Here is a 72089-nt window from a genome sequence, read left to right as displayed (position 1 = left end):
AAAGCTCATTGAACCGTCAAGTCTCGATGAGGACTTTGATCAGATAGATCAAGACGAAATGGAAGAACTTGATCTACAACTCAATATGGCACTGTTAGTCCGTAGAGCGAAGAAGTTTCTGTTGAAGACGGGTAGGAAGTTCATAGGAGGTCAGACAAAGACTCGAATGGGAGTCGACATGTCCAAAGTAAAATGTTACAACTGCGGTATCTACGGGCATTTCGCACGTGATTGTCGAAAGCCGAAAATGGAAAGATCTGATAACAATTCTCGAGGAAGTAATTCAAGACCTCACAACATGCTTCAACGGCTACCTCTAACTCAAGTGCTCGTTCAAGTGGGTCTGAAAATCTTACACCTTCGACAAACAATGCTATGGTGGCTCCACCTCTACAGAATGTGACTGAGCCATATGACTGGGGTTGTGCTTTGGAAGACATTTCGGGAGCTATTGTGTCACAAGCATTTATAGCAGAAATTGTGAACGAAGAAGTGTATGACAAGGTTGTCGAAGAGACTAGTATTGAGGAGCTTGCAGTGGTAGCTGAGGTTCTTGGGGAAGAGTTGGATTCGGGGAATGTTGCTGAGAATGAAGATTCCTCGATTGAAGAGACTGTTGAAAAGTCTAACAAGACAGAATATGGAGAACAGGGAGAACGCTTTGAATTCAACATCTCCACAGCTGAAATGCAGCAATTTGCGGATGCAGAAGCTAAAAGGTTGGAAGAAAATTTCGTTGAAAACGAGGCTTGTGCATTCATGGCTGGCATTGAGGTAAAATCATCTTCTGTAGATAAGCGATGTGCTAGATGTGTTGAGTTTGTGACTAAGATTGATAGATACGCACTTCATAACACAAACTTAATTGCATATTTAGAAAAATCCAGAGAACTCATTGTTGTTTTGTCTAATTCGGATAAAGAACACCGAATTAAGATAAATGCGCTGAAAAATGATATCTCTGAATTTGAGAGACTTGTGGCGCAGGGAAATCTTAGAAATCAGGAATTAAAATCTGAACTTGAAATGAATCAAAATTGTGTTTTGGAAAAGAACAAAATCATTTTGGAAAAAAGATAATCTGATTTTAGATTTGCAATGAAAGATTGAAAAGTTCAGGGATTCATCCGAAGTGATGAATTTCTGTATTAACAGCCAACGTCTCAAAGAATCTGAGGAAGAAATGTTCGGCATTGGTTATACTAAGGTGCCTCATCCGGTAAACAATAATTATACATCGATGCCAAGCATTGATCCTGAATTGGCAAATTTTGTGCCAATGACCCCTCTGACGGTTGAACCGCAAAGTGAGTCAGAATCTGAGCCAGATGAAGTTACTGACTCATATCAGTCGAAGATGAGTGGAGTTTCAAGGAAAAATGAAGTAAATCTTGAAAACATTGAAATTTGATAAGCAATAAGATTTTGGAAATTTTCAATCAAGTTCAAAATGTGACGTCAAAACCAAAGTCACGTGGGAAAACTAAAAAGGCTTTGAAAAATGTCCCTAAAACTGAGTTTGTTAAAGGGGAGGATTTTGTCAAAAAAGAAGTAAAAATCGAAACAGGTTCCAACTCTCAGTTTGGGAACCAAATTTTGAAAAATTCCACCAACGCCTCATCATCTTCGACCAATCATGAGGAACGTCCAAAGAATGCTGCAAAAATTCGCAAATGCTATAAGTGTCGTGGGAAAGGACACTTAGCAGCAGACTGTCCAGATGACAAGGGTAAATCTCTTGTTGATCCTGATCAAAAGAAACCTTTTGTTGAAAAACCACAAAATGAAAAAGGTAATGTTGAAACGAAAAATGGTAAAAATCAGAAGGTTGAGAAAAGCAAAGTGATTAAGCAAGAAGTAAAACCAGTTGTCAAACCAAATGTTAAATCACCACAAAATCAGGATCAAGAGGAGAAACCCGTTGTGATTAACCGTGGGGACAGATCAGAAAATGTATCTCAAAGACATGATACTCGTGAGAAAACCCCTCACAGACGACAAAACCATGTCACTTTCAAAGTAGTTGAGAATGACCAACGCTCTGGAGGTCCAAACAACAACTATGTTAGACCTCATGCACCGAACAGATTCGTGAATGACCGGAATGCGTCACCCCCCGATTTCCAAATCAAAGACCGCATTCGGATAATCATCCACAATCATTCTCAAGACACGAAGATGCTCCTAGATCTGGTAGAAATTTCGAGCCACCCAGGAATCAAAATTACAGTTACCAAAACTATGGAAGCCGAGGGTAAGGAAACTCTGGTTATACCAACAGATCGTCAACTCCGTATAATCCACGATTTGCGGGGACTCATTCCAACAATTTCCAAAATGGAAATGGTGGACACAGAGGCGATGATGGTTATTTCAAAGAGTTTTCTTATGTTGACGAATCAGGACGACCCAAGACCATCATGGCTTGGGTCCCACACTCTAACTAAATTTTTGTCGGGGAGTGTAGGAGCAGCTGAAGAGGGCTATCTATATTTGGTATATCGATAGTGGCTGTTCCAGACACATGACAGGAAATAAAGAGTTATTGAACAATTTTAAACAAATCCGTGGTGGTTATGTGAATTTTGCCGGTGAAAAGGGTGGTTACATCACCGGTGAAGGCTCTGTGTCAAATGGAAAAATCACGCTGCATAAAGTGAACTACGTTGAAGAACTGAAGCATAACTTGATGTCGGTTTCTCAAATCTGTGATAACAAGTACACAATGCTTTTCACTGATAAAGCTTGATTCGTTTTGCATTCGGGATTTGTTGTTCCTGAAGATTGGATCGTTATGAGGGCTCCAAGGGTGAATAACACATATGTCATGGACATGCGCCCGTTGGTTAACTCGTCTGCTCCAGCGACTTGTCTACTTTCAAAGGCGACTGAAGATCAATCGTATCTCTGGCATAGGAGAATGGGCCACGTGCATCTGCGAAAGATGAACCACTTAGTGAAAAACAACTTAGTGTTGGGGGTTCCTTTACGTAGTTTCAATATGCACAACAAATGTGAATCATGTGAAAAAGGAAAAATCAAACGAAAGCCTCATAAACCGAAAACAGTTAACTCAATCCAAAAACCACTTGAATTGCTTCACATGGATCTTTTCGGCCCGATCCATGTTGCTAGCATTGGTGGGATGTCTTATTGCTTAGTTGTCACTGACGACTTCTCACGTTACTCATGGGTATTTTTCTTAAAAACAAAGGATCAAACCGCTGGTATTTTAAGAGACTTATTCAAACAACATGAGAAAAATTATTCACTTCCTATTAAGAAAATCCGAAGTGACAACGGCACTGAGTTTAAGAATCATCATATGGATGAGTTATCTCGGGAAATGGGAATAATTCATCAGTTCAGCGCTCCATATGTTCCTCAACAAAACGGAGTTGCAGAATGGAAGAATCGTACCCTGATTGAGGCGGCCCGCACTATGCTTTCTAAATCAAAATTACCAATTTTCTTCTGGGCCGAGGCGGTAAACACTGCATGTTATGTGTTAAATCATGTGCTTACTGTCAAAAGGGAAGATAAAACGTGTTATGAATTGCTTGAAAATAGGAAACCGAACTTATCTGGTTTTCAACCTTTTGGGATTAAGTGTGTTATCAAACGCACCAAAGATACTCCTAAAATGGGGGAAGTTGGTGAAATTGGGTTCTTTTTGGGATATGCCAATGGAACTCCAAACAAACGCGTTTATAACATCAAGAAGCGAACAGTGGAGATCGTGTTTGATATAACACCTTTGAGTTTCGATCCTCCACCGTCCGAATTTGGTCCCAAAAGCGGTTATGATTATGATAAATTATTTGATTCATTTGATCTTCGTGATGTTTCAGAAGAAGATTCGGAGGTTGTATACACACATCTTGTGAACAAAGATGAAGTGGATGCGAGCTAGAGAGCAAGTATTCCTATTCCAGTCGCTGATTCTTCGACCGTAAATGATGTTGTTGCTAAGCAGATCCCCAATGCAGCTGCTCAAACTACAAGTGGAGATCTGTACATTGACTTTTCAGCTTATCCAAATGTTAATGCGTCTTCTGGTAATGATCAAGCTTCTAGTAGTAATGCAAATGCTGAGGGGGAGATTCAATCGAATTTGGGAAACAATCTTCAAGCTCCGGCAATCCCAGTTCCAAGAACAAATATTCATCATCCTGTTGATAATATTATTGGGAATCCAAATGCGGGAGTGCAAACGCGAAGGAGTATTTCAGAGATGCAATGTCTGTTCTCTGCTATCAAGAAAGAAGAAATCTACAATCTTAGCCTGGATGAATGTTTTATCTCTCAGATAGAGCCGAAGAACTATCAAATGGCTCTGAAGGATAATTCTTGGTGTGAGGCGATGCAAGAAGAGTTAGCTCAGTTCGACAAATTAAAAGTGTGCAATTTGGTCGATCTTCCAAAGGGCCAACATGCAATCAACACGAGATGGGTTTTCAAGTGCAAGAAAGACGATAAGGGTGTTGTTGTCAGAAACAAAGCATGTTTGGTTGTTCAAGGCTTCAATCAGGAGGAAAGGATTGATTATACCGAAGTTTATGCACCGGTGGCAAGACTGGAAGCTATTCGTTTGTTTCTAGCCTTTGCTGCACACATGCGTATCAGAGTCTATCAGTTGGATGTGAAAAGCGCCTTCCTTTACGGGAAATTGCATGAAACTGTGTATGTGTCCCAACCACCGGGTTTCGAAGCTCCAGGGTTAGACAACAAGGTCTATTTGTTGGACAAGGCTCTCTACGGTCTCCATCAGGCCCCTCGTGCATGGTACGAGACGTTGTCAAAGCATCTATTAGAGCATGGGTTCTCGCGTGGTGCGATTGACTCCACACTGTTCATTTTGAAGAAAGGGGGAGATTTTCTGATTGTGCAAATTTACGTTGATGACATAATTTTTGGTTCTTCAAATGAAGAATTGTGTCGTGAGTTCGAAGCGGTGATGAAGTCAAGGAAGAACCGGGACGTACGTGCATCAGACAAAGTATGTCCACGAGATTCTCAAAAGATTTGGATTGGAAGATAGCTTACCCTATGACACGCCTCTACCGACAAATCTCAAGCTTTCACCCGATGATGAGAAAGATCCTGAAGTGGATCCGACTCTATATCGAGCAATGATAGGTTCATTGATGTATCTTACTGCTTCACGACCAGATATTATGTTCTCTGTTTGTTTGTGTGCTAGGTACCAATCAACTCCGAAGGAGTCGCACTTGAAAGCTGTCAAGCGTATTTTCAGATATCTGAAAGGGACGCCTAAGCTAGGATTGTGGCATCCAGCTGAAGGTGGTCTGGATTTGATGGCGTATGCTGACGCAGATTTTGGAGGGTGCCGGATGAACAGAAAGTCAACCTCTGGTGGCGCACAACTTCTTGGAAATCGTCTTGTCTCTTGGCAATGCAAAAAGCAAGTTGCCGTTTCTCTATCCACGTGCGAGGCTGAGTACATTGCTGCTTCAAGCTGTTGTGCTCAGGTTTTGTGGATTCAGCAGCAAATGAGGGACTACGGTTTGAATTTTACTCGAACTCCTATCCTTGTCGATAACAACTCTGCCATTTCCATAACAAACAATCCAGTTAATCACTCATGCACTAAGCACATAGATGTTAGGCATCACTTTATTCGCGACTGTGCTGAGAAGGGTTTAATAGAAGTGGTTAGGGTAGACACCTTGGATAATCTTGCCGACCTGTTTACGAAAACATTCGATCGGGCTAGATTTGAAAATCTGGTTCGAATGATTGGCATGATCAACCCAGAGTAAAATGCTTTCAAAACTCGCATAGAAACTTTATTTTATCTTTTCTGTACAGTTCTTACCGCTTTCGAAAAATTGAAAAACTCCAAAAATATTTTACTTAGTTGTAGGATAAATTTTTCAGAAAAATACAAAAAAAAAACATATGAAAAATTTAAAATGATGTCGTGTTGAGATATAAGGGAAATGATAGTACATCGGTTAGTCGTATCTGGTGCAGGACTATGGTTATATGCATAAAATTAACCGTTAACTGTGACAGCTTCATTATATGTTGCTTCGGTAGGTTTTACGCGTAAATAAGAACCTGTTTTTGGTATATAAACATAATGAACTGCGTAACTCGTGTGGCGCATCTCTCGGATATATGGTCTTGGTACCGTAATTTCGTTTGATAGATTGCCGAGGTTCTGAGATACGTGGTCTTTATGCTGTTTATCATCTGGGTATCATGGTTGTTTCTTTTACCGGAAATAACAGGGACGCAAGTCTAGATCTTCCACGATACCATATATACGAGTAAATATCCTTAATACATGATGCATTCGACCCAAATAAGTGATAAACAATCACATGTCCCACAAAATCATGCGGGAGTCAAGTTCGTCTCTTTGTCTGTACGATGGTACTAACCTGTTCACGGACTTGCTCCTGTGCCCTTTGCATCTGAAATTCAAGTTCCTCCTCAATAAGTGATTCTATCACAAAGGACTTGTTTTTCATTCCCAAATAAGTGAGTATCTCACATTAGCTTATACGTCAAAAACAGATGATAAATGGTATACTCACCAGTAAGATGATCTCTCGTGCATACCTTGATACGGGAGTATATTCTGAGGTGGGTAAACATAGTTACTGTCAGCTATTAATACACTTAATTCCATATCTCGAAAACAGTGTTCGAAAGCGTGCTAAAACTTAAGTGGACCACAATACTGTTGAACGTCTTGAACTGTCAATATCATTATAAAATATTAAAGCTAAAATGCTATGGTTCTTGTGTTGGGTACTGACAGTAAAACCGATATGATTCCTTTGCTCCGATTTCACAAAAAGATAATTAGTGTAAATACGTTCTAGGTTTAATTTCCATTTCAGTCAAAAATTGAAAAACCACAAAAAGATTTTGCTTTCTTGTTTCTATGTGCGAGTTATCTTTATTAAGTATACTCTAGGGTTGTGAAAATTATTTAAATAAGTTAGTAAATGTTGGTTGTTTAATATTTCAATTGTTTATTCTGGGGTATTGGAATTTTATTTTTGGGATCCAGGTTTGGGCCGATGTCTCTGGGGTCAAGTTTCTTAATCCGGGGTTAAGTGTTTCAGGTCTGGATCGTTCATCTCAAGATGGAAGATTTGGAGAAGCTGTGTGCATCTGGATCGTTCATCACAAGATTGAAGATTTGGAGAAGCTGTGTGCGTCTGGATCGTGCATCTCAAGACTGGGGAAGCAGTGATTTCTGAAAAGAAAGTGATGGTTGAGATTGCTAAAGTGTTGGATCTGATTTGGCTTGCCAACTTAAGGGAAGCACATCTGAAGAAGCTTCGGCGACTGCCTCTAAAATACAATGAAGAAGATCGTGTTCTAGCTGACCAGTTCATCAAGGTGGTTCAGTTCTGTGTGAAGAACAAGGTCTGGGCAGGAAGCAGTTCTCGAAGAAAGGATGAAGATCTCAAGACCAATGAAGACCATGCACTGATCAAGGGGGAGTTTGTTAATGCACCTTAGGTGATAAGTGCATGACTCCCATGTTACCAATGAAAGGATGAAGATCTCAAGACCAATGAAGACCATGCACTGATCAAGGGGGAGTTTGTTAATGCACTTTAGGTGATAAGTGCATGTCTCCCATTCTATAGGGTCTTTATTGTACATATAGTGAAACTTAGTCCCAACTTTATCCTTGGACATTTTGTCCAAGTTTTAGGAAAGTCTTTTGTCTGAGATTTGTAGTCCCAACTTTATCCTTGGACATTTTGTCCAAGTTTTAGACTAGTCATTTGTCTGAGTTTTGTATAGGACACAAAAGTCAGAGTTTTGTTGGTGTAGCCTTTTGTCTGAGTTTTGTCTAGGTCAAAAGGTCTGAGCTTTGTGTAGTATGTTTTGTCCGGGCTTTCTAGTTTGTCTTGAAAGTCCGGGTTTTGCCTTGTATATATACCTTTATGTGGAATAGACAAGGCGGCGATTCTGTGTGAAATTCTGTGCACCTAACCCTAATCATTGTGTGTGTTTTTGTCTGGCGGCTGCTTTGTGTGAGTGACGTCATTCATCTTCATCATCAAGAATACTCAGTGTATTCTTGATTTCTCTCCCAAATCCTTGCATACTAGTGTTTCATCTGCAGTGGTTGATCATCAGGTGGATTCCGCACACCTGTTGGTTGCTTTAGCTGAGTGAGATCTTGGATTAGGAGGCCTTACAGAAGGGCATGCATAAGGGTCGAGCTAAAACGAGATCGAAACATAAGAAAGACCAATTTAAAGAATAAATTTTGATAAATATTTTTTGTTTGGGATTAGAATTACATGCATGTTCTAACCAAAGGATCAGTTTATAATTAATATATATAGAGATCCGAAGGATCGATTACAAGTAATCCAACTTCAATTTTAATAAATTGCAAAAGAAGATGGAAAGAATTATGATTACTGAATAAGGTTATATATGTCATGTATTTATACTAATCCAACTTCAATTTTAATAAATTGCAAAAGAAGATGGAAAGAATTATGATTACTGAATAAGGTTATATATGTCATGTATTTATACTAATTTATAACCGTGTATAATTTGCAATATGTCTAACATATACACTTTCACTCTCGCAAATTAAAGGTGGTGGTGTTAGTACACGATATGTGGACGCGACTCAGTTCGGTTCGGCTCAAGTCTAACGTCACGACATTCCTCCGTCGTGCGTTCCAAAGTTCCATACACAAAGCTGGAGAGCCAAACTTTGAGCACCAGGCCAGATTAGTAGCCTTGGGCTGAAACCAAGTAGACGAAACACAGCATGGGCCTCAACTGTTTTGGGCCAAAGCCCAAAGTCGGCGAAACACATATGCTGTCGATGAAACATGTCTGTTTCGTCGACCCTGATCCAGTTTCGTCGACTGCCTTTGAGTTTCGTCGAATATGTTCCATTTCGTCGAGTTCTCCTTTTGTTTCGTCGAAGTTGTGTTGCTGTGACTATAAATAGACTGAAGACAGAACAGAAGAGAGGTAGAGAACACAAGTGTGAGAGAACACACACACGAGAGAGAGAGAGTTTACAGAGCGTATTTGTAAACATTGTATTGTAACTGTATTCAAGCATTAATACATTGGTATTAATAGTTGAATCTCGTGTCTATCATTTACGTGTTCAATCTCGGTTTGCTATCTCGGTTGGATTCCCGCACAACCGGGTTGGTTTATACACAAGAATTAGGCGACTAGATCCTCCCCTAGCCAGACCTACAGGTGGACATCATATGACATACTTAGTATTGGTGGATCTAGCCCAAAAATTTAGTGGTATCCTCTTTTTTTGGATTAGTGGTATCTTTTGTATAAAATAATAAAAATTTTACACTATGTAAACGAAGTTGAAAAGTATTTTTACACTATGGAGATGGAGTTGAAGGATAGCCCGGGCTACCCCTCCTTATACATTGCCTCCGCCACTACTTGGCATGCCCATATCGAGACCTTGGAAGACGGGTGCTTAGATGGGTTTTATCTCAGAGCTTAAGGTACAGAGATCGGCAAGTACAAGAAAAACCTACCATGTGCCCAACATTGTGAACACAATAAAAAAGATATTCCCCAAAGGAAGATACTAACCGAATGAAAATCTAGCTTGGACTACACAATGGTGCCACAAATACGACCAAGTTTTCCAAAAGCCCATTTAGACCACCAACGGTTCAAATGAGCTAATACAACAATACTACAACTCCAATTGCGTACGACCCAATTGAGCTCCAACCATCACCAATCCTATCCATAACCTATTATTTAAACAAAATAAATAAATATACTATTCACAAAATATGCTAAACTAGTAAAATTCTCCCATGCGTTGCGGCGGTTACTCGGTCGTTAACGGTTTGATTCATTATGGCATTGATAGGGTATTGGCACTCGATGTATCAACCAAAATAAATTCATGATATGACCAAAATGATATCGACACGTATTTTACATCAATCGAAAACCATAAAAACGAATATCAGTAATGTTTTCGAAAGTACCAATATCGATGTTGGTCGGATTAAAGTTTTAATAGTAGTTTATTTATAAGGGATTCAACAAAACATGAAGAAATGATAGAGTAAAGTTCACTTTGATTAATATAAAAAACTATTTCTTAAAGTCATTAATACATAGAGTAGCCAAAGCTTGGAAATCAAAAGTAATACATAAAAGATTTGTCTTTACCAAGTGATGTAAGAGATTTAACTAAGCATGACCTTTGTTTGACAAGAACTCTTACGATCAATATTGGATCCCGAGACTACTACACACACTCTAAATGTCAACGGATGTGGTAGACGATGGTGCCAAAATGGTAGTGAAATGGTGGTGAGTGGGAGAGAGGGCTGCCAAAGGATGAGTTGGTAATGAACCAAGCACCTCTATTTATAGCTGCAAACAGACCCTTCGCACGGCCCAGTGCCCGGGGGCACAGTCCCGTTTCCTTTCTTCTCTATCTTTATTAATTGCCTAGTGTTAGTCTGTATGCACACACAGCCCCGTGTGTTAGAGGGCACAACCTTGTGGTCAGTACTATGTTGTACTTTGAGAGATTCTGCATATCTAGGAGTTGACCACGGCCCTGTGTCTTTTGTCTATTCCGTTTGTCTTGTTCTGCATGGACTCTTTAGTGGGGCACGACCCCATACCTTGGTGGCATGGCCCCGTGCTTTTCTTCTGGTTTGTTGTTTCTGTCTTGGGGTGTAGCTTGGAGGGTAGGCATGGTGTGTCAACTCTTTTTTCTTGTATTTATGTTGGCTTTTGTCGGTAATTTGTTTCTTTTGTACGTTTAAGCTTATTTAGTCCTGAAAATCAAAAGTATACAAAGAAACACACTTTTTCCAATTAGTACATAAAAGGGGTTGATTTTATACTTTGTTTGTTATAATTTATATGTTGCATTTTGTGCATATCACTCATCAAGGGGTAAATTTTTCCCCAAAAACCCACAAAAAACTTAGCCAAGAATGGCTATGGTGATTGTTTTCATCAAACTTGGAAATATTATATTAACCACTAAAAGCTTGATTACACTAATGATTCTTGTGTTATTTCTTGATTGTTCCAAATAATTAGAGATAGTGGGTAGAAGAGAAGTTGTTGTGGAGAAGTGAGAAGAATTGAGCAAGGAATTTGGTGAAGATAAAGGGCTATTTATAGCAGTTTTGGGTGTCCAGGCACGCCTCGTGCTTCCGTACAGAATTACTGGATCTTTAACAATTGTCGGTTCTATGGTTTTCTAGAGGCACGACCTGTGTCTGGGAGGCACAACCCTGTCTCGACTCTACAGGCCCTGAGAGATCTTCAAAAATTTTCTGGGAATATTTATGGCGTCTTTTTCTAGGCACAACCTGCGTTTGTGAGGCATGGGTCGTGTCTCGGGTGTTTCAGGCCAAAAACGCGTTTTTGTCGTTTTCTACCGGAGGTACGGCCCGTGTCTCATGAATTTGAACATGAAAACTATTTTTTAGCTTCCTCTCAGTTAAACAATCAAGATGCATATGTTATAGTCCCCGTAACTCATTTCCTAGAACGAGATATGCTTCTACGTAGTGTTGGGCTTTTCTAGCTGTATTGTTGACTTTTAGTTTGCTAAGGGGGGCACCATTTTCTCTTGTCTTGAGAAGATCACTACTTTTTCATGACTTGAGGATCAATCACGGCGCGCTTCATGTAGGCATGACTCGTGTCTTAAGCTGCAACTTGACTTTTTTTCTTGATTTTTCTTCGCTTTTCCATTTTTTGTCATTTTGCGGCAACTGTGAATAAAAAGTTATCTTATATTATATTTACTAATATTTTCAAGAAAAAAATTTTAAAATGGGTATCAAATGATGTGAAAAATATGACAATTATGTGCACATCAGTGGTCTTGGTTTCAATACCAAGCAAGAAGTAGATTATTTTTTATTTGGTATAATTATGTTATCACCCGTGATTGCTTCCCGGACTCAAGAAAACTATTTAGATTAATTATTAATACATAAATAAAATAATACAAAGAAACTGATCAGTTATATATTTGGTTTTTCATTTATACCTTTAAAATGTCATTGTATTAATTAACTGATTTGGAATTACGATTTATAAAGGAAACATACATTAAGTTAAAAAAGCAGTGTCATTGCATTAATTAAATGATTTGGTAGTACAATCGTAATACCTTTTTATGTGAAATAGAAACTGTGAGTGCAGTATGTCTCGCTTCCGTCAATCACGTATCGTAGCCGAAAAATGTTCAAGACTAGGTTTAGAAGTGTTTTCATGTTAAACATAATGTCCATTTGTAGTTTGGAGTCCATCCTAACGAAATGGAGTCCATCCTCACGAATGGACATGCTAGTTTGAGAGGATGGACATCACTCTATAAATAGAAGACATGTCTTAACATTTGAGAACTTTTTGCCATTTGAGAGGGAACTCAAGGCTGCTTGATTCAAGGTGCTTTTAACTGTTACATAATCAATAGAATCAACATTTAATTACGTTATTGTGTCTGATCCACTCTCGTACACGGATTCCGCACGTGATACGAGATATTCGCAGTCATCGGTGCTACGAATTCGATTCAAAAAAGAATCCACAAGTAAAGTGGTATCAGAGCGGGAGATCGATTGCTTGGATTAGAGATACAAGAATTTAAGAAATTTCATCAGATTCAGAGCTGAATTGCATCAATTTCTTCATATTTCTTCTTCTACTCACTTTCTTCATTTATTGAACTTTAAACTCAGATTTACACTGATTTTACCGATAAAAACGGCTAAATTTTTGATATAATGTGTGAAAAAACGTTTTTAAATAATCCTTTAAAGTTTCAAATTCAAATTCATAGTAAATCATCATCAAAACAGATCAACTTTTTTAATTGAACTTTAAACTCAGATTTACACTGATTTTACTGGTTTGCGCACTGTACTGTTCAAACGGATCAACTTCTTTAATTGATCCGCGCAAATCCAGCTTTTCATTATTGAACGGATCGTGTTTTGTTTCAGTTTGGTGTTAGTTGTGAGTCCAAACAGATCAACAAGGAGTCTTGTCGCGAATCCAGAATTGATCTTGTTGGTTATTTGTCACATATCAGCACTTTCACGGATCTGCAAGCTTGATCCGCTCTAACCTAGTTGCTCATTATTCAAGTTCAATGGATCAACTTGAATCTTCAGATCAATAATCTGCGGATCCACAATCTGAGTTTGGATTAGTTGTAATGGATCAAAGATTTGAGCGAACCTACAAGTTTTACAAATCTGGAAAATAGAACGAATCTACTGTTTGAATCAGTGTCTCTTCGCGCGGATGTACGACGAATCAGCAGGTTTAGAACGGATCTAGAAAGTTATGAACCAAGAAATTAGCGTATCAGGGTGTCATAACAATCTGCGGATCAACCTAAGTCCCTTTGTGCGGACCTGGTTGCTTGGTGTTCTCAGAACAGCGAATAAAGAACCTGGGAATCAACAAATTGCAGATCGACATCATTGCTAACGAATCTAAGATTTCTTCATTCGAACGGATCTGGAACATTTGTTACGGATCAATTTTAATCACGGATCGGGAACACACATAATTACGGTTCTAGATCCACACGGACCGAGATAGAACATACTCACCGATCGACGTTTGTTATTTAGGTTGAACGAATCAACTTGGTATCTTATCACAGATCTGGAATTAGATCTGAAACGGATCTAGAAGTTTGATTTTGATTATTTCGAACGGATCTAGAAATATGGTTCATCTGCTGTTATCTTGTAGAATCACACGAACTCAGGAGATCTTCATCCGCTTGAAATCAGATCATCACATACTTCATCCGCAAACAGATCTGGATTTTGTTATCAGATTCGAGCGGATCCAGAACGATTTTGTCCATCCGCTGATAATACATCCATTGATAATCAGGTCTTGTTCATCTGCACAAAGTTAAATAGGGTCTTGTTTATCCGCACAAAGTTGAATAGAGTCTTGTTCATCCGCTGAAAATTGCCCATCCGTAGAATATCCCATCCGCATTTATCCTTGTCCATTTGCACGAATAGTGATCCTCTTGAAATTTGTCTATTCGCACAAATCAAGCAAAATCAAGAATCATTCACACGAGTCTAAGATCAATCCCCGTCCACATAAATTCAACATTATTTCACATTCGCACATTTCAAGGGTATCTTGTTGTTTGGGTTTCAAATTTGATTTAGTACGTTTGTTTGTTTGATTGCAGGCTATTTTCAAAGATCAAAATCATGGCAGAAGAGTTTTACAACGAGTTTTACAACGCGTTCACTTTCGAATCATCTGAAATAACGACAACCGCACCGAAAAACATTTCGAAAGCTATTACCGAGAATTTGAAACATGATAACTTTTACGGAACTCACACAAAACCACCGAAACTTAATAATATTGAAGATTATAATGGGTGGAAGGACAGGTTTAACTGGGCGAAAGCTTATGCTTATGAGAGTTGGTTTTGTTTGGAATTCGGATACAAAAGACCGATAAATGAAAAAAAATGAAGAAATTCCACTTGCGAGTTTAGAAAATGAAGATAGAAAGACATTATCTAATGAACAAAGAATGATTGCTTTAATTCAACAATCAATTCGAGATGATATTTTCTCATTACTTCAAGATGATGTGGTTCATCAAAATCTGTGTGGGAAGCACTACGAGTGAAAGCTGAAGGAGGAAAGCAAATCAAAAAGAATAAAATTTCATTGCTAAAGAAAGAATTCGATTTGTTTGATTGTACGAAGGGTGAGAATGTGAGACAAATGATTGAAAGATTTTGTCATCTTAAACTTGAACTTGAAAGGTTTGGGATTACGAAAACCAGAGAAGAAATCATTGACAAAGTGATCGAAGCCATACCACGTGTAGATGACTGGCAGACATTTGTCATGATAATGAAAAATGATTCACAGTTCGATGAGATCACCCTGGATACATTGATTGGAAAGCTAGAGGGACATGAACTGGATTTGCAAAAACATAATAAAATAAGCAGTTCAACCTATCAGCAGAATGTAAGCCTTTACTATAGAGGAAGTTTGCCCTCAATCAATCAATCATCAAAGATTGGTACAACTTTCAGTGTTGAAAAATCAAAGGATTCACCAAAAAGTTCTTCAGATTATAATCTTGGTTATCATTGTTCTTCGACATCAAACACAACAGAACCTGATGAAATTCAATGCAACATTGCCTTAAAACTTAAAAATTCTCCAACTATGAGTATCAATGCTGCTAAACAACAGATGAGTTTCTTAGCATCGATTCTGGAGTCATATGAAAGTCTGGTGGTGAGTAGAATCAGAAACCCCAAATGACAAAGGAAGATTGTGGCCAGATAGACATGGAAGAGATAGAACTCATCGACATCAGATGGTGTTTGGCTAGTGGCATTAAGAGGGCACAACGTTTTATGGAGATTACCAGCAGGTAGTGTCTGGAAGGTTCGAATACTAAACTGGGGTTTGACAAGTCGAAAGTCACATGCTTCCGATGTAAATAGAAAGGTCATTTTAAAAGAGAGTGTGTCAACCGGGAAGTGAATGATCACAACAATCCATTCCATGACGACTACTACAAGAAGGCTATCTACCATCAAAACAATGAACAATCGGCAAATCCGATTCAAAAACAGATTGGTGAAGGATCGTCAAGAGAAAAGAAACAAGCATTAATAACGATTCAAGATGACGAAGGGTTCAATTGGAACAAATATCTTCCAAAAGAAAAGTTTGCATTGGTTGCTGAAGAGAAAACGAAACCTGTTCAAGAGAAAACTTATAGAGAAAGACGTATTGCAGATATCAAGTTGGATGAAATCCAAGCAGCTTACGGAAATCTGGTTGTAGATTCGAATAAGGTGGTTTACAAAGATCTACCAGAATTAATTCCTCTTTCTAGAGAATATTACTCGAAGAGAGATGCGGATAAAGATTACGTCTCAAATCTAGAGAAGAAAATCAGAGAAGTGATGCTTGCAAGTATGAGGACATAGATGAAGAAAGACTTAAGGAAAGTGTTGAAAAGATGGTGGATGAGTTGAAGAAGACAGTAGGAGAAGATGGTGATGAAAGTGAACAAAAGGTTGAAAAGTTGGAGAAGATCGAAGAAAAAGCTGGTGAGAAAATTCAGGAAAAGACTGATGAAAAGTTGAAGAAGCCAGCAGAGGAAACTGTTGCTGAAATACAGTAGATGATTGAAGAAGATCAGAAGAAGACGGCAGAAAAAGCCACGGTGACAAATCACACTGAGGTAATAACTCAAACTGAATCTTCTGAATCGTCAAACTTTGATAATAAAACTGATGAGTTGTGTAGGAAATGCATGGAAGCATGTAGTGCTTGTACTGAAAAGGATGAAAAATTTGAATCTAGAGATGCTGAATTTACTAAAATTGAAAGAGTTTTCAAAGATAAATGTAAAGAAATGTTTGGAAATGAAAATGTTTTGAAAGAAAATGATGAAAAGCTGACACAAAATGTAAGGTTCTTGAAAAAGAAAATGAGATTTTGAAACAAAAGTGTTCAGCAATGACAGAAAAATGTTTACAAAAAGAAAATGCGGTTCAAGAAATGAAAAAGGAATATGATTCAATAAAAATTGCATATCAAGTTACAAAAGAATCATATGAAGCTGTGAAAAGCCAAATGAAACTTGTTCAATCTAGACTTTCACAATGTTCTGAAACATCACAAATGCTTAAAAACAAGTATGAAATAAAACAACAAGTTGTTAATCAGTATATTGATGAAGTGTCGCAACCCCCGTCCCCTAATTACCCGGGAATGGGCGGTCGTGACCAGTTTCGGTGGTATTCATGTTTATCATTTTGGCAGCGAAAATTACATCAGGGCCGTAGTTAGGAAATATTTTACAGAGTAAAATACCACATTTTAATAATATTAAACACATGGGAATAATCCCAAGGTTTAAGTACAAACATTTTCATAGGGATAAACCCTATTTTATTTAATAAAACATCTGTTTATTTTAGGTAACTTTATAGCCACTTTTCTAAGCCTTCAGTGCTGTCCAGCTGGCTTCTATTTGGCTTTCACATTTTGTTACCTGAAACGCGTTTAAAAACATTTTGTCAGTGGGAAATACTGGTGAGTAAATCTCAGTTTAATCAAGTTAAGTAAAACCATTGTACAGTACTGAGAGCGGTCGCGCAATTACATTTGTTTCCATCTACTTTAATTACCACCCACGGTACTATCAACCCGACTTGTGGTCATGTTACTCCTCGCAAGTTAGTAACAAATTTTGTATACAAAACCCCAACATACCGACGATAATTGTAGAATACAAATACTCAATCACTGTTTAATTTAATTTAATTAAGTGAGGTTTTGTAAAAACAATTAACAAAAAGGATATTACTCACATTGCTGTCTTAGGTTTTCCTCTAGGTTTTCCTGGTGATTATCTATAATTTACACAAATGCACATGTGTTAGTATAATAACCCAATATTTACATTAGTAATACCCTCCCCGAGACGGCATTCCAACGACTACGTCGGGCAGAACCACAGCAGCCGTTACGGAACCCTGGATTAATCGGGCAGCATATCTAATACGTAACCGGGGTTATGATACTTACAACGAGGCAGAACTTCATTATTTAGGGGGTATTATGCCCGAGTATAGCTTATACTATGTGAGAATTCGAGAGAAAGAAAAGAAACTGAGCGATTTGGGACTGAAGCCGAAGGCCTCCATTAATTGGGCTGATTCTGGACTTCGTTGCGCCGCGTAGCTATTTTCCAGGGCCTTCGTGGCCCGCGAGGCCAGCTAGGGTAGGCCCTAGCTCTGCTGATTCGGCCACTAGGCGTGACACGAGGCTGCCACGTGGCGGCCTGGGGGCTCGCCCTGACCACGAGCTGTCGCGGGCCGCGTAGGAACACAAGGGAGTCTTCGCGCCCCGCGACGACCCCTTGATTTTTGTTTTTATTTTTATTTTATTAAATTAAAGGTATTTAGGGCTATTATACATATACGGGGTCTATTTTAAGACATATTGGGATATTTTAAATATATTAGGGGTGTCGAAAATTATTTTAGGGTTGTTATATCCTCCCCACCTTGTTTTAGAGCTCGTCCCCGAGATCTACTGGAATAGGTGTGGATATTTCATTTGCATTTCTGATTTAAGCTCCCAAGTGTATTCTGGTCCTCTCTTGGAGTCCCATTTTACTTTGACCAGAACTAATCTCTTGTGCTTGAGGTTCTTAACTTTCCTGTCTTCAATCTGTAAAGGTCTTTCTACAAATTTAAGTTGCTCATTAACCTCTATATCCTTAAGAGGTACCATCAGCGATTCACCAGCTAAGCATTTCTTGAGATTAGATACATGAAATACATCATGTATTCTTGCCATTTCGTCTGGCAGTTGTAGCTGATAGGCTACCGGTCCTACTTTTCTAATAATCTTAAAAGGTCCAACATACTTGGGGCTTAGCTTTCCCCTTTTGATGAATCTTACCACTCCTTTCCAAGGAGAGACCTTCAATGACACGTTGTCTCATACCTGAAATTCTAATGGCTTGCGTCTGTTATCTGCATAGCTCTTTTGTTGATTACGTGCTGCTTTCAGTCGTTCCTTGACTTGAATGATTTTGTCGGTCGTTTCTTGTACTATCTCAGGTCCGGATAGTTTCTTTTCTCCAATTTCTGCCAAACAGACTGGGGTTCGGCACTTTCGTCCATAAAGTGCTTCAAATGGTGCATCATTGATACTTGTGTAATAACTTTTATTATAAGAAAATTCAATTAATGGTAAGTGATCGTCCCAACTACCTCCGAAATCAATTACACAAGCTCTAAGCATATCCTCCATTGTCTGAATTGTCCTTTCGCTTTGTCCGTCCATTTGAGGATGATAAGTTGTGCATAGATTCAACTTGGTTCCCATGGCTTTTTGGAAACTTGTCCAAAAATGAGAGGTAAAACGGCTATCCCTATCAGAAACAATTGATAAAGAAATTCCATGTAATGAAACTATTTCATTTACATACAACTTAGCTAACTGTTCCATACTGAAAGTTTCCTTCATTGGTAGGAAATGAGCTGACTTAGTTAGCCTGTCTATAATCACCCTGATTGTATCATTACCTTTTCTTGTTTTGGGTAATTTGGTAACAAAATCCATTGTTATTAATTCCCATTTCCATACGAGCATCTCTAACTGTTGTAACAATCCTGAGGGTTTCTGATGTTCAGCTTTGACTTGTGAACATGTTAAACATTTAGAAACGTAAGCTGCTATATCCTTTTTCATTCCTATCCACCAAAAATTCTTTCTTAAATCCTGATACATCTTATCACTTACAGGATACATCGTATACTTAGACTTATGGGCTTCTTCTAGTATATGGTGATGTAGGTTTCCTAATTTGGGTACCCACATTTTTTTCTTATGGAATCTCCAAATTCCATCTGTTCCTTGTTCTAATTCCTTAATCATTCCCTTTAATTTTTCAGTATCATCCTTGATTACTGATTCTTGTGTTTTTCTAATCTGTTCATTTAAATCTATCTGCAGATTTAATTTAAGAGAACATACTCTTTTTGGCTTTTCATGATACTTTCGACTTAACGCATCAGCCACTACATTTGCCTTTCCTGCACGATACTGGATATTACAATCATAATCACTAAGTATTTCCATCCAGCGTCTTTGTCTTATATTCAGTTCCTTTTGCCCAAAAATATACCTTAAACTCTAATGGTCGATGAAAATGGTAAACTTACTACCGTAAAGGTAATGTCTCCAAATCTTAAGGGCAAAAAATATAGCTCCTAATTCCAAATCATGTGTTGAATAATTCTCTTCATGATTCTTAAGTTGTTTATACGCATAAGCTATAACCTTTTGACGTTGCATCAATACACATCCATAACCTAACTTAGAAGCGTCACAATAGACTACAAAGTCTTCAATTCCTTCTAGTAACGCTAGTATGGGTGCATTGGTTAGTCTTTGCTTAAGAATTCTAAAGGTTTCTTCTTGTTTTGGTCCCCATTCAAACTTAACAAATTTACAGGTTAGCTTAGTTAAAGGAATGGCTATTCTAGAAAAATCTCGAATAAACCTCCTATAATAACCGACCAATCCTAAGAAACTTCTAACCTCGGTTGGCGACTCAAGGGTTTTCCATTTGGTAATTGCCTCGATCTTGGTGGGATCCACATGAATTCCTTCATGATTGACTAAATGTCCAGGATATTGTACCTGTTCTAACCAAAACTCGCACTTTAAAAACTTTGCATAAAGCTTTTCATTCCTTAATGAACTTAGAAGTGCGTGCAAATGCTTTGCATGTTCCTCTTTACTCTTAGAGTAAATGAGAATATCATCTATAAAGACAATTATCAATTTATCCAAATATGGCTTACATATTCGGTTCATCATGTTCATAAATGCGGCTGGGGCATTGGTTAAACCAAATGGCATGACAATAAAGTCATAGTGGACGTACCTTGTTCTAAATGCGGTCCTAGGAATGTCCTCTTCCTGTACCTTTAGTTGATGATATCCTGACCGTAAATCGATTTTAGAGAAAAATCGAGCTCCTTGCAATTGATCGAACAGATCATCGATTCTTGGTAATGGATACCGATTTTTAATCGTGACCTTGTTCAATTCGCGGTAGTCAATGCACATACGCATAGATCCGTCTTTCTTCTTAACGAATAAAATCGGTGCTCCCCATGGCGATGAACTTCGCTGTATGAATCCTTTCGCCAACAATTCGTCTAATTGTTTCTTCAGTTCCTGCATTTCTGCGGGTGCCAAACGGTAAGGTGCTTTGGCAATTGGTGCTGTCCCTGGTAGCAGGTGAATTCTGAATTCAACTTCCCTGTCTAGCAGTAGTCCTGGTAATTCTTCTGGAAATACATCTGAAAACTGAGATACTACTGGAATATCTTTTAGTTCTTTTCCTTTAGTGTTAGTGATTATGGAAATCAAATACACTAATGATCCTTTTCTTATATAACTTGTTGTTCTCATCATAGAGATGAATTTCGTGGATCTAGATGGCTTATCTCCTTTATTTGTGATCTTTTAACCCTTTGGTGAATTTACTTGAATTGACTTTTGATCACATAAAATACTGGCTTTATTGGCTATTAACCAATCTATTCCTAATACAACATCAAATCCTGCCAGATTCATTGGATAAAGGTTTGCAATAAATTTTTGATTTAAAAATTCTATTCTTGCTCCCTACAAGATTTCAGAAATCCTAACGGTTTCCCCATTTGCTGTCTCTACTAGAGATTCTTGTGGGAGTTTGGTTAATGTTTGATTGAAAAGTTTGCAAAATGAAGTATTAATAAAGCTTTGTTTCGCACCAGAGTCAAATAATACTTTAGCAAAAACATCATTAACTAAAAACGTACCGGCTATCACGTCCGGGATCATCTTAGCTTCTTCTGCGGTCAGAACAAATGATCTACCATTTTTTGTAGTCTTATTGCCCATGGCTGGAACTAGTTTTGGACAGTTCGGCTTGATGTGACCTTTTTCTCCACAGTTGAAGCACATCCCATTATTAGGTTTCCTCCTACAATCTTCTTCCTTGTGCCCTGGTATCTTGCAGAAATTGCAATAAGTGGAGCATATTCCCGAATGCTTCTTCTTGCAGGCCTTGCAGTATGGTGCAGAGGTAGAACCTACATTTCTCCCACGGTTGGAATTTCCATAACGAAATTCTTGGGTAAGTCTTTGAGCTAGGTTCTTTCTCTGGTCTTCTTCTCGAGTACGCACTAATTCATCTGTCAAGGTGTTTGCTAGTTCTACAGCTTCTTCTATAGTTTGAGGTCTAGCTGCCATGACTACATGCCTAATCTCACTGATTAATCCCCAGATATAACGGGAGATTAATACTGGTTCAGGTGATGCAAGGGTTGACACTATTCTAGCATATTCAAATAATAATGTAGTGTACCCCTTACTATCTACTCCAGTTATTCTAAGATTTAAGAACTTATTTGCTATCTGTTCTTTTTCATTGAGAGGGCAGAATTTCCTTTCCACCATGTTCTTAAATTCCTCTCATTCCATTTTGTAAACCCTATCACTTCCCCTAGATTGGAGGATAGTGTTCCACCATTCTAAGGCTGAGTTCTTAAATAGATTAGAAGCAAACATTATCTTATCCTCTTCCGCACACTTGCTTATTTTTAAGACAGCCTCAGTCTTTTCTATCCAGCGTAGAACTGCAACGGCCCCTTCATTTCCCGAGAATTCCATTGGTTTACAAGACCAGAATTCTTTATAACAACAACCATAAGATATGGTTCTTCTCCTTTTGGGAATGGGCACATGAAGTATGGGTCCATTTTTTACTCTGTGTTCAGGTTCAGTTGGTCGCTTACTGCCATTGTTACTTTTATTATCGGCTTCCCTAACTGTTTTGATAATATATGGCATTGCATCTATTATCCCTTGTGCCACTATGTGTTGAATGGCACTGTTATCCACTTGATTTCCATTGTTATCGTTGTTCAGATTATCATTATTTGGGTTATTGTCGTTCTAGTTATTACCGTTCTGGTTTTCCTGGTTCACTTCATTGTCCATCTGAATTTTAAACATTTGCCAATTATTAATATCACAAGATAATATGTAATACAACCAATCACACAACACGTATACTGATCAAAAACGTTGAACATTGCGACTTACTCTTTCTTATATAGTAGGCATCCATATATTTTACAATACAACTAAAATTAAAATTACAATACTAGTAGGCATCCGTAGTTATTATCTAGATTTTTTTTTCAAACATACACACATATTATATATTATTATTGTTGTTATTATTATTATTATTATTATTACCTCCACCATCACTGGTATGGGTTCATCCAGAACTCCATATTACGCTCGTCGTACTTCCAGATGAGTTGTTCTCCAACCTGCCTCATCGTCTCGCTACTTTCTAAGATCTCCTCTCGGAAGGTTCGGAGTTCTTGCACATTTTCTGCACTCATTGGGGGTGCAGGTGCTGGGACTGGGTTTGGGAAGTGGGGCATGGGTTCCTGGTACGGGTATGGATTTTCTAAAATTTCCCTAATGTATTCATCATTATCATAGTAGGGATCTAGAGGGTCCAAACCTAGGTAGGCTGCTAGATTCGGCATGGGTTCGTCTTCTGGTATTGGGTAGCGTTGCTGGTAATCCCTATGTTCATCTAACCACGAGTTGTAGTCTGGGTCTAAGGGATTGGGTTCTGGTATCTTAGGTATCTCTTCTGGGTTAAAATCATGCATTTGGATTTGGTTTTCTGGATTATTTTCAATTTCCATTAGCTAGGTAGGGAAAAGTGGTAATGGTTGGGGTGCTATGAGTTGCTCCAGGTTAGGGTCGGCAGCTGTGGTTGCTAGGATATGGAAGTTTGCTAGACTCCTATTGAGCATATCCTGTGTGTGGGCATCTGTATCTCTTTTGGCGGCTACTAGGGCTCACTGCTGTTGTAACTTTTTCATTTTTTTCCTACGTTCATGCGCTCCTCTACTGAACCATCCTCACTTTTGAGGAGGGAATGGCTCTTCAGACTGAGCCTTAAACACGAATATCCCATCTTCATTGTCAGCTGAATACCCTGAGAGGGCAGGCTGTGAAGAGGTGCCTTCGCCCCTAGGTGAGCTGGACAACTGACGGTAGGCGTCGGAAGGTCCTTAGTCGCTCATACTGTAAACTAACAAATAGTCAAATAACACACAACAATAAAATACAATTATGCACGTAGTTCCGTAGAAAATTTCCTAACATATTGAATAATATCTTGGTGTCAGCAGAACACTTATATGGCTGAATCAGTGGCTTAGCTCTGATACCACCTTCTGTCGCAACCCCCGTCCCTAATTACCCAGGAACGGGCGGCCGAGGCAAGTTTCGGTGGTATTCGTGTTTATCATTTTGGCAGCGGAAATTACATCAGGACCGTAGTTAGGAAATATTTTATTAGTGTAAAATACCACATTTTCATAATATTAAACACGTGGGAATAATCCCAAGTTTTAAGTACACACATTTTCATAGGGATAAACCTTTTTTTATCTAATAAAACATCTCTTTATTTTAGGTAACTTTATAGCCACTTTTCAAAGCCTTCAGTGCTGTCCAGCTGGCTTATATTTAGCTTTCACATTTTGTTACCTGAAACACGTTTAAAAACATTTTGTCAGTGGGAAATACTGGTGAGTAAATCTCAGTTAAATCAAGTTAAGTAAAACCATTGTACAGTATTGAGGGTGGTCGCGCAATTACATTTGTTTCCATCTACTTTAATTACCACCCACGGTACTGTCAACCCGACTTGTGGTCATGTTACTACTCACAAGGTAGTAACAAATTTTGTGTACAAAACCCCAACATACCGACGATAATTGTAGAATACAAATACTCAATCACTGTTTAATGTAATTTAATTAAGTGAGGTTTTATAAAAACAATTAACAAAAAGGAGATTACTCACATTGCTGTCTTAGGTTTTCCTTTTGGGTTTCCTGGTGATTATCTATAATTTACACAATGCACACGTGTTAGTATAATAACCCAATATTTACATTAGTAATACCCTCCCCGAGACGGCATTCCAACGACTACGTCGGGCAGAACCACGACAGCCGTTACGGAACCCTAGATCAATCGAGTAGCGTATCTAATACGTAACCGGGGTTATGATACTTACAACGAGTCAGAACTTCGTTATTTAGGGGGTATTATGCCCGAGTATAGCTTATACTATGTGAGAATTCGAGAGAAAGAAAAGAAACTGAGCGATTTGGGACTGAAGCCGAAGGCCTCCATTTATAGGGCTGATTCTGGACTTCGTCGCGCCCCGCATAGCTATTCTCCAGGGCCTTCGCGGCCCGCGAGGCCAACTAGGGTAGGCCCTAGCTGTGCTGATTCGGCCACTAGGCGTGACACGAGGCCGCCACGTGGCGGCCTGGCGGCTCGCCCTGACCACGAGCTGTCGCGGCCCGTGTAGGAACACATGGGAGTCTTCGCGCCCCGCGACGACCCCTTGATTTTTGTTTTTATTTTTATTTTATTAAATTAAAGGTATTTAGGGCTATTATACGTATACAGGGTGTATTTTAGCACATATTGGGATATTTTAAATATATTAGGGGTGTTGAAAATTATTTTAGCGTTGTTATATGAAGTGGCTGAGCTGAAATGTAAAATGGCTGAATTAGAACAAGATAATAACAAATTACATAGTTATCACGCTTCATCATATGTTCTTGAACGTATTTTCAACATAAAACTGGATGATAATGATTCTGAGAAAAACAAGAAAGGAATTGGTTCAGAATATCATCAGGTTCCACCACCATTTGAGTAAAAGTTCACATTCTATGATAACGAGAAGGTGGAAAAAGCTTTCAACATGGTTGATCAATTGCCAGAAAATATTGACATAACCTATTCCAAATCTGATGATACTGGTGATTCAGAGGTGGTAGGTAAGGTTGTTGAAAGTGTTTTGAAAGAGGATTCTATCAAACAGGTAAGTCTGAATCACAGGATGAAAATGAGTAAAGTTTTCATGAAAGTTATCTTAAGAATTCAAAATCTGAGAAAAATGTGAATGATGATTCAATAGGATTGGCATATGACATGATTGGATCAAACAAATTATTCTCAGATATTGAAGTTTCGATTCAAAACGTGATTCTGGATAAAATCGACAGAGTTTTCAAAAACTGGTAGAAATTGAAAAATCTGAAATTTCAAAATTTGGTGGAAAGAGAAAGAAAACTTTTTATAACAAACCTGGTTACAAAAAGAAAAACATGAAGGCTGGGTTGGGTTATAAAAAGAAACAAAATCAAAGAAAACGAGCAGAAAAGACAAACTTTCAGAAGACGAACTTTATTCACGGAACAAGTTCTGAGGAAGAGAAAGAACTCAAATTTAGTCGACAGACTAATGAAGAGTTCTATGCTCGAAAGAAACAACAACAGGCCAAAGATGTTTCAAAGAAAACATGCTTTAAATGTCAACAAGTGGGTCATGTTAGTCGTAAATGTCCACAAAATCTGGAGCCTGTTGATGTTGAGAAAAAGAAAGTTGATGAAGTAAAACATAAGTCATCCAGGGTTGAATCACAACAAACTTGGAAACCAAAAACACACAAATTTGAGACTAAAAAAATTTGGAAATCAACGGCTGATTTGACAAAACCAAACCAGTTTTGGAAACCAAAAGTTGATTTATTAAAACGAAACATTCAAACTGATTCAAGATTTTATCAAAGAAGTGTTTCGAAAGGACAAATTTGGATGGTCAAGAAACAAAAGATTTTTGTGAGTGACAAAAGGAAAATGATTCAACCAAAAAGGTTGAAAATAAGAACGAAAAATTATTTGTTAAAAATGAAAAAGCTTTTCTGAAGTTGAACAATTCGTATTGTGTCACAATACCCAAGGTCAAACAGGCCTGGGTTGCATTATTCAAATGATTGAAAAACTTTAAAAATAGAAAAACATGAAAAATGAAAAAAAATGTTGATTGAATATGCCGAAACCCTCACGGCTGAAAAAACATGACTAAATTCACAAGTGGTTGAAAATGGTTTTAACATTGTTAAAAATCAATGTGTTGTAAATCATGGGGGTGCTTTTTACTAAACAGAGCATGTGAAGCAGAAAATGGATGGCGAGATAAAGCTATCTACATCGGTTGTTGTCAAATTTTCTTAAAATGTTTTGGATTTTAGGGGGAGCAGTAAGAATTTTGAAAATATAAAAACATTTGAAAATGTGAAAAGGTCAAAAACATGAAAAAAAAAATTCAAAAATGAGTTTTTGTGTAAAAAGAGGAAATGATAGTACATCACTAAGACAGTCGCACTATGCTAAAGAAATGGAAAGTCAAATGTGATAAACGGTCTTACTGATGATATGCTAGTAGGTTTTTACACATTCAGTAAATTGATTTTGAGATATAAACCTAAATATCAATAGCTTACTTATCTCATTGGGAACATCTCTCAGATATATGGACTTAGTACTCCGAAATTTCGTTTGAGAGATTGCCTAATTCCGAGATATTAGGTCTTTATACGTATTGATATATGGGGTATTATACTTGGTCTTCTGATTTTGCGCCAGCAATGGCCTAGATCTCGTATAATGCTTTTGCGCTTAAAGCTTTCCCTCTGCATAAAAATTGAAAAATATTGAAAGATATAAATTAAGTGCAGTTGTAACGAAGATTCCTAAGTGGAACACACCTTTAAGTCGAGCCTTCATCTCTTTGACTGAACGGTAGCTCATACCTGAGCTCTCAAGGCCTCGCACTAACCCAAAGTACATATATCAATATAGTATATTCACCTATAAGACTGAATCTAAGGAATCTTGATACGGGAGTATATTCTGAGGTGGGACACGCAAATAAGTTAATTTCTTATAACACTAAATCTCGTATCTCGAATCAGTTGAAGTTTGTGTGAAAATTTAAGTGGATCAGTATACTATACTGACAATCTAAGTGAATCGTTTAGAGCGTAAAGTCTAAAAAGGTCAACGGTGCTAGTGATTTGTCATAAACTGATATGATCCTCTAACACGAACTCAAACAAAAATCTGTTTGTAAATATTTGTTTACTGCATTTTATTTTAGAAAAATCACAAAAAGATTTTGGGTGTGTTTTAGCATAAACTTTGAAAAAACACAAAAAGATTTTGCTTCTACTTTATTTTCGACAACCGATGTCTGAAATCTGAATTTCAAAGTCTAAGTTTGCAGAACATGTCTCTGAAAATAAACAAGTTCATTAATTTGAAACTTGAGGTTTTTATTGAAAAATCAAAAACAATTTGTGAAATCTCCAAGGTCATTAATTTGGACTTGGATGATAATCTGTGAGGTTTTTGGTAGTTGGATACTTTCATTGTCAAATATATAGTTATTTGATAGGGGTAGAGATCCAATATAAAATCCTGGAGTTTTAAAACTGTCAAAAGGTTTTCATAGAGCCAGGTTTCGATACTGAGATATAATAAGCTTAGTTGTAAAATTTTTGAAAGACAGATTACGATCCTGATAGCTGAGGCTAAGGGGAGTCTGAAGAAAAACTAAAAGCAAGAGGGGGCTTGCAGAAATAGAACCAGGTAACTATCTTGAAAAGCCGGAAGCTTAAAGAAAGGGGGAGCCTAGAGATAGAGTCTGACAAAATGTGGAGCTGAAGCAGGACGCAGATTCAAGAGAAGTTTGTTAGAGCAATGGGGAGTCTGTGGTGTTGAAAATGTCAAAGCTTCTAGAGGACTCAGAGAGAAGATAGAAAGCTACGAGATTGACTATAGCAATATCCAATGGGGAGTCTGTGAGTGCAGTATGTTTATCGCTTCCGTCAATCATGAATCGTAGCCGGAAAATGTTCAAGACTAGGTTTAGAAGTGTTTTTATTTAAACATAATGTCCATTTGTAGTTTGGAGTCCATCCTCACGAAATGGAGTCCATCCTCACGAATGGACATGCTAGTTGGAGAGGATGGAGGTCACTCTATAAATAGGAGACATGTCTTAACATTTGAGAACTTTTTGCCATTTGAGAGAGAACTCAAGGCTGATTGATTCAAGGTGCTTGTAATTGTTACATAATCAATAGAATCAACATTTAATTACGTTCTTGTATCTGATCCACTATCGTACACGGATTCCGCATGTGATACGAGATATTCGTAGTGATCGGTGTTACGAATTCGATCCAAATGCACCAAACGACCGTTGGAATCACCGAATATATGGCTTTATTCCATTTATTTGACCCGTTAATGCACCAGTGAACTTGCACTAAATCCTTGGCGGAAAATACAAAAAGTGAAGTACCTTTACACCACGAAATCATAATGTCCCAAATCTTTTGAGTGAATGGACAGGAAACGAAGAGATGGCCCACTGTCCTGTCAACGTCGTCTTATAAACAACATCTGATCGTTTGGAGCTGCACGTTTTGCCTAGCCAATTCGGATTTTCTAGCACGAGATATGCTTCTACAGAGTTTTGGGCTTTTCTGGGTGTATCGTTCACTTTTCGTTTGCTAAGGGGGGCACCATTTTGTCTTGTCTTGAGAAGATCACTACTTTTTCATGACTTGACGATCAATCACAACACGTTTCATGTAGGCATGACTCGTGTCTTAAGCTGTAACTTGACTTTTTTTCTTCTTGATTTTTCTTCGCTTTTCCCTTTTTTGTCATTTTGCGGCCCGATTACACTAAAAATCAAAAGTACGCAAATTCAGAACTAAGTTACTAATATTTTCAAGAAAAAAATCTTAAAATGGGTATCAAATGATGTGAAAAATATGACAATTATGTGCATATCAGTGGTCTTGGGTTCAGTGCCAAGCAAGAAGTAGATTGTTATTTATTTGGTGTAATTTAGAAGTAGCCAAGTAGGTAATCATTGTCTTTAAATAATAGTATTTAAGTAATTACATTTAAAGTGAATTTGAATATTAAAAACTTGTGTAAAGCAACCCTAGTTTATGGTAAACCTTAATATGATAATTATGTTGATGTTAGGCCCTTTGCTATGGAGCCACACCCCTATCATGTGGCATGGAGCTTGGCGTGGAAGTGGCGGGTTACACCACAGGTAGGGGCGGGAAAGGGGGTGAGGTTGGGTGTGGGTGTGGCGTGGAGAGACTCACGACGTGGAGGAAGGTTGTGGTAGTGATCTCATGCATGTCAATCAATCAGCTTTTTTATTTACTTTTTTAGGATTTAATATTATTTTAATAGGGTGTGAAAGAAGGTAAAGAAAAATGAGGAGGTTATGTCTCATTAAGATAACATATTTTTTTGTGATGTGCCAATGATATGGAGTGGAAGAGACGTGAGACCTAGAGGGTCTTAGCATTTAAGTGTTATTGAATTCATATTCATTGGGAGGAGCCTCTGTTCATTTGAAGGAGTCATCTGTAAACTTGTATCACGTATGTGATCTTGTTTTGACTAAATTAGCCAAGATCTTAGTATCACGTATGTGATCTTGTGTTGACTTGATTAGCCAAGATCTTATATGATATTTTCCTAAATAAAAAACATTTCAAGAAATCAAACGTGAGTTGACCACCAAATATCCTCCGTTTTTTATTTATTTAATAGTTATCTCGTTTCGTTCTTTATACAATTTAAAATATCTATTTTGTGACGATGACGTTTTATATTTGAATGCGCAGCCATGTGAGAATGGCTGTTGGGACATGGTGGGCCTCTGCTCCATACTGCCATGCGCCCATGCAAGGTTACATATGGTTAACCTAACTCTAGTCAAATATATTTATTACAACATTATATGAAATCAATGCACGGCAAACAAATTGCACGATTATTAGTCAACAGCTGTAATGAGGCTTGGTGGGCTTCTATGTATGTAGATTAGTTGACAATGTTTGTTATTATAAATTATAAATATAATGATTGTGAAAAATGCACGATTATTAGTCAACGGCTGTAATGTTTGTTATTATAAATTATAAATGATTGTGAAAGAAGCAAAGTTGTATACCAATACCATTACATATTCTCAAGTTTAAATGACCACTTTTTTAACAGGAGTTTCCATATCTTTTGCGCTCTGCAAAATTGGTACTTTCAACTAAAACAAAGGAGGAGCCATGACTCGGTGGTGGTCGTTAAGGTGGCGGATGGCGGTGGTTGCCACCGTGTTCATTGTGTTTCTCACGAATCCGGTGAGATCACAGCCCCAAACAAACGTACTAACGCAATCTTGCAGCCAAGTTAACGTCATAAACTTCCAAATTTTTATTAGCAATCTTAATGATACATATCGAGATATCCGTAGACAATTATCCAACAATAACACCTACTTTGCTACCTCAAATGTGGCAAGTAATTCGGAGCCGGTTTACGTAATGGCTCAGTGCAGGAAGTATATGTCGACAAGCGACTGCGTCCGTTGTTTTGATTTCGCAGCTAGTTCGATACGTAGCTGCTCCACGTTCAACGGTGCCCGATTAGTACTTGACGGCTGTTTTCTTAGGTGAGCACTCGTCCATTTTTTTTGTGACTCCATACGCTTTATTTTATTGCATTCTAAGACTTTTCATGTCAGGTTAGTTGTCCTTGCTTAGCTTCCCATTGAAAAATGCGTTCAACAATTCAATTCTGCTTTCAAACAAAAAATTATTGTTTGCAAAATTTTACTTGTGGTAAGCGGATTAGGCGGGATTTAAGAGAATTGCACCTCTTTGAAAACATAGTCTCGAATAGGGTTTTGTGAAGACGTAAGATTAAGGTTATGGACGTTTAGCTAGAGGGAAGGCACGTATGTGTCTTAGCTTTTTCTTGGTGCTTAAATTTTCATATGTATGTATTAGATGTGTAGGGGTGTAAACGAGCCGGGCTGAGCTGGAGCCCGACTAGGCTTGAGCTCGGCTCGTCATGTTATGAAGCTCGAGCTCGGCTCGGTTCAAGCCTACTTATTTGAGCTCGAGCTTGGCTCGCGAGTAAAACTCAAAACTCGACCTCAGCTCGAGCTATTTTGAGAACAACCTCAAACGAGTTAAAAGTTCGGCTTGAACTCGCTTCAATATAACTTAAATGAGCCAAAGCTTGGCCGGGCTCGCCAATTGTATCATCATCATTAGTATATTTTATATAAAAAAAAAACTAAAACTTTGTTTGGGCTCATGGGCTTTGTATATTAGGCTCGAGCTTGGGCTCGATGACTAAATGAGCTCTATTTCAGCTTGAGCTCGGGCTCAGGCTCGTTAAGGCTCGGCTCGTTCGAGATATTAACGAGCCGATCACGAGTAGCTCTCGAGCTTCTGGTTTGTTTACACCCCTAGTTATGTGTGTGTATATGTTGTTTTATGATCTTTTATATATGTTTTTATATTATTGTCACTCTTTATGTGAAGCTACTTTGGTTATGGGTAGCTTTCTATTTCTATTCTTTTTAGAACTGTTTGTTTGTTTATTTGTTTTGAAGTCGGAGGTCTCTATAGAAGTAGTATTTCTATCCTCGTGTATAGAGGTAAGATTTGTCTACATCTCACCTCTTTAGACCTTACCAATAACTTTGCTATTTATAAGGCCATCCGTAGTGGGGGTTATATGGCGCCTTATTCGGCTGTAGCGCCCCATGGCGCCCCGGAACTACGCCCCACCTGGCGTTATGGGGGGTGTTATCTGGTCAGCCGTGATATCTATACGGGAAGAAGGTGGGAGTTATCGTTTTTGTTTCTCTCACATACATATATACATACATATATATATCTATAATTTCTCTCTCACATATATATACATACATGTTATATAATTCTCCCTTTCCACTACACACTAAAGTTATATAACCCCCTTCTCTTACACATTTTGTCACTTGTCACATAACCCCCGTTAACATAACCCCCCTTATGGGGCTTGACCACTACACATGGACTAAGTTAACACGTTAAAATTCGTGTGCAAATGTCATTTTTATAATACGACTTTTGAATATCAACACTTTAGTTGCTATATAATTTACATTGTTTTTGGAAAGGGTAAGACTAAACGTAACCCTCTATATGCTTTACGAGCCTCGCTATGACAAAAAGTAGAGAAATGATGTTACTGATTTAGTAGTGGTGGATTACATTAAGTCAAAACTATAGGAAGTGTTTACATTTAGCACAACCCTTTGATAATCACACTCTTGAATTCTCTGCAGCAAGCTAACCAATATCATATCCACTAAACTGTGTATGAGAGTAATAGCTATTCTGTTTTATGAAGGTACGAGAGTAGTCCTTTCAATGATCAAACAACATTGCCAGGAGAAAATAAAGTCTTATGCGATAATAGTACTTCATCAGGGCAAAGCGTTTTCGAAACGACTATGGATGGATTATTGTCTAATCTTTCTATCGCAACACCAAATATAAATGGGTTCTACGCTGCAGCCACAACGCCAGTCGTTGGTACCAATACAACTACTGCTTATGCAATAGCTCAGTGTGTGGAGACAGTAACACCCGACAGTTGCAAAAGTTGCTTGCAGGCGGCATATGCCAACATAAGGAGTTGTACCACTGATGCTAGTAACGGAAGGGCTGTTAATTTAGGGTGTTTTATGAGGTACTCCAACACTGCATTTTTCAGAAACAACCAAACATTTGACATTGCACCATTTCTACGAGTTGGTGAGACCTCTTGCATCCCTAAGCTAATTTTCTTTTAGAATTTTTAAATTTTGAAGGGGACATGATGGCAATATTAGATTTTATTTTTTATTTTTTCAACTAGACTTATTTTTTATGTTTTTTCTATTTATTTGTATTTACCTTTTGTTTATTATTGAAGACAGGAGAATCTATGTCATTTTTATGCAAAAACAATTGTTTTTCCTCAGGAATATATCTTCCATAACTTATTAGACCTATTTGTTAATTTCTATGGCACACCAAAATGGCAAATATGTTCCCACTAACACTCTTTTGGAGGAAACAAAAAACTCATCAAAACTAATATATTTCACAGGAAGTTCAAGCAATAAGGTAGTCATTATTAAAGGTGTGGTTGGAGGTGTAGGTGGTGTGATCATCTTGCTAATAGTTATACTTTGGTGGTATGGCCGATCCAAAAGAACAACACCGGGAGGTACACATTATCATTTGCTAGTCACATGAGTTAAAGTAATCAGTCAAATAGATTAACTGATTTCGTTTCCAACTTACCAGGCGGGGCAACTGAAGTGAAAGACTCAAAGGATTACAGCTATATTGATCTTAAGAAAGCGACAAACGATTTTGGTGACGAAAATAAGCTTGGAGAAGGAGGGTTTGGAGAAGTGTACAAGGTACTCATCACTTCAATTCACCTTTCTTGTAATTTTCTATAGAGTAAATTACAAAAATCGTCCTTTATGTTTACACTATATTGCAATGTTGGTTAAAGGCCCCAAAATACACACTAGCTACACACTTGCAAATATGAAATATACCTAAATGTGCAGCAAATAAAGAAAGGAAGAAAAGCTTTCTGTATTAACTATTAATGGGGTACATAACAAAGAAAATAAACAAAACAACTATTTATAACTAAACAAATGTACGTAACTCTCCTATTTACTCGGTCAAGCCACCTTCACATTATCACATGTTTACTTCCTTGAAATCAGATCACATCCCATATTATTCTAGCTCAATATTAGACCACTTCAGTAACATGTGACTAATATAAAACCCAGCTGACCTATTTAATTATTCGACCCGTAATCCGTTAAACCGCGACCCGATAACGTGCCGACCCGTGACCCGTAAACTGAACGGATTAACCCAACATTCACCCCCTTAATCGGTTTGTTTACACCCGTCATCGCAGCACCGAATCACCTCGGTTTCGAACCACTATGACATCTAACGGACACCCAATCTTCATCTCGATCACGTCCAATGTCTCCCGATTCAGCCCGAATTAAAAACCACCACACCTGTAACATGTAACATGGCATCCCGTTGGAACCGTTCACTAACATCACGACTTATCACGGATCAACGACCTCTCCCCAGTCACATCCAAAGCCACCCGATTGAACTCCAACGCCATAATGTCACCACCGTGTTCTTCCTTTTGTTTTCAACAACCTTTTTCCGATCACCCTTGTTCAAGAGGCTCCCCACCGACAAAGAAAACAAGCCACGCCACCTGCTTCTTCCGTTTTCTCACCTTGCCAAACGAGACGAATCCAAAGCCCCTTTTTTTACGGATCCATTCTGCCCGCTTTTAACGCACTACGACGGTCTCCTCTTATCACGAACCAAGCCGATCAAGGCAACCGTTCTCACCGTCTACTGTTATCACCGGTTGTATACCAGTCGCGCAAACCCGCAACTAACAACCGAACAGCCCTGAATCATCTTTCTTTCATCACTGCCAACAGCTACGAACACCGATGTTCATCACGGTCACCCCCGTCATCTTAACCGGTTCTTACCCGAAACAACGGCTAACCCGAACACCATAACGTCTTCGTCTTCATCTGTTTATCAGTCCCGAAACAACACCTTCTTTTACAACTGCCCTCCACCGACCCGGCACACCCGCTGGCGGCGGAGGCTTCCACCAATCTTCAAACCCGCTTCCTACGAGCCCTAGGCTCTGATACCAAATGTTGGTTACAGGCCCCAAAATACACACTAGCTACACACTTGCAAATATGAAATATACGTAAATGTGCAGCAAATAAAGAAAGGAAGAAAAGCTTTCTGTATGAACTATTAATGGGGTACATAACAAAGAAAATAAACAACTATTTATAACTAAACAAATGTACGTAACTCTCCTATTTACTCGGTCAAGCCACCTTCACATTATCACATGTTTACTTCCTTGAAATCAGATCATATCCCATATTATTCTCGCTCAATATTAGACCACTTCAGTAACATGTGACTAATATAAAACCCAGCTGACCCATTTAATCATTCGACCCATAATCTGTTAAACCGCGACCCGATAACGTGCCGACCCGTGACCCGTAAACTGAACCGATTAACCCAACAAGCAAAGTGTGTCCTTTATCTTTAAAAATTACAAAAAACGTACTCGATGTTTGCAAACCTTGCAAGTTATGTCCTTTAGCCCTAACTCACTTATTATTTATGGTTAAATCTGACATAGTGGACCCCACATAAGGGTATTTTGGTCATTTTACTTTAACTAATAAAATAAACAATTATAAAAAATAATAAATAAAATAATTTTGTTTATATATTATTATACATATGCAAACACACACATACATTCTCTCTATATCTCTACACTCTTTCTCACTCTAACCACCCATCGCCACAACCACCTGACCATCACCCACCTGCCGCTGCCACCATCACCTCCCACCACCATCCACCACCCACGTCTCCCACCGTCGACCCTCTAAATTCATCGACCGATGCAAAGCCCTAATCACATTCCCAGATCCAACAATCCCACTCTTCTCCACCCCACAATCCAAACTCATTTTCGACAAAATCGTTTGGTTCGACTGGCGCGCACGCCCGGGCCACCGATGCTGATCCAACGGCTTCGTATTCTCTGCATGATCCCCTACACTACTATCCAGCTTACTTCTCATGGGGGTCCCTAATCTTTTCCTTTCAGGGGTCATTTTTCTCACATTTGGGGATACTGGTGTTGGTTTACTTTTACTAGGTAATCAAAAGGCCTCACCTTGAAAAGAAACTAACAAACTTCTTGTAGATGTCACCAACAGCTTTGTAGCAGCAGACACCTCACCACCACCACCTGCATTGTTATGTTTTATACTAAGATCCGGTCTGCCGCTAGATTGCCTACGGTTTGCAATATAGTATAAAAAATGTGATCTCTTAGAAAATAACAATGATAATAGTAATTTGCTGATGTACATATAAAAATTGCTTCCTATTTGTACAACAACTCAAAGTATACTGTTCTTTCAAAACTCAGGAATTTAACTGCTTCGAAAGTTGAATGACTTGTATAACTACTAGTGTTTGTAATGGTTGTAATAGGCAATTTTGGATGACAACAAAGTTGTGGCTGTGAAGAAGCTTAAAGTTGGACACACTGGAGCAAAAACAGGATTTGAAAATGAAATCTTACTTATAAGTCAAATTCGTCATCGAAATCTTCTCGGTCTCCTTGGGTGGTGCAGTGAAGGATCCAATCTACTTCTTGTCCTTGAATATATGCCAAATGGAAGCCTTGAAAGATTTCTATGGGGTACGTTTCTTTAACAGTTTGATTTGGATTCATACGAAAATCTTTATATCCCAATATATGCAATATGTGATTATATTCATTATAGGTGAAAGAAAGGGAACACTTAACTGGAGAAAAAGATATGACATTATCTTAGGGATAGCTAGGGGTCTCGCACATCTACACAAAGAATTCCATGTTAAAATTGTGCATAGAGATATAAAATCTAGCAACATTCTCCTTGACGATGATTTTCACCCAAAGATAGCAGATTTTGGATTGGCAAGGTTTCAGCCTGAAGATCAAAGTCAAGTTATCACCAAGTTTGTTGGGACACTGTAAGTACGATTTACAAGACATGTTCCTAAAATTCCTTATATTGCATCTAATTAATCAAATTCTTGTATTACATACTAGGGGTTACACAGCGCCAGAATATGTACGATACGGTGCTTTATCAGATAAGGTTGACACTTTCAGTTTTGGTATTGTGATCCTTGAAATCATTAGCGGTCGAAGGTGTACTAACGAGAACTTTGATGGACCATCAACCGATCATCTCCTTGAACATGTAAGCTACAAATTACACGTTTTCCCTTTTTCTATTCCACTAACATAAATTAAGAAATAGTAACAAGAAGAAAAGAATAATAGGCATCTCACTAGATGGTTCTAATATTATATTGTGGTGGTATGATTGTGGGTATAAGGGTTTTCATAAATCTAGGTAAGTTGATTTAATTAATTCCCAATTTTTAGAGAATTATTTTGATCTCTTAAATGTTTTGCCACAACTTGTGATAGGCATGGAAGCTCTATGAAAACCAAAAAATTGTGATGCTAGTTGATGAGACAATGAACGTCAATCCAGATGAAGAAAAACATGTGATGAAGATAATTGAGATTGCTTTATTGTGTACCCAGTCACCAGCTTCAAAAAGACCAACCATGTCTGAAGTTGTTTTAATGCTTTCTAATGATCCATCGTACGAGGAAAGACAACTTACCAGACCTACTCTCCCTGATCAAAATCGGAGGATTCATATAGGATCTTCATAGAATTTTAATGGCATTGTTTAGCAAAAGTCAAAGCAATTAGTGGTGACTGACTAATTACATGTGATGGAGAACGAGAAAAGAACATATTTTATATGTGTGTTTCGTTTGGGTTTAGAATTACATGCAAATACTAACTGAACGGTTAGTTTTTAATTGAAAATAGTATCTACGACCCGTGCTTTGCAACGGAAACATTAAGCCGAATAAAAAGTAAACGTAAATATGATAAATCACCCACACATGTTACGGCGTATTAACTTAGGAATTAGGATTGCATGCTAGATTAGTTCTTGGTTGTTTCTCATCATTGAGACCGAGAGGTGAAAGGTTGTGGGTTTATTTGGCATCTTTGGGTTAGATTTAAAGGTTACATGAGAGTGAATCACTTTCTCATTCACCCCTTAATCCTTGTTTTACCGATCACTTGCCATTAGGATTAGATTCCTCCCTTTTACCATTAGAAAGATTGTTATCAATGAGGAGACTGAGAGGAGAACAAGACATAGGCTTTGTTAGTTTGGTGAAATCGAGAGGTGAACCTTTCTTTATCCTAGTGTGCCTATTATGACTATTAGGGGTACTTTTGTCATTTTTGTTGGTCCCAGTTTGGACTTAAAAACTTCTTTTCACGTAATATGGCAAGTGATTTCAACAAATATGAAAATAGTGTGCGGAAATAGAAATCAGACTTTCAAGAAACAAGATCTATAGAATTTTCAAGTTTATATCACTTTGAAACAAAATGGTTTATAAGGTGATTGTAAGATTATTATCTATTACAAATGAATACTTGTGTAATTCTGAGGTGAAAGGACAATGGAGTTTTTGTTGTATGTATTGAATGCTTGGCTTAACTCAATGTCCTTTGCTTGATGAGTCTTCTATTTATAGAGAGCTCGGATACATGAATAAACATTTGTTTATTCATGTATATGTCCTGCAAAAAGTAGCTTCCTAACATATTCATTGAATCCAATAATCAAGTTGCCTTTGTCATCATGATATCCAATAATGTCAAATTGTTTCGGTTATTTGTGGCAAGGTAGAACTCATTTCAGACAAGTAGTGATTTATCAGAATTTCTGATAACCACTTCATCAGAAATTCTGGTGAACAAATCATCAGAAAGTCTGATGATTTTGCCATAAACTGATTATATTTCATCATTAGAATGGCCTTTTCTGATAATCTTCTTTAGTTCTTTGATCAGCTTCTGATTCTTTGAAGTAGATGTTGTTCTTTTCAGTTTCTGTAGGTCCGTGTTTCGGGACCGAAACCGTGATTTTCATGATTATGTTCATAGACGGAAGAGATTAGAGATGATAAACAAACAACCTTGTATTAATCCGGTAGTAAAACATTACAAATCGGCCCGATTACAAGATAACCGAACTAATACCAAAGGAGTACACATCCGGGGAGAGACCAAGTGGTGATCTCTCCCGGTGAGGTCTCAAACCTCCTCTAACTCTCTTGGTTTTGCAAATGACAAAGTGTTGGTATTTATACCCAACACAGGTTGTATGGTCGAAGGATCAAACTGACCGATCGATAGATCATCTGTCGATCATCCAGCTATCGAAAGATACACATATACCTCGAAGGATGACATATCCTTCGAGGTCCATCTTCATTGTAGGTCCGTGTTTCGGGACCGAAACCGTGATTTTCATGATTATGTTCATAGACGGAAGAGATTAGAGATGATAAACAAACAACCTTGTATTAATCCGGTAGTAAAACATTACAAATCGGCCCGATTACAAGATAACCGAACTAATACCAAAGGAGTACACATCCGGGGAGAGACCAAGTGGTGATCTCTCCCGGTGAGGTCTCAAACCTCCTCTAACTCTCTTGGTTTTGCAAATGACAAAGTGTTGGTATTTATACCCAACACAGGTTGTATGGTCGAAGGATCAAACTGACCGATCGATAGATCATCTGTCGATCATCCAGCTATCGAAAGATACACACATACCTCGAAGGATGACATATCCTTCGAGGTCCATCTTCATCTATCGATGGATATCTTTCGAGCTCATCGAAGGATATACACAATCCTTCGATGCCTTATCCTTCGACGCAAAACATTATACAACCATAATTTGTCTAGCAAACCCACACGGTCAAACATATAACCCTCTCGTTTGACCACTTCAAACGAGCGGGTCAATACACATTCGTTTGACCGTTTCACTAACTATTACAAATTCAGCATAAAATAATAACTAATCTATTCGACAAGCATCGGACACAAAATCTGCATCAACAAATTCCCCCTTGTCCGTTGCTGTCGAATGCTGAAAATGCAACTGCAATCGATCTTCAGTCAAGTATTCATCTTCTCTGTGTTAACAAATTCCCCCTTGACCGATGATCCAGGTAAGTAGTATCTTGATGCTCCTTGTATAATATTTCCCCCTCAAAGTACGCGTATCCGTGTTGGGTGTTGTGCAATTTCCTCAAAAGGCTCAATTGACCGATCTTCTGCTGATCATCCAATACTCCAACCGGCATTTGATAAGGGTTCCATTCTTAAAAAAACTGCATCAAGTCTTGATCTTCAAGCATAATACATTGATAGAGATTTCTGGTGAACTGTCTTCTGTAAACCGTCTTTGTGGAATCGACCAAGTAATGCACTTTAATCTTCAGCATCAACACTCAGGAAAGTCAGCTAGACCAAGTGTATCCCTTGCAAGCTCAACCAAACAGCACGCTTAGTTGAACTACATCCAGATCTCATTGTCTCTCCTTTGTGAAGTTGACCACGTAATGCACTACGGATCTTCAGCATCAGTACTCAGGAAGTCAGCTTGACCAAGTACATCGTTTGCAAACTCAACGAATTGAGTTACCCCCAGATCCCTGTAAAATCCCAAAGAAACATCAAACCCAAATCCGAATCCTGCAGGTCTTCAGCCTTGAACTATCAGCTTTCATAAAGATTCCCCAGGTCTTCAGTAAACAGCGCTTTGAAACAGCTGTCGACTTTAGATACCTGTATGTTTCCGTGCAAAACCCTTCACGCTGGCTGGAGAATTAATTAAAATCCTCAAATATGTGTCTGTGCAAAACATTCCACGCCGAACCGTTTGTATCACCAGAAAATCACACACTCTACCACCTGTGATTGCGTTTAGAAATTTACCGAAGAAATTCAACATATGAAAATTTTTATCCCCCCATTTCTTTGGTAAAATCTCTAAACCTTAACAGATTCTTTCCACTTCAAAGAAACTGTCGTCAATTTCACATAACAAATTCTCTCCACTGAGTAGAATTTATCTTCAAATGTTCACCAATTCCCTCCACTGAGCGGAACTGTCATCAATCTTCATTGAATGTTCTCGGTTGTTTGAAAAATCACGAAAATGACTTTCTTCTTTGCATATTCTAGTTGAATAAGAACGTCCCCTGGTACCCCGTAGGATCCGACTTGTATCCCCCCAAAGAATTTGTGAACTCGTTAGGACCGGTATTGACATTCTAGGTTCATTCATTCGTTACCAAATGCGAGAATATGACAATAAACAAAAAGATTTCTTCGTTGCATATTCTAGTTGATAAAGAAATTTCGCCTAGTACCCCGTAGGATCCGACTTGTATCCCTCCAAAGACTTTGCGAACTCGTTAGGACCGGTATTGACATTCCAGGTTCATACGTTCGTTTTCAAATGCGAGAATATGACAATAAACAAAATGCTTTCGAACATTTACGAATAACCGATAACAATCATAAATATTGACGTGCGGAAGTGAACATACCATGTTGTTTTTGGCCCATAGTAGTCACGTCACCATTTTTGACATTTTCATCGGTAACCGTGACTACCCCACATTTTTCAAAAATCAAGTTTTCATCATCTCTTGTTTTCATCATGCCGCATCATCCCGAAACCATACAAATTTGGCGTTGAAGCTCGATATAAATAAACTTCGCGAAAACCCGACCAATATGAGAATTAATCCATCATGTGGGCCCCCAATAAACATTCCATGTTCAAACCATTTAATACATTAAGACCACATGCATCATGGATTTCAGCCGTTGAAAGCATTCTCTCCCAAATTCTTTTATGATCATGTGGGCCCAAAAGATGCATGCTCCAAAGAATTATCAATCCCATGCGCACAAATCTGTAACATTTGGTTGACCCATCAACTAGTCCTCGAAGGCCCATTATTAGTTTTTTTTTTAAGACCATCCCAGAATTTGTAAAATCCAATTTATCAAATTCCAATGAGGTAGGGCCTGTTGTCACCAAACTAGGCCCCTTCTAGCAAATGAGCAGCCCAATCAATGATAAATTGGCCCAACAAAGAGAAAACCTAGCTGCCAAAACACTAACATGTGACAACATATTCAGTCGACATTATCCTTTTACGGCAGTCACCATCAGCAGCCAACATTATCTTTCTCTCTTAGATCTTTCGAGCACCTTTCGATCACATGTCACAGATCTTTCGAAGTAGTTGATGCTGATCCTTCGATACACAACAACAACTGGTAAAGATGATCCTTCGAAAGTCATCTGATCTTTCGATCCAGATATCTTTCGAAAACAGGTATCTTTCGATGTTGTTGAAGATTCCCACAAAGTATTTGGATCCTTCGAAACATGAAGCTTAACATCATTCGAGGTATGAAGAAAATGATCCTTCGAAAACATCAATATGACCCTTCGAAAAACTGTTTAATCTTTCGAAGTTGTGAGATGACCCTTCGAAGTCAGTTGGGGGTAAAGTTGATCTTTCGAAATCGTTAAGATGACCCTTCGAATTCTTTTTGATCTTTCGAAAAACAACAACTGGATCTCTTTCATCTTTCGGGGTATGAAGCTGTCAAGAACATCAAGAACACAGCCTCTGTGTTAATCTGCAGATTTGATGAAAACACTTTGTATACAGTTTTTGATGATGACAACTTGAATGTTTAGGTGAAAAACATAAAAACCCAACACTCGTTTCAGCACAGATCTGAATATTCGGGTCCAGATCTGAGTTTTTCTTGATTTTCACCATTTTTACATCTTGAATAAAAAGCACAAAAATCACAGATCTAGAGCACATGTGACTTAGTAAACGGTTAGATTTACTAAATCAGGCACCATGGCTCTGATACCAATTGTAGGTCCGTGTTTCGGGACCGAAACCGTGATTTTCATGATTATGTTCATAGACGGAAGAGATTAGAGATGATAAACAAACAACCCTGTATTAATCCGGTAGTAAAACATTACAAATCGGCCCGATTACAAGATAACCGAACTAATACCAAAGGAGTACACATCCGGGGAGAGACCAAGTGGTGATCTCTCCCGGTGAGGTCTCAAACCTCCTCTAACTCTCTTGGTTTTGCAAATGACAAAGTGTTGGTATTTATACCCAACACAGGTTGTATGGTCGAAGGATCAAACTGACCGATCGATAGATCATCTGTCGATCATCCAGCTATCGAAAGATACACACATACCTCGAAGGATGACATATCCTTCGAGGTCCATCTTCATCTATCGATGGATATCTTTCGAGCTCATCGAAGGATATACACAATCCTTCGATGCCTTATCCTTCGACGCAAAACATTATACAACCATAATTTGTCTAGCAAACCCACACGGTCAAACATATAACCCTCTCGTTTGACCACTTCAAACGAGCGGGTCAATACACATTCGTTTGACCGTTTCACTAACTATTACAAATTCAGCATAAAATAATAACTAATCTATTCGACAAGCATCGGACACAAAATCTGCATCAACAGTTTCCCTATCTGGTTTTCTTCTTGTTTGTTTGATCTTCAGGACTTTATCTTCTTCATAGATCAGGCTGAATTTGATTTTCTTCAATACTTACAAATTAAGTTTCCTAATAGTTTCCCCCTAAGTATTGTAAGAAAAACAACTATCTATATCAAACATAAACAAACTTCAACCAATCCTTGAAAAAGAGAATTCAAACAACTAAATTCAGAAACATGAAACAAAATCAAATCAACCAAGTTCATAACAAACATAAATAAAATATTTATTTTCCAAAACAGAATATAAGTTCATGAAATCTTCAATTGATCTTCACCCCACTTCTGAACTTGTCTCCTGGCTTCAACCTTTTCTTGTAATCAATTGTCTTGTGAGTTGTTTTGTAAAGTTCTTTGTACCAACCTCTAGTTTCCTTCCATTTTTCAATATTTTCTTCAATTGCCATCCTCAGCTATTCATTGTTCTTCCCCTTCTTCTTGAGCTGCTCTTGTTTCTCATTCATTCAGTTCTTTATATAATTCAGTGTTTGATTTGAATACCTGTTTATTTCACTGATTCTGAACAGAGCTTTCTCATCATGAGCATCTTTGAAAACCACACACATTTCTGGTTTATCAAAGATAGCTCCAGTTCTTACTTTGGAGAGAGGAATTTCGGCTGGAATGGTGTTGTTAGGATGAGGTGTTAGTACTTTGCTGTTATACTCAAAGTTGATGCACAAGTCAAAGTCTGTCAGTGCAGCCCTTTGATATCTTCTCCCCTGCATCCTTGATGCTGTCGAGAGCTCTTCTGATCACAACTGAGTTGCTCTTTTCTTTATCAATGAGCTGCTTCAGTTTTACTACGCCTTGTGGGTGAATATCATCAGCCAAGTCTCCATCAGTAACAATTGATGGAGTTCTATCTTCCCTGATTAAAGTGTATTTATTCTGTCCATAAGTACCTTAGACACTTCCTTGAATATTCATCATGCCAATCCTCTCAATGGAAACTATTGGATTTACAACAGGTTTGTGCAAGGGTTCCCAGTTTCCTTCATTTCTGAGTTCAAGGATTCTTCTGCTTACTGGAGAGAGTGGCCTTTCTTGTTTATCTTCTTGATTATTCCATTAGTAATGCTTCAAGTGTTCTTCATGGTACATAATTGTATGTAGATCACCTTTTAGCATTATGAATTCTTTGGGTTTTCCATCTGGACCTTCTTCAAATATTGTCCTTGGTCTTTTTGATGATGTCACTTCATCTTACCTTCTTCTCTTTTCTTTTGCATTAAGTTGTTTGCTGAATTCTGTTTCACCTGTGAGAGCCATGGAAGATGATTCAATTAGAACTGCTTCTTGTATTGGCACCTTTGATGTGTCTGGTTTTGGTATATTTGTTGGAGGACCCATGAGTAATTTTGGCATACTTGGAGGAGGGCCCATGGGTTGCTTCTGTTTTTGTGTTGCTAATGTTTCTGATTGACTGGGTGGTTTCTATTGAGTGACTTCTGGTTGCTTGAATTGTTGTTGAGGAGTTCCTGATTCTCTTGCTGGTTCATTTTGTGGAATTGGAGTTTTCAATTTATGTAAATCAACATTTGCCAGTTTGGCAACATTGTACTGCAACCTCTTTACTACTATTTGAACATTAGCAAGAGTTTGAGCATTTGTTTCTTCATTTTCTGAAACTCCAGTTTATCTTGATTCTTTTGTGCAGACAATTCCACCATCAATTTTTCAAGAGTATCAGCCATGCAGCTGTTGTTAGCTCTTAGGAGCTGAATTTCTTCAAGGATTCTCCCAGCACTTGAGCTTTCCCTTACACTTACAACTTCTGCCATCTTTGTCTTGATTTCTTGCAATTCTTTGAGAGCTTTCTCAAATTCTGATGACTTTTCTTTAGTGATGGCTGCTGTAGTTTATTGAGAGTTGCAGTGTTCTCTTCTGTTTGTTTCTTTACAGCTTCAACAGATTCTGATAAGGCTTTAATGTCAGACTTCTGATTTCTGATCTCTTTCAGTATCAAATCAAGCTTTTCTTCTGTTGCTGTCTTGCCAGTACAAACAGTTGTTATGTCATCAAGCTCCTTTTGTAGTTGTTCTGTTGACATAGTTTGATGTTCTTGGGTGACAGGAGGAACACGGATGTTCCACCTTGTCACACCCCGATTTCCACGTGTCTCACCGGTGGGCCCGGTGGGGGATTACCGTGACGATGTTGGCAACAATATAGTCAAACCACACAATTATATAATGCACAGCGGAAGCATAATTTAAATATATAATTTCAACCTCTGATTGTAATATCAAAATGTATTACAGAAGTTAAATATCCACAGTGGATCGTAAATACAGATAAAGTATTGTTCCATTAGATACTGCAATCAAGCTTGCGAGGCTTATCCCGACGCTAGGGAGCTAATACCAGCCAATTACGTTTAGGTACCTGCACTTAATCTTTTTGGGGAAAATACGTCAGTTTACACTGGTAAATACATTCAACTGACACATTTGAAAATGTTTAATAAAATTGATTTGAATGCACAAGGCACAAACTCTTTTATAACTTGGGAAAATTCATAATGATCTTGTGAACGTTTTACATGTTCTTTTATGCGTTCAGTAGCCCGGATCGTGTCGGGTTAAAGATTTATAGACACACCACGTTTGCGTAAAACCGTAGTACAGAAACCAACGGCTACGTCTTTTAGTTTTAATGTCGACACTTTATACCGGGTGTACGCCTACACCGGGATGTCGATGGTCGTGGCCATTTCGTAAAATGATGCCGAGGATATCCGGGACAACGGTCATTAAACCCCCCAAAGGCTTATAAGCAACAAAACTGTTTAAATGAGCCAATCATATTTAGTCAATTAACCACCTAAGCGATGGAAGTATATAATGCTCAATCAAGCGGTATTATTATACCGTAACCCAAGCCCATATAGGGGAAATAAGTCAAAAGTATTTACCTTTGCAAGTATAAATCCTTAATTTAGATCAAGTCACCGATAGCTTTTACTGGGGCTCCTAATCTGGAACGAAAGTTTTAATTAACCTCTTAGAATCCTAACGGTCCTTGTATTAGCCGTAGCTTAAACCGGTTGATTCCGATATATAAGTATGGTTAATTCGCACGAAAAGGCGAAAACCGAGAATGGAGTATGATTTGGACCCAACAAGTTCAGAGACTTGTTTTATATGGGTTTATAGTTCATACTCTGGATTTTGGGGTTCAAATAATATAATTTGTCCCGTATCGGCTATTGCACGAAAACTAGTTCCATGAGCCGTACCGTGTGCGCAAATAGGCGAAACGGTTAACCATAAGAGTCGTACGCTTATTTCCTAAGTCAATATGCCTTAAAAGTATTTTGGTATCAGTAGGATACCTTCCGTAATGCCCGTAACGAGTTTAAGTTTATATTATGCCCCGTAGGGGCTTTTCGGTCATTTTAAAGACTTAAAAAGGGATTTTCGAGTTCTACAGGAAGTCTGAGTTTCCCGAACAGCTTAAAAAAGCTTAAAATACTTTATTTATTATTTAAAACCAGTAGCAACTGGAATCGGGTCAAAAGACCTTGTAGAACTCCCGTTTTGGCCAAAAAGGGCATATTCGGTATTTACCGAACCGTAGCCATAACCGCAGGTTATGAGCAAGGTAAAAATTATTAAAAATCTTTAAAATTCCCAAAATATTATTTTACCTCAGTGGGTAAGAGTTTTGGTGACGAAAACTTGGGTTAGTTGGGCGTTATGCTAATTGCGCCGTTAATTACAAAACTTTCTTAAAAGTGCGCCTTTTAGCATAACTCTCATTCTAGACCTCGGATTGACGTGAAACTTTAAGGACATGCTTATAATTTAATAAGCAAGGTTTTGGTCCGTTCACGTGTCCGAAATACTCGTTTTAATTTTAAAAGGCCGTTACGGTCAACTTTTAGGCGAATGACGGATATGCGCTAAAGACTCGGATAACTCATGAACCGACCACAGAGGCTTATACCAACATGTGACCTGGTCCTAAGAGAGTCCTAAGGTATATTTATACCTCACTAAAACGGGTCAGAACTGAAGTCAAAGCAAAAGTCAAACTTTTGCGACATTCGGCTCCGAACCGGTTCTATATAGTAAATGATCGATTCAAACGAGCGCAAACATGTTTATATGCTTATTATCATGTTTTATGATTGTCAAAACAGGTTCCATAACATATACATTACAGATTATGCTTAAATCGCTAAAATAGCTTTCTGTTGACTTTTTAACCGCACGTTTGACTCGATAATTGACATAGTTAGAGTGGTGATCAGGGGGAACCAGTTTAGAGGTTTAATACCCACATAAATACCAACTCATAACCATTTTTGATTCGTCATAAGACTGAATCGTTTGCAAGATATTGCAATGACAACCGTTAGTTACGACGGTTGCGTTTATAGGCTATAACTAAGGAAATGTGACACCACAAAAGGTTTGATCACTTACAGAGGTTGTGTTCTTGCTTATGGAACTTCAGAGAAGTCTTGAGAGCTTGAGAGATGATCAGTAGAAGTGTTTTTGAGTGTGTGAATGTTATGAGCCAAAGAGGCCTATTTATAGTCACACAAGACCCTCAAGATCATCACACAACATGCTATAACTGATCATGGATCATGGGCAGGTGTCCCTAAGGGTAATGGGTCGTGTAGGGGTCACCCATGCTGCCATAATTGATCAAATGATCGTTCAAGAGCTCAAAAGTCAAGAAGTTACAACCATTCTGCATCTGGGCGTCGTACGCGACCCGCATGGATAATCCATGCAACTTGTACGCGGGTCGCCTGGGATCAGGAAATCAGACGCGTAATAGAGGGACGCTCGCGGCCCGCCTCGACTTATGTCGAAACTTCATGCGGGTCGCCTAAGGTTATATTTTCAGGATTTTTCAAATCTTTTATAATCATTACAGAATCGGCCCATTAATAACGAAATCTTTCGTAATGATTCACCTGGCCTTTCGGTTCTGAAGGGGTAACTTTGCGGTTTGGCCCTTGGTTATTTACCGATAGGGGCCTCGTGTTAATTTCCCGCATTATTTAGTCCCCGGTTTATTTATTAATTATTTTGGAAAGCCTTAACTTTCACTGTTGACGCTTACAACCCTTCTTTTACGAATTCGATCGTAACTTTCTCGTTTCATATCGAAACTTCGCGAATTTCATATATATTATTTTAGTGAGGGTATAATACCGTTACAAAGTCTTTGGGACGTTAAAGGGTCACTCAGAGGTATTATTAAACATGTTGACACAGTTAACCCCTGTAGTTTGTAATCTCTCACTTTCTTCCGCGTTTTGTTTTTGTACGATCTATAATTTATTCGTTTGAAGGTTTAAGCATTATTTAGGGATACTATACAGTATATTTACCCTTGTTGACATTTATAACCCTCGAATTTATATACTTTCAAGGTTTGTCAAAATTAGTCCCTTATTTATTATAGGTGCCACGTGTAAACAAATGCCACGTGTTAACACATCATTGGACACAAAAATTCGAGGTGTTACATCCTCACCCCCTTAAAATAAATCTCGACCCGAGATTTACTCAAATAAATAGGGGTATTTTTCTTTCATTGTAGCTTCGACTTCCCACGTATATTCAGGACCTCTACGAGCATCCCATTTGACTTTAACAATCGGTACGTGCTTTCTGCGAAGCTTCTTTACCTGTCGATCCTCAATCGACAAAGGTTTTTCTATAAACTTTAAGCTCTCATCTATATGCACATCTGTGTGTGGAATCACCAACGATTCGTCGGCGAAGCACTTTTTGAGATTGCAGATGTGGAACACATTGTGAATTCCACTGAGCTCTTCAGGCAAGTTTAGTTTATAGGCAACTGATCCGACTCGTTCAATGACCTCAAAAGGCCCTATGTATCTCGGACTTAGTTTGCCTTTCTTGCCGAAACGCATCACCCCCTTCCAGGGTGACACCTTAAGTAATACCTTTTCACCCACTTCGAAGTGAAAATCCTTACGCTTTGGATCAGCGTAGCTCTTCTGCCTATCGCGGGCAGCCTTGAGACGTTCCCGGATCTGGACAATCTTGTCCGTCGTCTGGAAAACAATCTCTGGTCCCGATAATTGGACCTCTCCTACTTCCGCCCAACAAACAGGCGATCTGCATTTCCTACCATATAATGCCTCAAAAGGCGCAGCCTTTATGCTGGTGTGGTAGCTGTTATTGTAGGAGAATTCGATCAGGGGTAGGTTTTTATCCCAGTTACCACCTAAATCGATCGCACATGCACGTAGCATGTCTTCTAGCGTTTGGATAGTACGCTCACTTTGACCGTCCGTCTGTGGATGGTAAGCCGTACTAAAGTTTAAACGCGTGCCCAAAGATTGCTGGAAACTTTTCCAGAAATGAGATGTGTATCTAGTATCCCTGTCGGAGATAATAGACACAGGTATGCCGTGTAAGGCTACAATCTTATCAACATAAAGTTGGGCTAACATATCGGAGCTATACGTCTCCTTGATGGGTAGAAAGTGAGCTGATTTAGTCAGCCTGTCGACTATGACCCATATTGTATCATTTCCTTTCCTGGTCTTGGGTAACTTGGTTATGAAGTCCATAGTTACACATTCCCACTTCCACTCGGGAAGTTCAGGCTGTTGTAGCAAGCCAGACGGCTTCTGGTGCTCGGCTTTGACTTGAGCACAAGTCAAGCATTTTGCTACATGGGCGGCTACAGACTTTTTCAAGCCTATCCACCAATAATTTGCCTTTAAGTCTTGGTACATTTTATCAGCACCAGGATGGACTGAGTATTTGGAACTATGGGCTTCCTGGAGAACAACATCTCGTAGTCCCCCATAAATCGGAACCCATATACGTCCATTCAGCCTAAGAATTCCATCCTTGCTAAGAGTCAACTGCTCCTCAGTTACTCCCAGCTTTTCATTAGGATAATTAGCTTCCAACACAGCCTCTCGCTGTGCAGCCAAAATCCTTTCAATCAAATTATTTTTAACTTCAATGCTCTTGGCATTGATTCGAATGGGTTTTACCCTTTCTTTCCTGCTCAATGCATCGGCGACTACATTCGCCTTACCGGGATGGTACCTGATTTCGCAGTCATAATCATTCAGGGTTTCCATCCAACGGCGTTGTCTCATGTTCAACTCCTTCTGGTTGAACAGGTGCTGGAGGCTTTTGTGATCAGAATAAATCACAAATTTAATACCATAGAGGTAATGCCTCCACAACTTAAGTGCAAATACAACGGCACCCAACTCCAAATCATGGGTGGTGTAATTCTTTTCATGCACCTTTAATTGCCTTGAAGCATAGGCAATCACTTTGCCCTTCTGCATAAGCACACACCCCATGCCCGTATGTGATGCATCGCAGTAAACCACGAATTCATCTGTACCCTCAGGTAAGGTCAACACAGGTGCGTTGCTTAGCTTCTGCTTCAGTATTTCAAAGGACTCTTGCTGCTTCGGGCCCCAAATGTACTTTTCTTTCTTCTTGGTCAAGGAAGTCAAAGGCGCAGCAATCCTTGAAAAATTCTCAATAAATCTTCGGTAGTATCCTGCTAAACCCAGGAAACTACGAATCTCGGTAGGCGTCTTTGGCTCTTGCCAGTTCATGACTGCCTCTACCTTAGCGGGATCCACTTGGATACCACGCTCACTCACAACGTGTCCTAAAAACTGGACCTCTCTTAGCCAGAATTCACATTTCGAGAACTTGGCGTAGAGTTTCTCACGTTGTAGTAATTCGAGAATGCAACGGAGATGCTTCTCGTGGTCAGCTTGATTCTTGGAATAGATAAGGATATCGTCGATGAAGACTATGACGAATTTATCTAGATACGGCTTGCAAACGCGATTCATGAGATCCATGAACGCAGCCGGTGCATTTGTGAGCCCAAAAGGCATCACTAGGAACTCGTAATGACCATAGCGAGTCCTAAATGCAGTCTTGTGTACATCTTCATCTCTGACCCTTAGTTGATGATAACCCGACCTTAAGTCGATCTTGGAGAAGTAGCTTGCTCCTTGCAGCTGATCGAACAGATCATCGATCCTTGGTAAAGGATATCTGTTCTTTATTGTAACTTTGTTCAGCTCTCTATAATCGATGCACAACCGCATTGATCCGTCCTTCTTCTTTACAAATAGGACAGGAGCTCCCCAGGGAGATGAACTAGGTTTGATAAAACCTTTCGCCAGCAGTTCATCCAACTGGGTCCTCAGTTCTTTCATTTCCGTTGGCGCTAATCTGTAAGGTGCTCTTGCTATCGGAGCTGCTCCAGGAATGATGTCAATTCTGAACTCCACTTGTCTATCTGGTGGCAAACCAGGTAGTTCTTCAGGAAAAACCTCAGGGTATTCAGAAATGACAGGAAGATCCTCGATCTTTGGCTTTGGTTCTTCAATTATCACCTGAGCCATGTAAATTACACAGCCTCTGTTCAAACACCTTGAAGCTTTCAGCATAGATACGTCTTCGGGCAATCCGTAATGCGTATCACCTCGAATGGTAAGAGATTCACCACTCGGAGTCTTTAAAACTATTTGCCTTTTGCCGCAAATGATTTGGGCCTGGTTATGGGATAACCAGTCCATGCCTAGCACGATGTCAAAACCCGCAAGTTTGAAAGGAAGTAGAGATAAAGGAAAAGAATGGTTCCTAATGGATATTTCACATCCTTCTAGAACGGTAGAGACGGTTTCTATCGTGCCGTCTGCTAATTCTACTTCGTATTTCATGTCAAGGGTTTTGATTGGCATATTTAGTAGTTGGCAAAATTTCTGGTCTACAAAGGACTTGTCAGCGCCAGAATCAAACAGTACTCTTGCAAATATATTATTTACGAGAAAAGTACCTGTAAGCACATTGTCATAGTCATCTTCATTCGTGTGGCTGTTCTCTCCGTTGGGATCCGCCATTGTAACTTGAATCTGTTACAGAAGATAACAAAATTTTAATTTAGGAGATTATTATGTGATTGTCTTTTATGACAATTTGTCAACCATGGTACAGAGACCATATTCGGTTAACTTATCATCTCATTACATTAAATATTAGGATTTGAATATATCCTATTTTAACTATATAAATAGTATTGGCGGCATAAAGCCTAATCATGATGATGTTTTATAATATTAGCCGAGATTTCATAGAATCAAAGGCATAGAGATTTGAACCGTTGTTCTTTTATCTCCTTCTGACAGAGAGTCATAGACTACCACTGCCTTTTGTCTTTATAAGACAATTATTATGGCCCATAGGCACTACATCTCTAATGGATGTCTTAATATGGCCGGCCCGTAGGCACTACATCTCGAATGGATGTTTTTAATATGGTTGGCCCGTAGGCACTACATCTCTAATGGATGTTTTTAATAATATTTGCCCGTAGGCAACGCATCACTAATGGATGTCTTTAATAATTCTGGCCCGTAGGCACTGCATCACTAATGGATGTTTTAATATGTTGGCCCGTAGGCAATGCATCACTAATGGATGTCTTTGTAATACTGGCCCGTAGGCATTGCATCGCTAAATGGATGTCTTTATAATACTGGCCCGTAGGCATTGCATCGCTAAATGGATGTCTTTATAATACTGATCACCTTTGTTGGTGATGTAACCCACGATTTATATATCATTTAGTTGGGTTTTGAAATCCTTAAAGGATTATTGTATAGGAATGACGTGCGTGATTATAACGAATCACATCTGCCATGAATGTTAACATGCGTACAGAGGTTAACAGGGAAATCAGAATCTTTTCAGCTAGGTCGTACCATCTTGACTGATCTTAAAAGACCCCAAGCTAGGTTTCACCCCCTTAAGATTCTTTATTAGGCAGATCAATATAAAAGGAATGGTTTTGATTTATTTTTATATATTAAAACAAAACTCATAACATACATTCCAAATTCTCAAATACAATTACATATTGCCCTAAACGGGTCTTTCAAATAATACATACCTCCATAGAGGTTTTAAAATAAGTGACAAGTCCACGCAGGGACTAATATAAGATAGGTGTCCATGCAAGGACTAAAGATAAGTCCACGTAGGGACTGAAATACGATAAGTTGTCCACACAGGGACTTATTTCAAAATAGAAATTACATTCGTACTACTATTAAGGGCTAGTGGTCACGTTTCTTCTTTTTGCCCTTTAGTAGGTTCGCCAAGCCCTTGAGAAATCCTCGGTGGCTTTTCTTTTCTTCCTCGAACTCTCTCTCCACACGATCTAGTCGATGGAGTATTTCTTCCTGTTCAGGAGGAGAAAATCGTGGTTGTGGCGCTTGATGCGGAACTGGAGGTCTGGGAGGTATTGGATACCCATGAGCTGAGTAGTCCGGTGGTCCCATGTTTCCATGTGCTCCGTCAGGGTAGCGCGCATTATATCTAGCCGACACCACATATGGGTCGCGCTCATAGCCGTAGTTGTATTGGGCTTGTGATGGTTCAAACGGGTTGTAAGCCGTTGGACCTGTGTAAGCTGGTATGGGTTGGTCATACCCAAATGGTGGCGAATTTCGTGCAGTAGGTGCGGAGTTCGCCTCCTGTATAGGACTTGAAGGTCCTTCTTCTTGTAGCGGCGGATAGTGGCTGCTACTTGAATGTCGAGGAGTGCTGAAGTGGTTACCCCCTCCTCCTCGTGTAGACATACGAGCATTGGTCCTCCTACGCCTCGGCGGATCAGGTATAACTGGTTGTGCCGGTGGCGGAGGTGGTGGCGTAACTGCCTCAAAGCGTGAATCCTCAGAGGGATCCTGTGGATGTCTCGGTTGTTGTGTCTGATGAGATGGTGTGTTGTACCACTCATGTCGGTCAAACAAGGCCATAAAGCTGTCTGGGCCTTGATACTGCGGACCGTGATATGAAGATCCATCAGATACTTCTATCGGATGCGTGGGCGTACCACGAGCTGGTTCAGTTGGATCCTCATCTTCCTCCATGGGATCTTCAGAAAAATGGTCTTGTGGCCCTAGTGGAACAAAACCTGAAGGTTCCTGTATGTAGTCAGCCGGATTAAACTGAGCTACGTAGTATGGACTAGGGTCGTCGTAGTTTCGGTGCGAAACCGAACGTTGCAGAGGTATGAAGGAAGGTTGTGGGTTATTGGGATCATTTTCTGAATTTGGCCCAAAGGAGTGCCGGTAGGATGGCGTCGAGCTGTGCGAAGTGGAATGCCTCGCAGGTTCGTAAAGATCTCTTCGCCTCTGTGGCTCTTCGCTTCGTGTCATCGAAGGATGTCTTGTACCAGATGGTCCAGCTTCGTTATCGTGATGTGTCACGATTTCTCCTCGGCCTCTACGTCCCCTTCCTCTTCCTCGGAATATAACAGGTGGCATTTTCCTGCTCCAAAACTTATTAAAAATCAAATTGAAAATGAAGACAAAAAGGAGTAATAATCCGAATTTGTCCTAAGTTCTTGTCTAGACTCAAGTATGTGCAATTGTGTCACTGAGATTAAACACAATAGGATAGTGTTTAATTCACTCAATGTTGGCTCTGATACCAACCTGTCACACCCCGATTTCCACGTGTCTCACCGGTGGGCCCGGTGGGGGATTACCGTGACGATGTTGGCAACAATATAGTCAAACCACACAATTATATAATGCACAGCGGAAGCATAATTTAAATATATAATTTCAACCTCTGATTGTAATATCAAAATGTATTACAGAAGTTAAATATCCACAGTGGATCGTAAATACAGATAAAGTATTGTTCCATTAGATACTGCAATCAAGCTTGCGAGGCTTATCCCGACGCTAGGGAGCTAATACCAGCCAATTACGTTTAGGTACCTGCACTTAATCTTTTTGGGGAAAATACGTCAGTTTACACTGGTAAATACATTCAACTGACACATTTGAAAATGTTTAATAAAATTGATTTGAATGCACAAGGCACAAACTCTTTTATAACTTGGGAAAATTCATAATGATCTTGTGAACGTTTTACATGTTCTTTTATGCGTTCAGTAGCCCGGATCGTGCCGGGTTAAAGATTTATAGACACACCACGTTTGCGTAAAACCGTAGTACAGAAACCAACGGCTACGTCTTTTAGTTTTAATGTCGACACTTTATACCGGGTGTACGCCTGCACCGGGATGTCGATGGTCGTGGCCATTTCGTAAAATGATGCCGAGGATATCCGGGACAACGGTCATTAAACCCCCCAAAGGCTTATAAGCAACAAAACTGTTTAAATGAGCCAATCATATTTAGTCAATTAACCACCTAAGCGATGGAAGTATATAATGCTCAATCAAGCGGTATTATTATACCGTAACCCAAGCCCATATAGGGGAAATAAGTCAAAAGTATTTACCTTTGCAAGTATAAATCCTTAATTTAGATCAAGTCACCGATAGCTTTTACTGGGGCTCCTAATCTGGAACGAAGGTTTTAATTAACCTCTTAGAATCCTAACGGTCCTTGTATTAGCCGTAGCTTAAACCGGTTGATTCCGATATATAAGTATGGTTAATTCGCACGAAAAGGCGAAAACCGAGAATGGAGTATGATTTGGACCCAACAAGTTCAGAGACTTGTTTTATATGGGTTTATAGTTCATACTCTGGATTTTGGGGTTCAAATAATATAATTTGTCCCGTATCGGCTATTGCACGAAAACTAGTTCCATGAGCCGTACCGTGTGCGCAAATAGGCGAAACGGTTAACCATAAGAGTCGTACGCTTATTTCCTAAGTCAATATGCCTTAAAAGTATTTTGGTATCAGTAGGATACCTTCCGTAATGCCCGTAACGAGTTTAAGTTTATATTATGCCCCGTAGGGGCTTTTCGGTCATTTTAAAGACTTAAAAAGGGATTTTCGAGTTCTACAGGAAGTCTGAGTTTCCCGAACAGCTTAAAAAAGCTTAAAATACTTTATTTATTATTTAAAACCAGTAGCAACTGGAATCGGGTCAAAAGACCTTGTAGAACTCCCGTTTTGGCCAAAAAGGGCATATTCGGTATTTACCGAACCGTAGCCATAACCGCAGGTTATGAGCAAGGTAAAAATTATTAAAAATCTTTAAAATTCCCAAAATATTATTTTACCTCAGTGGGTAAGAGTTTTGGTGACGAAAACTTGGGTTAGTTGGGCGTTATGCTAATTGCGCCGTTAATTACAAAACTTTCTTAAAAGTGCGCCTTTTAGCATAACTCTCATTCTAGACCTCGGATTGACGTGAAACTTTAAGGACATGCTTATAATTTAATAAGCAAGGTTTTGGTCCGTTCACGTGTCCGAAATACTCGTTTTAATTTTAAAAGGCCGTTACGGTCAACTTTTAGGCGAATGACGGAAATGCGCTAAAGACTCGGATAACTCATGAACCGACCACAGAGGCTTATACCAACATGTGACCTGGTCCTAAGAGAGTCCTAAGGTATATTTATACCTCACTAAAACGGGTCAGAACTGAAGTCAAAGCAAAAGTCAAACTTTTGCGACATTCGGCTCCGAACCGGTTCTATATAGTAAATGATCGATTCAAACGAGCGCAAACATGTTTATATGCTTATTATCATGTTTTATGATTGTCAAAACAGGTTCCATAACATATACATTACAGATTATGCTTAAATCGCTAAAATAGCTTTCTGTTGACTTTTTAACCGCACGTTTGACTCGATAATTGACATAGTTAGAGTGGTGATCAGGGGGAACCATTTTAGAGGTTTAATACCCACATAAATACCAACTCATAACCATTTTTGATTCGTCATAAGACTGAATCGTTTGCAAGATATTGCAATGACAACCGTTAGTTACGACGGTTGCGTTTATAGGCTATAACTAAGGAAATGTGACACCACAAAAGGTTTGATCACTTACAGAGGTTGTGTTCTTGCTTATGGAACTTCAGAGAAGTCTTGAGAGCTTGAGAGATGATCAGTAGAAGTGTTTTTGAGTGTGTGAATGTTATGAGCCAAAGAGGCCTATTTATAGTCACACAAGACCCTCAAGATCATCACACAACATGCTATAACTGATCATGGATCATGGGCAGGTGTCCCTAAGGGTAATGGGTCGTGTAGGGGTCACCCATGCTGCCATAATTGATCAAATGATCGTTCAAGAGCTCAAAAGTCAAGAAGTTACAACCATTCTGCATCTGGGCGTCGTACGCGACCCGCATGGATAATCCATGCAACTTGTACGCGGGTCGCCTGGGATCAGGAAATCAGACGCGTAATAGAGGGACGCTCGCGGCCCGCCTCGACTTATGTCGAAACTTCATGCGGGTCGCCTAAGGTTATATTTTCAGGATTTTTCAAATCTTTTATAATCATTACAGAATCGGCCCATTAATAACGAAATCTTTCGTAATGATTCACCTGGCCTTTCGGTTCTGAAGGGGTAACTTTGCGGTTTGGCCCTTGGTTATTTACCGATAGGGGCCTCGTGTTAATTTCCCGCATTATTTAGTCCCCGGTTTATTTATTAATTATTTTGGAAAGCCTTAACTTTCACTGTTGACGCTTACAACCCTTCTTTTACGAATTCGATCGTAACTTTCTCGTTTCATATCGAAACTTCGCGAATTTCATATATATTATTTTAGTGAGGGTATAATACCGTTACAAAGTCTTTGGGACGTTAAAGGGTCACTCAGAGGTATTATTAAACATGTTGACACAGTTAACCCCTGTAGTTTGTAATCTCTCACTTTCTTCCGCGTTTTGTTTTTGTACGATCTATAATTTATTCGTTTGAAGGTTTAAGCATTATTTAGGGATACTATACAGTATATTTACCCTTGTTGACATTTATAACCCTCGAATTTATATACTTTCAAGGTTTGTCAAAATTAGTCCCTTATTTATTATAGATGCCACGTGTAAACAAATGCCACGTGTTAACACATCATTGGACACAAAAATTCGAGGTGTTACACACCTCTAACACCAGTAGAAAACACACTTGCTGCTGTTCTAAGGTTAAGAGGTTGGGAATATTCCCAATTCTCTGTGCCCTTACCAGAAAATTGAAACTCATTCAAATCCTGGTTTTCCTCATATCCTTGAACCTTTTCAGATTCTCCATGAGTTGTTGAGAAACTCTTGTTTTTCTCATCCAGCTTTCCTTGATCATAAGACTGATCTCCACCTGTTGCCACCACATTCTCCTCCTCAGATTCTGATTCAGAGAATGGGTCTTTGGATTTACTCATAGTTTGTTTTTCAGAAATAGTACTTCTATGTTCAATAGCATAATTTCCATGAATTGATTCATCAGAATCATAAACAATATTAAGTTTAGAGTGTTGTGCACCTGTTTCTCTCATATGTGAGATTTCTGCATGATGTTTTTCAGCCACAGGACTCATGTACACATCTTCATCAGTTTGATGAGGTTCTAATTGAGCCTCCTGCTCTATTCTTGGTGCACTTGATTCTTGTGCATCATGCTTCATAGGGGACACACTATCAAAAACTTCTTTATTCTCTGGATTCTTGCTTAACATCATTAGATACTCTGCTCTGTAGGGTGAATCCTCAGTTATCAGATTCATCACACTTTCTGATAGAACAGGTACATCAAAATCTGATTTCCAAGACCTCACTGCAAACCAAGGTCTCATGATCTCTGTACTCCACATATTTTCTGATGCAGGAATTACCATATTCCTTTCAGAGAATGCATCAGAAAATTATGACTGACAAAAATCTGGGAAAAGGTAGATGTGAATCTATCCTTCCAGTGTTGGTAAAAATTGATCTTCTAATTAGATTAAATATTTATGTTCTAAAATCAATGTTCGAACCTGTGATGAGGCTGAACATGATTTTCAGAACATTCTTATTTATCTGATATGTACCCCTAATCTTTGATGATAAACACTTGTTTAGAATTTCCATTAATACTTGCCAGAAGGCAGGCAACTGATTTCTTTTGAGTTCACTAATCTTTGAAATCTTTACCTTATATCCCATCACAGCATCAAGTTGTGCAAACATGTCTTCCTTTTCCAGTGCTTCATCATAATTGTCTAATGGGTAATTCCATACATTCTCTTATCTTCTCTAGTGTGATTGTGATGAAGATATCTCCCCATACATGTGTTGTAAGCTTGTTTAGATTTGAGAGTTTGAGTGTCTTCACCACTTGTTGTATGAGTTTTTCTGGTACCTCACTGGTCTTTGTAAGAGCTTGAGCTATAGGACATCTGGTCAGAAATTCAATTAAAATTTGGCACTTTGTGTCATATTCTTCTATGTTGTTGTTCATCGCTTCATTGTTGCTCTTTAATGGTAGGAATTCAGCTTTAGTGATGATTTGACCAGAGTGTTCAACTGGTGGCATGTTGATGTTGATTGTAGCCTTGGTGAATTGAGGTTTTTGCTTCGAAAAAGGGTTTTTAAGGTTTTGAGTTTGAAGAGGAATGTTGAAGGTGGAATTCTCTGTTTTTGAAGGATGTATTTATAATGTTTTGAGACAGAGATCATTGAGTGTTTTTCGTGGGTTGTTTGCATTTAAGGTGGTTTATGATACCTTAATGATGTTTTAATCCATTTAGGAAACAACTGTTTAAAAACCTTTGGTTTATCTCTAATTTAATACAAATCTTTTATTGAAATTCGGAGATTTTAAGGATTTAGTAGATAAACACTAATGTCCAACTTGCACCTTTTCTTAATGTAGGACCCTTTTATTGTAAAAAGGTCCAATAGAAAATCTTTTTGAAACTGTGTATGTTCCCAAGTTGTCCTTTTGATGATGTATATCAGAAAATCTTTGAATAAAACCTTTGAGTGTTGGACTTTCTCCATACTTCATCAGAATTCATTTGATTCATATTTCGAGATTGAATCACCTTTTTTTTAGAGGAGAGGGAATAAGTATAGTTTTGAAGATTTCACTTATATAGCATTTCTGAACTTCACATCTTTGTTCTGATCATCTTCATGGAGTGTTATTGTGCAAAAGATTTTCTCTTTTTTTAACATTACATTTTATTTCATTCTTTTTGAAGATAGATTACCCAAAAAAAAAATTAATTTTGACTGAAACTTTTTATAAATCCTTTTTCTATGTTGTCACAAGTTTTCTTTGAATTCGGTTTAAAGCAATGTTACGTGATATTTCTTCTCATTTTTCTGTTGATTTATCAGTCTTTTCTGGTTATCTTGAGATTTTTCTGATGTATTAACAGATATTCTGATGATTTATCAGATTTTCTGATGTGTCATCAGATTTTCTGATGAATCATCAGATTTTCTGATGTTTTATCATAATTTCTGATATTTCATCAGATCCATCAGTTTTCTTTGAACTTTATCAGATTTTTCTTGATTTTATCAGATATGCCATATTAATTCCCCTTAGATCTATTGAGATGTTGTTTGAGAAAACATAAAGCAAATATTTACTTTTCAAACAAAACAAAAAAAATTACAACTAAACAAACAAAGAACTACTCATTATAGATACCCTTAACATACAACCAAAGATAGGTTCTTTGTCCACTGTGACTAGGTGATGGAACCAGGGAGGGAACATTCATGTTTTCTTGAAAGCCACCTAGGCCCTTGGGTACCATCTTCTTACTCCTCCGAAGTCCAGCTGGCTGGTTATCACCTTGGTCACAAAGTGAGGGTAGATAAGAAAAGGTTGACGGGTATGCATGTTTGATTCCAAGTCTCTCATGAGAAACTTAGAAAAGTTGTACGGTTACTCTAGTACAACTGCATGTACCACCTCCATCATCCTGTAAGATAGCTCATTGAAGTGACCTATCTTCTTTGAGAAGCAGGCACTGAGCTGTGTCACCAAGTACTGGAATGGTGGTATGAAACAAGACTTGCTGATCTGCCTTGAAACATTGGGTGTTCGATAACCCATATCCCTCAGAGTTTCTTCCAGCACTTCCCTCTTGAAGAATGTGGTTTCTGGATCATCAGTCAGCCGGAGGGCATCTCTGAGAGTTTCCTCCTTTAGGATGATTCTGAACCCCATCACCTCACTTTCTATCCACACGTTGGTGCCACTGAAGATGGTTTCAGCATTCCACCAAAATTATTGAAGGAGTGCTGGGTAGATAGTCACGTAGGTTGATACAGCATAACCTAAAGGACTTTGCTTAATCATGTTGTATACATACCTGCAATCTTCCCATTCAGGACCTTCCAGATTTGACCTAAGTCTAAGGTTATGATGTGTGTGAAGAGGGAGAGGAAAACGTTCAGACTTCATTTCTTTTGCCATTTTTCTTCAAAGATTTTGAAAGTGAAGTTTCTGAGAAAGTGTCTGTGAAAGTGGTTGTTTAAGATGAAGAAAGTCTTCAAGTGTTGTTAATATTTATAGATGAAAATAATAGTTATGCCATAAATGGTATTAACAACCAAAGATTTTCTTTTCCATTTCTATCTCTTCATTTAAGAGGACATCTGTTGCAGACTGTATATGGAAGAATTTGAAACCCCTATTTGTGAGTAAGGATTGAATAACTAGGCGGCTACTTTCATAGCCCCTAATCATTTTTATGCCCCCGTGTCTCTCTATTCTCTCGAAGAAGTATGACGTTGCATGCATTGGAAGTAGAAGAAAAATTCAATTTTCTGCAAAAAAAAATTCCTATGACGGTTGATTTTCCCTGCTGTGGCTTTGAGTTTATCGTTATGCAAGTCACTTTCCCCTTTTTTTATTTTTTTAATTTAAATGAAGAATGAGAAGGAAAAAAATTCAAAAACAGATTATCTACAGTTATGAGTTTATACAAATATGAGATATGAATAAAGATGGTAAATTCATGAAAATTTCTGATGCTCAGTGGTGATTCTGATGTTTTAACAGATTTTCTGATGTTTTATCAGAATTTTTGATGATTCGTCAGATTTTTCTAATAATCCAACAGATTTTCTGATAAATTATCAGATTCATTGATAATTTATCAGATTTTCTGATATTCCATCAGACTGATGGATTCCTTTATCATAAATCTGTTGTTTCATTCTTTGATTATCAGAATTTGCACCCTGATTTTCATCAGTTTGGTTTTCAGGTTGTGACTTTTTGTTTTCTGAAACATCTACATCTTTTATGTTAAACATGCCAAGCTTGCTGATTAGAAAATTGTGTCTCTTTTCATCAAGAGGTTTTGTAAAAATGTCAGCAATTTGGTTTTCTGTTGGAACAAAGTACATTTCTATGTTACCTTTTTTTGAAAATGATCCTTTATGAAGTGATATCTGACATCTATGTGCTTGGTTCTAGAGTGATGAACTTGATTTTTTTTGTAATTGCAATTGCACTCTTTGAGTCACATAGAATGGGTGTCTTTGTTAGATTACCTCCATAATCCTTCAGCTGAGTTTGCATCCACAGCACTTGTGAACAGCAACTTGCTACTGCTACATATTCTGATCAGCTGTTGATGTTGCAACACAGTTTTGTTTCTTACTTGCCCAACATACCAACTTTTCTCCCAAGATTTGGCATGCACCAGATGTGCTCTTTCTGTCAATCTTGCATCCTACATAATCTGCATCTGTGTATGCAATTAGTTCAAGATTTGTATCCTTAGGATACCAGATACCAAGTTCTGATGTGCCTTTTAGATATTTAAAAACCATTTTGACTGCTTTTAGGTGAGATTCTTTAAGATTACATTGATATCTGGTCAGAAAGCATGTAGCAAACATAATGTCTGGTCTGCTTGCAGTTAAGTATAACAATGATCCTCTCATCCCCCAATAGGTTTTAATATCCACACATTTTCCTTCTTTATTAGAATCTAGTTTGTTCCCTTTTGCCATGAGAGTTTTTGAGACTGAGCAATTTTCCAGTGAGTATTTGTTCAAAATTGTTTTTACATACTTAGATTGACTTAAAAATATAGCATCATTTCTTTGCTTAACTTGTAAACCTAAGAAAAAGGTTAACCCACCCATCATGCTTATCTCAAAGTGCTGGTCATCAATTTTTGAAACTTTTTGCAAGACCTGTCATTTGTTAATCCAAATATAATGTCATCAACATAAATTTGGACGAACAAAGTGTGACCCTTGTGTGTTTTAAGAAAAAAAAGTTGTATCAATAGTACCTTTTGTGAAGCCAGAATTGAGTAAGAAGTTTGAAAGTGTTTCATATCATGCTCTAGGAGCTTGCTTCAAACCATACAAGGCTTTGTTTAATTTGTAAACATGGTTTTGAAATTTAGGATCAACAAAGCCTTCAGGTTGATGTACATATACTTCTTCCTCAATCTTACCATTCAGGAATGCAGATTTCACATCCATTTGATATATTTTGAAGTCTTTGGATGCAGCATAAGCAAGAAAGATTCTTACTTCTTCTAATCTGGCCACTGGTGCAAAGGTTTCATCATAGTCAATACCTTCTTGTTGACAATAACCTTTGACCACTAACCTTGCCTTATTCCTGGTTATTATGCCATTCTCATCCGATTTGTTTCTAAATACCCATTTTGAGCCTATGACTGATTTGTCATTTGGCTTAGGCACCAGATCCCATACCTTACTCTTTTCAAACTGATCAAGCTCTTCTTGCGTTGCTTGAATCCAGTCTGAGTAATTAAGAGCTTCTTTGATAGTCTTGGGTTCTATCTTGCTTAAGAACCCTGCAAATGCACACTCATGTGTTGTTGCAGATCTTGTTCTTACACCATCTTCTGGATTTCCAATGATGTCAGAATGAACATGTCCTTTTATCCATCTCAACTTCTTGTTAAAAGTTGTTGGTTCTGATGGATTTGAAGTTTCCCCCTGAACAGCTGCCTCAGTTGTATGTAATGTATCAGAATTTTGATTGTCAGAAATATTTTCATTGTTCTGATTCAAGGTTTCTGAGACATTTTCCATTTGTTCCGCAGGGTTAGTACATGAATTATCTATAGATTTGTTTGTGATAGATTGATCATGTTCTAGGAAATCTTTTGTTATCATTTCGAAAAGATGTTCAAGTTTTTCTTGTTTATCGGAAAGGTTTATTTCCTTCATATATTCATGAGAAACTCCTGTTTCTGATGAATCATCAAAGGATACATATAAACTTTCTCTGATTGTCCTTGTGTTTAGAATAAAAATTCTATAAGCTTTTGAGAACATTGAATAACTAAGAAAAATACCCTTTTCTACTTTTCTGTCAAATTTCTCAAGGCTTTCAAAATCATTGAAAACAAAACATCTACAACCAAATGTGTGTAAAAATTTTAGACTTGGAATTCTTCCATTGATAATGTTGTAGGGTGTTTATTGTGTCTTTTGTTGATTATGGACCTGTTTTGGGTAAAACAAGCATTTGCTATTGCCTCTACCCAAAAATGAGTGGGCAGTTTTGCATGAGCGAGCATTGTTCTAGCTGCTTCCACTAAGGTTCTATTCCTCCTTTCTACCACTCCATTCTGTTGGGGTGATCTTGGAGCAGAAAAGTCATGAGAGATTCCTTTGCTTACAAGGAAGCTCTTAACTTTTGAATTTTTAAATTCCGTTCCATTGTCTGTTATGATCTTTCTGACGGTTAGTTTTAACAGATTTTCAATTTTTCTGATAAAATTTATGATCAGATCAGGAGTTTCACTTTTCTTTCTTAAAAACTCTACCCATGTGTATCTGAAAAAATCATCTACAATTACAAGTATATACTTCTTCCCAGAAAAGCTTTCAGTGCTTATGGGTCCACAAAGATCCATATGCAAAAGTTTTAAATTTTGTGTTATTGAAGATTCAGAAATTGTTTTGTGTGAGCTTCTTTTAGATTTACCCATTTCACAAGCTTCACAAATTTTATCCTTCTTTGAAGATATGAAAACTAATCCTTTTACCAGGCCTTTGCTTGCTAATTTGCTTAAATTTTTAAAGTTTAAGTGGCTAACCTTTGTGCCACAACCAACTACTACCCTTGTTAATTTTGAAAAATAAACATAATTTTGGATGTTCATTTTCCTCTTTGAAATCAGAATAGTAGATTGACAATCTTATCCTTTTTCCACTTAAAAAAATCTTATTATTATCCATACCAATTAACAAGCATTTTTCTGGTAAAAAGGTTACCTTAAAACCTTTATCACAGAATTGACCACAACTTAGCAAATTGTACTTTAAGCCTTCTACATAGTCTACTTTTTCTATGGTCAAACATCCATATTTTATGCATCCATACCCCAAAATCCTCCCTTTTACTCCATTCCCAAAATTAACCATTTTAACCAGTTTTGAAACAAAGTTACTAAGTAAGCTCCTATCCCCAGTCATGTGCTTGGAGCTTCCAAAATCGCAGTACCAGATCTGTTGCACATGATGGTCCGGAAATGGAAAAATTAGAGGGTTTTTGGTACCTAGACTTGCTTGGGTACTTTTTCTGATGAGAATTTAATCATATTATTTTCTTTTGATGAACTTTCATCAGAATATCTGTTGCATGTTGAGCCATGAACAAATTTTTCAATTTTTATTTGGAGATGGTGTTGAACAAGCTTCAGTATGTCAACACACATACAAGTTTCTTTATCAGAATTCTCTGATTTCTCCACTTGTGATAGAATTGTTGGATAATTTGGAAATCTTAAGTGAATCACTTCTGGAGTTTTTAAACATTTTTGTTTTGATTCACTCATTTTTGCTTTTAAGTTGAGTTTTGAGATTTCAAAAGAGTTCTCAGAACTTGTTGATCTGCATGATTCAGAATCAGATTCTGATGTAAATTTATCAGAAATCTGATGTGTTGCTTTCACAAAGGTGGGGGGGGTTTAATTTCACTTGTTTTTACATACCCCAAACCCTCACCTCTGTTCTTTGGTGTAGCTTCAATAAAGTTAATGAATTCCTTAGCTTGTTGAAAACCCTTTACATTTATTTCCTTATCATGAAATTTTTTGTATAGATCTTTTCTTTCTTTTTCATAAAATTCAATTTTAGCTCTGTGATCTAAGCTTTCATCTATCAGTAACTGGTTTTCAAGTATAACTTTATTCATGGTTTTTTGCAACGCATCAGATTTTTTACTATTTGATTTCTGTTTATCTTACAGATTTAGAAAATCTGACATGAGTTTGTTTAATTTGTGTTCAAGGTCAAGATTATCTAGATTTACCTTTTGTTCTGATGTTTCAAATATTTCATCAGAAAGTTCCATAAGGCAGAAATTAGCCATCTCTTCTTCTTCATCAGAAGAGCTATCTGACAGCCATGTATCTGTCCCTGCTATCAAACTGACTTGTTGTTGCTTCTTTGCTTCTTCCAGCTTTTTCTCATAGTATGCAACATCCTTCATGTGACATCTGTGCTTGTGTAATCATTTTACAGACTCTGAACAATCCAATATTAATAAAACAATGTATTTTGACCCCAATGATTATTATTTATGTTTGACATTTTGTGCATTTTGATTTTTGATCGATTTTAAACCCTATATCGAATTCTGGAAAGTTATACGCAAACTGATGCATAAACGCAATCAGTTTATTGCGAAAAAAACTCCGGAATAGCAACATAAGCTTAACATACCTTAAATATCCTTTACATAACTTAGAAATAAGTTTTAGAAGGTTTGGTATGGCAAAAACAAGTTTATTCGCTCGCAGGGACTATTTGCGTCAAACTGCAAAAATCTGTCGTTTCGTAAGGCAACATACAGTCCAAAACATGATCATAAGTTAAACATACCATATATAACCTAAACATAGCTTAGAAATAAGCTTTGATAGGTTCGGTGTGCGAAAACATGCTTATATGATCTTACAGGGACTAAAAGTGTCAAAAACGGCGTAAGTTTGCATTTTCGCGCATATCCTACGTTCTGACCACATCTGGACATCCAAAATTCTTGTACACACTAAAATATTTTTATTTTAGTGATTGGCATGCAAAAATACCACTCGTCGCTTAATTTGGTTCGTTTTCACGTCTGTTTGGGTTTCATCATAATTTAATGAATAACGCGACCGTACGACCAAACGGGCCGACATCCGAGAGTTTTCCGAGCACATTTTGAGTCCTCTAAACTTTATTGACCTTGTAGAGCCTTGAAAATGGCTTAACGGGGGTCAAAAGGGCCTGAAATGAGCTTAAACCATGTGCAGGGACCTGAACTGTAATTATATGAAACTGTTGCTGATCTGGGAAGGCCAGGCGGGCCGCGTAAGGTTCCCCCTATCCTTACGCGGGCCATCTGAGATGCCCAACAACCAGAAACTTGAAATTCAGCAACTGTTTGATAATTCAGGGGCCAATCTTGCAATTTCTTTGTGTGATAAGCAAGTCAACACCTCCCCAAGGCTTTGTACCTGCTTGTGACAATTGTATGGCCATGTTTCTTGCTTGGAGGTTACACAAACATGTTCATGATCTTGTAAGTTTGCAACAAGTATAAATAGCCCACCAATTCATTTGTTGCAACTCACACTTAATCTAAATTCTCTAAGTTGATGTTTTTATAACTTTATACCTGAGAATTATAAGATCAAGTTCAAGCAAGGACCTTTTGTAAGCCTTCTTTCATTCATTTATTGCTTTCTAGCTTAAAAAGTCAAACAGTGTTTGACTTTCAGTTTGACCAGTCAATGGTCAATGCAAAGTTCGTTTGAACTTTGTAACGTGATTGTAATCACGATGGTTATAATCCTTAGCGATTATACCTACTGATTACCACGTTAACTAGGCGTAGTGACGAGTCAAAGTTTCAGTCAAAATGCGTTTTTGTAGGTCCCTCTCGGAGGATGACGAACCTAAACCTTGTTATACAAACCCACTAGCGAGTGCGGAATCCAAGCTAGCAAGCAAACCGAGATGAAACAAGTATAAACACAAACACACAAAGGTTCACCGATTAACACCACTGTATTAATACGTATGAAGGTTCCGGTTACAAGCACAATGTCTACAAATCAGTTTTGTAAACTCTCTCTATGTGTGTGTGTGTTTCGGACAGAATGCTCTCAACTCTCTATGTGTGCGTCTGCCTATCTTGAACACACTGCATGGGTATTTATACCCATACACAGCAGGTCTGACCGAAGGATCCGATAGATGTCACGAAGGATCATCTATCGATGTTGCACCTATCGAAGGATCAGGAATACTGATCGAAAGATCATCTTTCGATCAGACTTCCATCGAAGGGTTCACAGTGACCTCGAAGGTTGATCTATCGAGGTCCATCCATCGAAGGTTCAACTTTCGATCTCATCGAAGGATCTCACTATCCTTCGATGAGTTATCCTACGAGCCAGACATGTTACAATCATAAACAAACTGTTTGGCCAAGTCAAACTAGGAGGATAGTTGACTTGGTCAAACTTACATGACAAACAAGAACATCGTTTTACATCGTGACCGAATACAGACAAAGTACAGACACAAGTGCACCAACAAACTCCCCCTTGGCTGTAGCCTTGTCTCAATCTTCGATTTGTGCAGATTTGTCTCGGATGTCCTTACGAATCTTCAAAGTCGGAGGATCTTCAAAGTCTTCACGTCTTGAAAGTAGAGAGTGTATCAACAAACTACCCCTATCATGTAGGAAGTGTGTTGACAAACTCCCCCTTAACATAAGCTCCCCCTCGAGTTATGCTCGTGAAATACTTGATCTTTATGAAGTGAGATCCTTGTGGTGTTGATGATGGTCCGCGGCAACTCGATCATCTTCATCTTTTGAGCGCCTTCACGTCGTGTCTTCATTCCGAAGCTTGTCATCGACCATGTTCTCCTAGCCTTTAGAATCTGCACATGCAAGAAATCTAAACGCGTAATGAGAACAACTGCTTGGAATAGTTAACATAAACAAATGACACACGGATGACCATGTCACAATCAAACACCGTCCGACAGTTTGAAAGTTTAATAAATTTGTCAATTTTAGATTCAACTTTCAAAACTTGCAAATTTCGACCGTTTATGAAGATTTAGTCAATTCGGTTTTCAGTCAGGTTTCAGGTAACGAAGACTCGAGCTCCAACATCGTACGATCGAAAATAAAGTAGAAAGAAAATCTTTTTGGCTTTTACAAAGTTTATATTAAAACAAGCCTAAAATCTTTTTGGTATTTTTGAATATATTAAAAGACAACAATTTTAATATCCTTTGAGTGTTATCAAACGACATCACCGCTAATGTCGTGCTGATATGCACCAAACGACGAAACTGTTTTAAAAATAAAACAATAAAAGTTAAGCAGTAAATAAATATATACAGACATTCTTTTTGCGAGTTTCGAGGGTAAGAGAATCATATCAGTGTACGGTCATGTCAAAACACTCTTGTTGTTCAGTTAGTTAACATTAAAATAAGCATCCTATAAAAATTATCGGTATTGTTGTCCACTTAAACTCAACTTATCAGATGTAATCATGGCGAGGGGATACGTTAAGGTATGATTTATACTTACCGACCGGTGTTCATCCACATCACGACACATTCCCGTATCAAGGTATGCACGAGTGTTCATCTTACCGGTGAGTATACCGATTATCATCTGTTTGACCGTATAAGCTGTGAGATACTCACTTATTTTGTTTTGAAAACAAGCCCTATGTGATATAATCACTTATTGATGAGGAACTTGATTTTCATATGCATGAGGGCACAGGAGCAAGTCCGTGAACAGGTCAGTACTTTCGTACAGCAGAGAGACGAACTTGACTCCCGGATAAATGTGATATTTTATCACTTATTTGTTTGGACATGTGATTGTTTATCACTTATTGAGGTCGAATGCAGTATGTAATATGTACACGTATGTATAGTATCATGGAAGATCTAGACTTGCGTCCCCGTTATTTTTCGGTAAAAGATACAACCATGATACCCAGATGATAAGCAGCATAAAGACCGAATATCTCAGAACCTCGGCAATCTATCAAACGAAATTTCGGTACTAAGACCATATGCCAATGAATGGTTCCCACCTGGTCTTCAGTCGATTTAAGATTTATATCACCCTACACACTTTAAACTGATTGTGAACCTACCGATACATCTTATATAGAGCTGCTTATCGTTTTTCATTTAAGGTTTAAAGAGGTTTGAATAGACCACTGATGTACTATCATTTTCTCTTTTGCTCGCCAGGAAACTCATTTTTGTTTTTCTATTGTTTTTGTGTTTTTGAAATTTTTCGATGTTTTTGGATTTTCAGATTTTTGGATTTACTCCCCCTAAAATCAATAAACTAAGACAAATTTAAAACACAAAGGTATTTACAAAAATGATTTTCCGATGTTGGTTTACTCTTGCTTGACCTTAATGACGTTTACCAATAATAAAAAGTCAAATCTTGATTTGTCAAATGCTTTGGTAAAAAGGTCGGCACGTTGGTCATCGGTGTGGACCTTAACAACATCGATTAGCCTTTTCTCAAAGCAATCACATATGAAGTGATATTTGATTTCGATGTGTTTGGTCTTTGATTGCTGCACAGGATTTCTAGTGATCTGTAAAGCAGCAGAATTATCAACGTAAATAGGAGTAGTTAGGAATTCAAAACCGTAGTCCCGCAATTGTTGTTGGATCCAAAGAACTTGGGAGCAACAACTTGAGGCAGCGATGTATTCAGCTTCGCATGTTGAAGTAGCGACGCACGTCTGCTTCTTGCACTGCCATGTGACTAGGTGATTTCCTAAAAACTGACATCCAGCCGTTGTGGATTTGCCGTCGATTTTGCATCCGCCATGATCAGAATCACTGAATGCGACTAAGTCAAAGTTATTATCCCTAGGGTACCATAGACCGGTGTCAGGGTAACCCTTCAAATAACGAAAAATCCTTTTTACAGCTGCAAGATGTGAGGCCTTCGGGTTGACTTGATATCTGGCAAGCAGGCACGTTGGGTACATTATGTCTGGCCTTGATGCTGTGAGGTACATAAGAGATCCGATCATTGCGCGATAGTATGAGGGGCTAACAGCTTCACCCTTCAAGTCTGGAGTAATTCCGTGATTTTGTGGCAGTGGGGTACCAATGGGCGTTGCATCGGACATCTGGAACCGGCTCAAGATGTCACCAACATATTTAGTCTGATGGATGAATATCCCAGACTCAGTTTGTTGCACTTGTAGGCCCAAGAAAAAGGTCATCTCTCCCATAGCACTCATCTCGAATTTATCCTGCATAATGCGCTCGAAATTCCTACACAAAACATCATTAGTAGAACCAAAAATAATATCATCAACATATACCTGTACCAGAAGAAGATCTCCATCTTGTTCTTTGATGAAGAGAGTACAATCGATAAGACCTCTTCGAAAACCGTTCTCCAACAGATATGTAGATAAGGTTGCATACCAAGCTCGTGGCGCTTGATGAAGACCATAGAGAGCTTTGTTGAGCAACCAAACCCGATCGGGATGGACAGGATCTTCAAAACCTAGAGGCTGTTCGACGTACACCTCTTCTTCAACCACACCATGTAAGAATGCACTTTTGACGTCCATCTGGTAAACCTTGAATCCTTTGAATGAGGCATAAGCCAGAAAGATCCGAATAGCTTCCAGACGTGCAACAGATGCATAGA

At 38.3% G+C, this 72089-nt stretch overlaps 1 protein-coding gene across 1 annotated transcript; it reads left to right on the top strand.

The window, feature by feature from the left end:
- The first annotated feature begins 30593 nt into the window (after nt 1–30593).
- On the top strand, nt 30594–37976 carry LOC110918502 (cold-responsive protein kinase 1). The gene is made up of 8 exons (XM_022162803.2): nt 30594–31073; nt 32810–33216; nt 33554–33673; nt 33754–33872; nt 36568–36778; nt 36864–37095; nt 37175–37328; nt 37562–37976. Exons 1-8 carry the CDS (start codon nt 30688–30690, stop codon nt 37814–37816), a joined length of 1884 nt encoding a protein of 627 aa, XP_022018495.1. The 5' UTR covers nt 30594–30687; the 3' UTR covers nt 37817–37976.
- Nucleotides 37977–72089: the final 34113 nt, after the last annotated feature.

The sequence above is a fragment of the Helianthus annuus genome, chromosome 7, assembly GCF_002127325.2.
Source record: "Helianthus annuus cultivar XRQ/B chromosome 7, HanXRQr2.0-SUNRISE, whole genome shotgun sequence".
Taxonomy (NCBI): domain Eukaryota; kingdom Viridiplantae; phylum Streptophyta; class Magnoliopsida; order Asterales; family Asteraceae; genus Helianthus; species Helianthus annuus.
The sequence above is the reverse complement of the archived record's forward strand: the minus strand, read 5'-3'. Positions and strand labels throughout refer to the sequence as shown.

Bases quoted from the DNA above. Each gene is read 5' to 3' on its own strand.
- LOC110918502 (XM_022162803.2), top strand. From the start codon at position 30,688: ATGACTCGGTGGTGGTCGTTAAGGTGGCGGATGGCGGTGGTTGCCACC. The intron at 31,074-32,809 runs GTGAGCACTCGT...TGTTTTATGAAG, and splicing joins CTTGACGGCTGTTTTCTTAG to GTACGAGAGTAGTCCTTTCA. The intron at 37,329-37,561 runs GTAAGCTACAAA...AACTTGTGATAG, and splicing joins CCGATCATCTCCTTGAACAT to GCATGGAAGCTCTATGAAAA.